Source organism: Lepus europaeus, chromosome 13 (genome assembly GCF_033115175.1).
Source record: "Lepus europaeus isolate LE1 chromosome 13, mLepTim1.pri, whole genome shotgun sequence".
Lineage (NCBI taxonomy): Eukaryota > Metazoa > Chordata > Mammalia > Lagomorpha > Leporidae > Lepus > Lepus europaeus.
Window position 1 is genome coordinate 83,418,593 of NC_084839.1, and position 70,745 is coordinate 83,489,337.

Genomic DNA, 70,745 nt, shown 5'->3' on the forward strand with positions numbered 1-70,745 from the left:
GGCATGCAGAAAAGGAGAGGAGAGATAGCCCTCCCCCACCCATACACCCATGAGCACTCGCTGGAAACGTGTTCCCCGGAACCAGCCTGGGAAACACATGGCTAGGAGGTACCTGAGTCTGAGCTCCCACATGGAGACAAGCTCACATGACCACTGTTATTTATTTTAAGATTTTATTTATTTATTTGAGAGGTAGAGTTACAGACAGTGAGAGGTAGAGACAGAGAGAGAGGTCTTTCTTCTGTTGGTTCACTCCCCAAATGGCTGCAATAGACAGAGCTGTCCCGATCGGAAGCCATGAGCCAGGAGCTTCTTCCAGCTCTCCCAAGCGGGTGCAGGGGCCCAAGGATTTGGGCCTTCTTCTACTGTTATCCCAGGCCACAGCAGAGAGCTGGATTGGGAGAGGAGCAGCCGGGACTAGAACCGGCGCCCATATGGGATGCTGGCACTGCAGGCAGAGGATTAACCTATTGCCACAGTGCCGGCCGGACCACTGTTATTTTTTAGCCATCAGGTCCTATGGCTACAGATTCCCAGGAACCATCTGTGCAAAATGCTCCAGTTAGAAGAGCCTCTTCTGTTACTCAAGGCTACCAGACAGCCCTGTCAACCATAGTTCTTGACCAGAGCTTGGGCTGGGGCATCCCAAGGGACTTGGAGGGGCAGAGCGAGCAGGAAAGCACGTCTCTGTCACACGGAGAAGGGACAAGGGGGTACATTTTGTGCTCTTGCACATCTGTACAAAGATCCTAAAGCCCTGCGTGTGTTTTCTGTCTGTCCTCTCCCCCAGGCTGTGAGGCCCCAGAGGAGAGGCCCTGTGTCCCTGCGCTCAGGAGGGTGCTGAGAACCTGCTGTTACCAGGGAGAGGGCACGCGGAGCTTTGCAGTCACGTGATGGTCAGGATCTCACACGCCGCTTCAGGAGGATGAATCCGCTGTAAGCGAGGCAGAAACGGGGCACGGAGGCTGGCACTCAGTACAGAGTAAGGACTGGCGCAGCTCCCAGCCACAACCTTGCAAAAGTCTCTGGCGAAGTGGATCTCTGTCGCCACCTGCAGTCCGAAGGTCGCACTGCAGCCTCCGGGCCTCGCTTCCGGAGGAGCTGTTCCTGGGATGCTTGGAGTTTGCCCCTTTTAGGGGCCAGATAGACTCTTTGTGTTGGTAGAATCATAACAAACCCTTTTAGCAATGTAGAACGCAACTGGAAATATGTAAATATAGCCCGAATGCCAATGCTTAGACCCAAGACATTAACTTCCATTGATGCTGATTGCATGCGTATTTGTCATTTTACTTACGAAATGGTCGTATATTTTAGAAATAGCCAGGAACACGGGATGTCCATTAGATTTTTTTTTCCAGTTTTACTTTTTCCTCCTTAATTTTGGATTTAGACACCCCAGGAATTGACATGTGCTGTGCGACCTGTGGCGTTGGGGGTGTGACCTTTTGAGCAGCTGTTCTTGGGGCTAGAATGACTTTCAGGAGTGGGACCCCCAAGACGAAAATTTGGGCCAAAGGGGAGAGTGAGTGTTTTTTGATTCCTGGTGGGAGAACCAGGACACAGGGCTATGGGACACCCTGAAGACATCGCCCTGTTGTGTACAGTTTGCCCCAGAACCTTCTGTAATAAAGATAAGGCCCCTCTCTGAACCAAATGCAGCCTCCATCTGGAGTCTCCTGTGGACACACACACAGGAACTCATGTGCACACACACTGCACACGGATGCACGCATGCATGCAGAGGGATGTTCATGCACACGGTAGGTACATCCCATACACACACAGGCACACACATCCACCCTGCCACTGCCAGGCTCCCTGGCACTACCTGACGGAGGCGTTGCCATACTGTGTCCCAACTGCTTGTTTCCTCTGACTCTGGCCTGACTAGTTCCCGGCGAGATGTGACTTGTGGGCAGGACCTGCAGTGTGCCTCTCCCAGCGACTGACATCATAATAGCTCCCGTGGCCTGGTTGTGAAGACTTTGGCTCGTCTCCAGGGAGGAGAAGGAATTTGAGAGCCGAGTCTTGAGATGTGGGAGAAGAAGGTTCTTGGCCTCCCTGCACTGTGCCTAGGAGGAGCTGCTGTGAGCGCTGGCTTTGCCATGCCCAGGGCCAGAGCTCCCGCCACTGCTTCTCCCGGAGTCCTGCAGAACTGAGTCCATGGCCCCCTGAGAGCTATCTGGAGTGTCGGCAGAGAAACAGACGTTCCTAGAAAGCAGTCAGTAGGTGGGAACTGTTGTTCACAATGACCAGTTCCCACCCGGAGTCTCCCTCCCCGCACACAGTGTGCCCCCAAAAGCAAGGACCCCATCCCCTGCGTCTTACGTCTTCTTCCTTCTCTTCTCAGTGCTGTTCAGAACTGGCATATATTAGATGTGCAATGCTTTCCACTTATGTAGAGAATGCTGTTCAGCTTGGTGCAGGGCCTGGTGTGCCTGGCTCGGCGTGCACAGCACACAAGAATCAGCAGAAATGAGTCACCGCATGTTAAAATGGTTTGCTATGAGGTGGCTAGGCTGAGACAGCCCTAGGGGCTTGGGTTCTTTCCATCTTTTTTTTTAAAAAAGATTTATTTTATTTGTTTGAAAGGCTGAGCTATAGAGAGAAAGGGAGAGACAGAGAGATCTTCCATCTGCTAGTTCATTCCCCAAAGGGCCTCAACAGCCAGAGCTGGGCCAGGCTGAAGCCAGGAGCCTGGAACTCCATCTGGGTTTCTCACATGGGTGTCAGGGACCTAAGCACTTGGGCCATCTCCTGCTGCTTTTCCAGGCCTATTAGCAGGGAGCTGGATCAGAAGTGGAGCAGTCAGGACTGAAATCAATGCTCATATGGGATGCCAGCATTGCAGGTGGTGGCTTATCCCACCGCTCCACAACATGTGTTCATGTATGTGAAACAACATTCTAGTTGGAACTCCTAGATAGTGAATCAAAACCCAATTTAGAATGACAGCTCATAGCCAAGGAAAATAAAACTTAAGCCTAGTCCATCAAAACTACCCCATAATCTCTAACAGGAACTTTCCGCTTTAACCCATCAAATGTTTTCTTTGAAGGTGGGCATTCGGGACAGAAGTTAAGTCGCTGCTTGGGACACCAGCATTGCACATCCCAGCAGAGTGCCTGGTTCAAGTCCACTTCCAATTCAGCTTCATGCTAAGGCACATCCGGGAGGCAGCAGATCGGGTCCTTGCGTCCCTTCCACCCAGGCTGGAAAGCCAGAGTTCCAGCTTCCTGGCTTCAGCCTGGCCCAACCTCGGATGTGGCCAGAGTTTGGGGAGTAAACTAGTGGATGGAAGACTTCCGTCTCTTTGCCTTTCAAATACAATGAAAATAAACAAAATTTTAAAATACGTGTCTTCTTTGTCTTGTTTCCCAGGCAAAGATTTCCTATAGAAATCTTCCCACATCCCCGTCTCCTGAACTCATGACTCACAGCCAGCTCAAAGAAACTTCAAAACTTCAGTAGGTCTAAGCTTATCTTTTAGCATGTGAACGAAGGAGATCGCTGGCCGTGGGAAGACAAAACAGGGGTCAGGTTGACCTTGGAACCAGAGCACAGAAGCTAAGCCCCAGGACAGTTTGGAAGAAAAGGCAGGGGCGGGGAGGAGGAAGCTCTGACCTGCCAAAGCAGTAGCAGCAAGGTTGCTCTCAGGGGCCCACGCTTCAAATCCCCGCCCTGCTTGGAATCCTTGAGTTACTCCTCTGGGCCTCTTGGATGAAGTCTAAAGTCCCTCAAGGACACTCACAGGCAGACCCCGCCCATCTCCATGTCTGCATGCAGCAGTAGCAAGCCCTGGGTCCCAGCCACACCCCAGCCGGGCTGGGAGCTCTCCTCCAGCACACCAGCTTGAGTGGCACTTTCTGCCTGGAACGCCCACCTCCATGCTGTCTGCCTGGAAAACTCGAGGCCCAGATGCAATGCCCTCTCCTTGGAGAACCCCTGCCCAGCCATCACGTCAGCTCCACCGCTGTGCCTGCTACCGAAGCACTCCGCACATGGTTAGGTGAACGTCCAACTAGTTCATTTAAGATTTTGCACTAACTCATCACCCTCTGTGTCTCGGCAGTGACACTGGTGACGCAAAACAGAATCTGCCTCCGAAAGCACAGGGTGACAGTGGGTAGCCAGCGGGTAAGGTGCCTGGGTCACATGCGGGCTATGCGGGGCAGCTCGGGAAGGAACCGCCATGTGGCGGAGCTGTGCCTCCATTGTCTTTCCTCTAGGGGACGCTGTCCCGAACCCTCCCTTCACACTGAATACAGCGAAGCCCTTGCTTTACCACCAGAACCCCACATGGCCCAGGACTGCTGGTCTTGCTTGGCTCTTCCTCTCGCTCTCCAGGCTTCAGCCTCCGGGCTGTCTGTTCTCACTGGAACACGCTGCACCTGTCTGTCTTGGGATTGATGCACTGCCTAATCCTCCACCTGAATCCTTCCCAGTCCCAGCTGCTGCCAGCCCTCCATCCTCAGCTCAAGTATCACCTCTTCCAAAAAGTCCTGTCCTCCAAAATTGTACCCCCATCACCCTACCTAATGTTCCCATTGAACACCTGCTGCTCTCACCTTCTATCATGTAAATCGGCCTATTTGCTTTCTTGTTTGTTTAGTGTTTTGTACATTCAACCGTCAGTACCAAGGAAACAGTCTGGTTTTGTTCACCAGTCTACCTCCAGCACTTGCATTGAAATAAATAGTTGTAGGATGCATTGGTTCATGGTCAGATGCACCAGGTCTGATCTTGAGCCCCAACATTTATAGTCTGGGTGCTTTTACTTCTCTTGACCCATTTTCCTCATCTGGCTGGTGGTGGTGAGAATGCCTGCCTTGTGTGGTCCTTCCGGGGATGAAGACACACTGATCTGAGGTTCCACCCCTTGTTGGGACTCGAGCATGTTAGGTGCCTGCTGCATGGTTGTACGCAAGCAGCAGAGCACCACCCCCTCCAGGGGTCCTGATCCATGGCTTCAGCCTGGTCACAGAGTCCCTATGACTGGGGCTCGGAGGACAGGTCCCAGCTCCAATGGCACACCCTCGGCCAAGTTTGTGTCGGCTGCTCCCATCTGTAACAGGTCACCTCAACTCAAGGGTTCCACTGTGACCTTAAACTCTACGTGTCCAGGAGGAGCTGTGGGCAGTCTTCCAAGAAGAATACACCCGATGAATGCAACTTATCCCTGTGTTAAATGGTGCACCCAGGCTGCCCGAGGACCTGGAGAAATCACCTAACACTGCTGCATCGAATCACCTCCAACACAGCAGCTTCCAACAACCCAGGTTTATTGGTGTCTGGAGGTCAGAAGTCTGAAACTGGTTTCATGGGACTAAACACCAAGGTTTCAGGAGAGCCGTCGTGCTGTTGGAGGCACCGAGGAGGACCCATCCCGCTGCCTTTTCCAGAATCTTCTTGCACCTGTTGGCGCCTGGCTCCTCTCTCCATCTTCACCATCAGCAGTGCAGCATCTTTCAATCTACCTCTCACCTCACCCTCCTTTCTCACCCTCCTGAGGACCCATGGTTCCATGGGGGCCACCTGGATACCTAGGGGTCTTAATCCCACTTGTGCAGTCTCATTTGCCATGTAAGATAACACATTCGTGGGTCTGGGAATTCAGATGGAGACATCTTTGGGGGGGGGTGCATCATGAAGACCCTGAGCAGCATGAGGCTGCTTTGGGGGCAGCAGACTGGACCTCGGCACCCTGCCTCCCTACCGACTCTGCTCAAAGTAGAACTCGGTGCGGGCCGAGGGCTCGCTCTCCTTGGTGAGCTGCACTGGCTGCTCGGGCTCGGCCGGGCCACTGACGAACCAGCCAGGCCAGGCAGCAGCCTCGAGCCTGAAGGCAGAGCCCAGGCTGCTCTGGAAGAAGGTGAAGCGTGTGGCCTCTTCACCCGCCTTGTACAGGTCCTCGATGTTCACATCCTGTGGGGGCAAGGAGGCAGCTGCTTTTTGCACATTTGCAGGCAAGGGTCTCAGTGCTGGGTGCAGGGGGAGATGGTAGAAACCTGGGGGGCTTGGTTGGGCATCCACAGATGGGTGCCCGGGTGCCAGAGCATCCTGGGGGCCGGGCTGGGTCTGCAGTGTCCCCCAGGGCCGGGGAGTGGGGTATCTCACCTCCAGCTGCAGAGAAGGCCCGGCTCCTGTCTCCACACATGCCAGGCAGCGGCTCCCGCCCTGGGTCCCCAGGAAGATGGGGACCTTGGTGCGGTCCAGGCCTCTGTTTGGAAGGATGCAGATCTTCTCTGGGGGCGTAGGGGTGGGGGGGGGAGAGAAGAGAGCCAGGTCTCACTGAGCAGAGGAACTGGACCTGGACAGACCCACTGCGGGCTATAGGGAAGCCCAGACTCAGTAGGGGGGTCGTGTCCCCTAGCTGGGAGAGGGCGCAGTGGCTTGTGGCTGGGTGCAGCCGCTGGCCCTGTGGCTGGGAGGGAAGCCGGAGAGAAGCGAGGGCCTGTGGTCAAGGGAGAGGGAACCTGTCGGAAGCTCACCCGCACTGCACTTGTCTACATCAGGATCTCCCACCAGCAGCTGGCCATCTCTTATGTACAGAACCTTCTGGTCTGCGTCTTTGATTCTGAAAGAGGACAGCAGTGCTGGTGGTTCTCCCCACCTTCCCCCGCCTGGTCTGTCTGTCCTCAGGGACCTCCAGGCCCCGGCTTTTCGGAGGCTGCGCTTTCTGCATTCAGCAGGCCCCGGCACCCATCAGGCAGAGCGCGGGAGCCAGTGCTTCCCAATGGAGGGTACAGCAGTTCTCAGCTTCCCTGGACATGTCCCAGTGAGCCTTAGCCCAGATTTTCCAGGCCTGCTCCAGCGCCTCGTAGATATTTATTCTCTCTACGAAAGGTGTTAGGGAGTGAATAATTGTGATTTTCCTTGCAGATATTTTAAAGGATTCTTTTCTTTTCTTTCTTTCTTTTTTTTTTTTTTTTTGACAGGCAGAGTTAGGGAGAGAGAGAGAGACAGAGAGAAAGGTCTTCCTTCCATTGGTTCACCCCCCAAATGGCCGCTATGGCCCACGTGCTGTGCCGATACGAAGCCAAGAGCCAGGTGCTTCCTCCTGGTCTCCCATGAGGGTGCAGGGCCCAAGCACTTGGGCCATCCTCCACTGCCTTCCCGGGCCACAGCAGAGAGCTGGACTGGAAGAGGAGCAACCGGGACAGAATCTGGCGCCCCAACAGGGACTAGAACCCGGAGTGCTGGTGCCCCAGGCGGAGGATTAGCCTAGTGAGTCGTGGCACTGGCCCAAGAATTCTTATAAGAGAAAACCCAAAAATCAGAAAAAAAAAAAAAAAAAAAAAACAGCCTACATGATGCAATGACTACCGCCCACTCTGGGCAGCACAAAGTGTCCCTGGGCTGAGCCAAATAAAGGAGGTTGGTGGAGACCGGAGCAGAGCTTGAAAGCGATTGTGTGGTGTGGCTGCAGCTCTCACAGGCAGCCTGGGGGGAAGCTCAGTGCATGCCAGGGAAGCTGGAGAGATACCGTGGCGGGCAGCTAGAACGTCAGGGCTGCACAGGTTGTTAGCGCCGTCGCCCAGCTGGTTTCAAAGATGTCCACCAGCTGCTCCCAGGGCCTAAGGAGCTCCTGAAAACTTTGAGGGCAGAACCCCTGGACCGACACCACCACCTCCAAGACATCCTTCTCCCTCAATGACAGCTAAGCATCAGAACTTTTAGCTAGTGACTGTACGTGTTTACAGCAGGTTCATCTGTACAATAAAAATTAAAGTCTGAAAAGATCTGCTATTCCCCCGGAAACCTTGGCAGCCAGGACTCGACCAAAACCCCAGCTGGGTACCACATGTGACATCATCACTGGCATGTGACATCACTGGCACGCTTTGCCACCTCCAGCAGGCCAGGACAGTGCTGGCCTACGGGGTGGCTGAGCAACACATTCCAGAAATCAATTTTTTTATATATATATATTTCTTACGTCTCATCTCATGCCTCAGAAGGCCTGTGGGAGTTTATGTCAAAAACCACAGGCAATGAAGCAGTAAACCAGAGCAAATATCGATTAAGGAAAAATGCAGAGTTGAGTCGGAGGCCAGGCTGAGAGTAAGTTGTGCGGGGGCGCCGCGGCGGTGCTGTCGCCGCATTCAGCGTCGCCCCTGAGCACTCAGAGAAGACGTGAGGTCTCATCTCTGGCTCTGCCTTTTGGCAGCTGTGTCGTGCGGGAGGAGCTATTTAACTGCTTCAAGCCTCCGTTCCAAGATCTATCAAATGGGGTTAGTGAGGGTCCCCCGGTGGCTTGCTAGCGGCTGGCATTTGCAGATTCTTAGGAAGGAGAGCTATCGTTATGGTGACGAGGAGGAAGCTTAATGGAGGGGTTCCGAGACCACAGACTCAGCCTTCCTTCCCTTTTGTGGCCCCCTGATTGGGACAGTGGTGGACACACCAGGACTTACATGTAGTATCTGGCCATGGGCAGGGAACACATACTGCAGGTGTCTGCTTCTCGCTGAAGGGAGGAGAGAGAGAGACTGTTAGAGAATGATGCTAGGTGGAAGTGGGGACAGGCACACTGGGGCTCAACCACACCGCAGGCTGCAAAGGCCCCCTGGACCTCTCGGCTATAACTGACTGCCAGAATCTTCCCCAACCCATCACACTCCAGGGACCCTCCCTCTGCCTCCTTTGAGCCATCTAGGAGCAGGCCAAGCTGGCAGGCGTGTGAGCCCAGGACACGTGCACTGCTATAGCCCTAGGATTGCCCCTGACAGCTTAGCCAGGGCCCCTCCCAGGGCTGCACGGGGTGTGGTGTGCTCCACTGGAGGATGAGCTCAGCTCAAACCTAGTTCCACTTCCCAGCCTACCCTGGAGGTCCCCACACTCCAAACCCCCTGCCCAAGAAGGGGTGATGAGCATCCCCATGGAGTCTCCAGGGGCTGTGGGAGTGGGAGAGTCTTGTGGAACCTCAGCAAAGCTAAGCCATCCAAACTCCCCTGTGCTCCTGCTCCAGGAGGAAACCACCTAAACTGAAGGTGCTGGCCCCATGTAAGCCCCCGACCACTCGGCTTCACACAGCCCTGCTCTTCTGGGCACCTGATCTGCCCCTAGCATGCCCGCCCTTCCGAAAGGCCAACCCAGGAGCTGGCATGGGAAGGAGTCCGGAGCCAATCAGGAGTTGGACATGCCCAGAACAGTGAAGGTTCAATCTCTCCAAGGAAGAAGGAAGAGAGGAGGAAAAATAGAAGAAAGCAGAAAACAAGAGGACAGAGGAAAGAAAGCAGGAAGAGGGGTGGGAAGAAGGAGGCAGACAGGGAAGGGTTAGGGTGGCGCCGGGGGACACATGGGGAGGCAGGTGGTGTTGAGGCCGGGACTAACCAGTACCTCGGCACTCCTGATGCCATGGCTGGGACGCAGGGGCTTTCATCCTGGATCTGCCACCTTGTCACCTTGGACAAGTCACTTTCTACCTCTGGGTCTCAAGTTGGAGGTTCAAGAGCTGACAAGAGTGAAAGCAGGCACCAAAAAAGGAAGAAACTCCATATGGATGTTGGGATGTGAATCAGTCTCACAGCTCGGCACATACCGCATGGTGGCGTGTGTTGCCCTTATTTGAAGAAAAAATAATTGGTTTCCTGTGTTTTTATTTAAAAGGATGTTCACTGTATTATTTTTAAAACAGTGAGGAGTTGGAAATAATCTGAATGTTCACTACCAGAAATTGGATTCAAACATACGGCAACTTCAGTAAATAAGGAAGTAAAAGTCCATACAAGATGATATTGTAAGAGAATATTTGATGACATAAAACTTTTCAGGATATATTAAGTGAGAAATAGAGGTTATAAATAATCTATACATTAAATTCCACTTAAACTCACACACGTGTCTGGATAGAGACACACCTTTACAAAACAAAGACTCCCAGCACTGTGACCACATGTAGTATGGCTGACAGGATTGGAAGAGATTTTTATTATTTTTTAAAACCTCAGTATTTTTTTCTGCTAATAGACATGAATTTCCTTTATCATACAAAGTAGGTTTTAATATTTTTAATGAAGTGTTCAGTCAGGTCATTGGCACCCAGATGGACCTGCCCATCTAATGCACCTGGGAGATTCTTGATAAGTCTTATATGCTAGGCTGAGGTTCCCATTTGCTACCACTTGGAATGATGCTAGTGATCAGCCAGGCCTGGGTTGGCAGGCCAGCTCAGTCCTTCTCAGTCCTTAATGAACATATAAGTCACCCGCACCTCCTGCTAAAATTCTGATTCCCTAAGTCTGGTGTGGAGCCTGAGGCTCTGCATTTTAACATGCAACCAAGTGATGTTAAGGCTGCTGGTCCCTGGACCCCACATTGAGTAACAAGGGACCCGAGCTGGGGTAGCCAAAGGTAGCATGGCCCCAGTGCAAGCCCATTTGATGATGTGCTGCCTCTTAGCCAAACCCTTGGGGCCCCTTTGGTTAGGATGACAGATGTAAGGGCAGCTGGGTAGCTGTGGCAAAGTCCAGGTGGGGCAGACCAAGTGGAGGGTCCTGTGTGGAGCTGGACAGGCAAGCTGGCGTCTCCCACTCTCGGTCAGTGTAAACTCAAAGAGCCAGCTGAAAATCAGCACTGGCCCAGTCCAGCTGGATCTCTTGGGCCCTAGCAGCTTCCCATCCTGGCATAGTCCCAAATCTCTATGTATTTCCTGGAGACTCCTGTATCAGGCCCCCACTGCCTAAGTTCTGCTGGGTTGTGATGGAATGAGTAGAAAAGAGAAACTACTTGCTAGTCCACCAGAAGTCCTTCCATCAGAGAAGCTGGGATCCTGGGGCTGAGCTTCTGCCATGCTCCCTCCTAATGCGCACCCCCCTCCCCCCATGCCATCCCAAAGTTCTCCTTTTCCTATTGGACTACCGCCTATATCCCTCATTTCTTCCTCTTACTTCTCCTTGACTACAGTCTCTGAGACTTCATCAGCCCTACATGAAACATCTCCACCAAATGGCCCAGGGTTTTTCTCCATGTTCTTCTGCACATTTAGCTACGTGAGGTCTGCTCTTTCCAAGACCAGCTTCTGTGGAGCCAAGTCTAAAGACTGCTGTTTCCTTGCATATATGGTCACTGTCTCCTAGGGACCCTTGGCATTGACTGGTTCCCTTCATACTTTGCCTCTCCTTCTAGGGTTGCCTCTAAGGTTGAAGCTCATAAAACAAAGTCCTGGGGCTGGAGCTGTGGCTCAGCGAGTTAACGCCCTGGCCTGAAGTGTCGGCATCCTATATGGGTGCTGGTTCGAGACCCGCCTGCTCCACTTCCGATTCAGCTCTCTGCTATGGCCTAGGATGGCAGTAGAAGATGGCCCAAGTCCTTGGGCCCCTGCACCCATGTGGGAGACCCGGAAGAAACTCCTGGCTCCTGGCTTTGGATCAGTGCATCTCCGGCCGTTGCGGCCATCTGGGGAGTGAACCAGCAGATATAAGACCTCTCTGTCTCTCTCTCCTCTCTCTGTGTAACTCTGACTTTCAAATAAATAAATAAAAATCTTAAAAAAAAAAAACCAACAAAGTCCTAAGTACTTCTATCTCATATCCCATAGGATTGTAATTCATCAACTTCTATAATTACAATAATCTTCTTGGTCTGTCTCCTAAATCCAGGCTGTACCTCCTACTTTATCTCTAGCAGTGTGCAGGAAATCCCTCTTAGGATTTCCTGCCAATACACAATCTAATAGATGTAAGGTTAAGTGAATTTCAAGTATCCATCCCAGTTTCATTTCTGTCATTGCAGTCATAGTGCCCTCATCAGTGAAGCTCAAAACTTGAGAATCATGGACCACCTCTCCCACTTCTCTTCATTTTATGTCTAATTTATCCATTAGCCCCAGTGGATTATTCCTTTAAAACATAACTGTGTTCTTAACTGCCAGTACAATTGTATGTCTTGTTTTCTTGGCTTTTCTACCTTCAATTCAACTTAACCTATGTGAATACCTGGATTAGCATTCTCAGTACTTCTTTCACTGCACCCCTGCCCTGCATCCCTGCTCTAGGATCCACAGTGTCCACCCATCTTGCCACCATCTGGCCTGATTTAGCTGCATGATAGTGATGCACATCTCTGTGGATGCCAAACCACCTCGGCAGGCAACACAGCATCTTCTCTTCTCAGTGGGCAAACTCAGAGTTGTTTTGGATTTCTCTGCTCCAAAAGTCATCCTTCCTTATTGCTCTCCATTCAGATTTTTCAGTATTAAGATCACAGAATCCTAACAGTATATATGGGTTCAATAGCTAGTTCTGTCAAGTTAATTATCAGCTCAGAGCAACAGCTCAGGCATACAGGGTCATGTCACTTAACCTCCAAGCCCCAGTTTCAACGTCTATAAATTCATGTGATTAGATTATATAGTTGTTAAAGTTCTTTCTAGGTCAGACCATCCATGATTCTAGGACGCAGAGTTAATGGATCTTTCCCTTACTATTGCAACCCTACTCTGGCTCCTATTGAATTTTGCTGTATTGTTTATTATTGTGTACTAAGGCATTTTTCTCATATAGAAGTCAATAAGATCTTGAAATCAGGAAGCATAGCTTGTAGCCCACTCGAGGCTCTCTCCAACCACTGTCTGACATACGTTGCTACTTATGAGAAGGACACAGAAACATATAGTGGACTTTGAACAGCAAGGCAGGGTTCCAGACCAGGCCCTGCTACCCACTGGTCTCACCACCTCTGTCCCTAGGTTCTCAATTTATCATCGTTGGAATGAGAGGATAGGTAAGGTCAGTACTTTTCAAAACTGTTAAGTCTCACAATGAATTTTACACAGGACCTAATGAATATAAAACAGATAAAGGTGGCCGGCGCTGTGGCTCAATAGGCTAATCCTCCGCCTGCGGTGCCGGCACCCCGGGTTCTAGTCCTGGTTGGGGCACCCGATTCTGTCCCGGTTGCCCCTCTTCCAGGCCAGCTCTCTGCTGTTGCCCGGGAGTGCAGTGGAGGATGGCCCAAGTGCTTGGGCCTGCACCTGCATGGGAGACCAGGAGAAGCATCTGGCTCCTGGCTTCGGATCAGCGCAGTGTGCCGGCCACAGCGTGCCGGCCGCGGCGACCATTGGAGGGTGAACCAACGGCAAAAGGAAGACCCTTCTCTCTGTCTCTCTCACTGTCCACTCTGCCTGTCAAAAAAACAAAACAAAACAAAACAAAAAAACAAAACAGATAAAGGCGACCTGTTTTTGCTGAATCAAGGAGTGATGGAGACACCCTAGTATTTCTCTTTCCTACTGAAGCAGGCTGTGTGGACACCTCTAAGGAACTCCCAAGCTTCCCTAGACACTGATTGAATATCACTGGCCTGGACAATTTCTTCTGAAATTACTCTCTAAAATCTGTGCTAGGTTTGGATGTGGTTTGTTCTCCCGAAGATTCGTGTGGTGAATTCCTGGTCTCCAGGGTGGCAGTGGTGGGACCTGGTGGGAGGTGGTGAGGTCATTGGGGGAACTATCCTTGCAAGGGATTAAAATGGTTCTTGCAGGACCTGGTCACTTCCCACAGAGAGGGTCGTTCTAGAAAGGGCAAGCTGGGCTTCCTCTCTCGCCAAATGAGCTCATCATCTTGCACACACCATCGCCATGGCGTCGTCCACCATGTTGTGACACAGCTAAGAGCAGGCTGAACAAAGGGGTCACCCAATCTTGGACCCTCAGGCACCAAAACTGTGAGGCAGACAAATAAGCCTCAGGTATTACCCAACCTCAGCTGTTTTGTTACAGTAACAGAAAACATACAAATGCATCTGCAGTTCTAAATATTTAACATGCTTGACTTGACCACACCCATACCCTCTATTCAAATTCTTCTTACGTGCTGCTAGATGTATGTCACATCTCATCATGTTCTGTGGTGGGGACACCTTGTTACAAGAGCTTGCTTGCCAGGAGGAATGAATGGGGATGCCCATGAGAAATCTTGACAGAAGGAAGAAAGAAAGGGAGACAGAAGGAGAGAGAACATTGCCTGCCCACCACTGACCTGCTGATCCTGGGGACCTGGAGCCCTGAAGCCTGGAACCTCCGACTGATTTCTGCCAGGCACCTGCCTCATGTTTATACTGTCTGGTCGGGGTGGGTCAGGTCAGCAGCAATCTCTGTAATTGGCTCCTGTGCGGGGAGCAAGAAGAGCCTGGAGGTTTCACAATGTCTTCAGCACAGCATGGATAATAAAAAGGTGGGGACATTAATGAGTGTTTATTGAAGGGGGAGAGAGTCACCCATAAAGCCTCGGTACAGGCGAGGCACTGGGCCCTTGCTCTGTAGTTACTATCACAGACTCTATCATTAGTGGTGTAGCAGCCAAATAAACAGTGTTGGGGTCAGACATCTTTGCTGTCCAGGGGCTCCATCCCAGTCTTGGAGAGATAGTGTGAGCACAAGAGAGAGTACGTCTGAAAGCTCCAAAGAGAGATAAACCTCTGATGCCCGAGGCCAGGCCACAGAGAGAGAGCTGGGACTGATAGCATCGTGAGTGTGGCTCTGTTGGAAAGGTGGGAGGGAATATCTGCTTTCCAACAGACTTGATTATGTGGTCCCGCCTTGATGAGATAGAACATCAAAAAAAAAAAAAATTTAAAAACCCACACAGCTGTAAGGGTCATACGTCCTGGGCTACTAGGGAATATGATGGTGTAAGCAAGACAGGGTAAAGAACACTCAGGTCTCTAATTGACATTAATTTACTCAGTCTAGCCATCCACCCATCCACCCACCTCTCCATCTCTCCATCTGTCCGTCCACCCTTCGACACTTCCACCCATCCATCTGAAGGGACAGAGAATCTTGGGCATAAGGCCTTATAGAGAACAACAATCCTATTGTAATTCTCCCTCTTAGGTCACTTGCAAAATTCGACAGAGGGTTTGGTGAGGAAGTGGGAAGGGTCATGGCAAAACTGATAAGCTTGTGGGATGAGAAACAAGAAAAGATGGTCAAAAACAGGACTGGGTTGTTGCTTTCTATGGTCAATGAACACTCTTGACCCCCTTCCCCAATCTCTCTCCCCGACATGGGAAGGGCCAAGGCATGGTGTATTATATCAGGTAACCAGTGAGTGTTTACTAAGCCTTTATATTTCTATGTGATAAACACATACAATACACAGTCTCTGTTGTTAAGTAGCTTTATAGCCTGGCTGGGGAGTTAAGCATTTGAAAAGGTAATATAAAAGACCAGACTTTCTAAGCTGAGGGCCAAGGGCAGATTGGAGACAATAGTGGTAGAAAAACTCCTTGGATAAAAAGAATTCTTAGGACTGATAAATGGCCTTAGATGTGGCATCACAGTCTCCCTCGAAATGCGATAACCTGTGCTATGGAATCCCTGAGAAATAAATAGGTTACCTGGGCTCTTCCTCAACATCTTCAGGATCAGAGGCCTCATAACCTCTTTATGAAGCATGAATAGTGTTTGTGGTCCCTGTGGTTGAAATTTGGGACTCATGGGGCCAGCGCTGTGGCACAGTGGGTTGAGTTGCTGCCTGCAACACTGGCATCCCATATGGGCGCCAGTTCAAGTCCCAGCTGCCCCACTTCTGATCCAGCTTCCTGTTAATGCACCTGGGAATGCAGTGAAAGATGGCCCAATGGTTTGGACCCTTGCAGTCCTGTGGGAGACCCAGATAGAGTTCCAGGCTCCTGGCTTATACCTGGCCCAGCTCCAGCTGCTGCAGCCGTTTGGGGAGTGAACCAGCAGATGGAAGCTCGTTCTCTCTCTCCTCTCTCTCTCTCTCTCTAACTCTGCCTTTCAAATAAATAAATCTTTAAAAAACTGGAGGCTCATACAAGAGAAACAGCTTCCACAATTTCCACTCTTATGTTCTGCTTGTGCTCCCTGGGATTACACAGACAAGTATATTCTTGTACGTGACAGATCTTTGACTTCTCGAAGGGGGCTCACTGTGTATTGTTCCTTTGGAATAAAGACCCTCCATGCTTGGCTTCTTCCCTTACAACCTTGTTTGTTCCTCAGAGCGTATAACTGGCACAAACCCTACACCATGTGGGCATCACACTTCTACCAACATAGACCTGGGTCAGTGGTGTTTACTAAGATCTCAGAAATCTAAAGCCAGTAGGTCCTTCTCTCCTGGACAGTCGTGATCCAGCCCACACATTCTAAAGATACTGCTTTACCGTCCCCACTTCACTACTGACTTACAAGTGTTGACTCATCCCAGCTAATGCCCTGTTGAAGTCTGTCATCCCACAAATGGGGACACAATCATTTCGAGCTGGCAAAACCTTCAAGAATGATATGGGATTGAGCTGCACGCTTAAGAATTTAATTGGTGGAGGAGAGGGGGGAGAATTCCCAAGATGGAGAAATATTTCCCACATTCTATACTCACTGGGGCCCCATTATTTGCCAACTGTTATGTTAGGTGCTTGGAAATAAATTGAAATTGTTGCAGTCTTAACCTTGAGGTCATTCCAAGGGTCTTATATTCCCCAAGGCAACCTGCTACCACGCAGGGCTGTGCACCGAGCAGATGACCAAGGACCTCAGCTCAGCAAAACCTTCTCTGGGGACATGTTGTCTCAACAAGGTAGTGAAAGCCCAGAGAGTTCTCTGTGCAGAGAGGGTGAGTGAAGAACCCAAAAGCAGAGGAAGCACCATGAGGCTGTATCTGGGCCTATGGACATAGAATGTGACCTGGGTCTGCAGAAACACAGCCTGGTGCCTGGAGCCCACGTTCTCAACAGACCTGAGAGGCTGCCTGTTGCCCGCGTACTTCGACTGCATTTGGACAGGTGCTTCTGAGACCCATGGAGGTAGCCTCTTCTATCCTGGCCACCTCCATGTTGGCCTTTCAGCAGACTCTGAACCTGTTAGACTGCTTCAACAGGGGAAGTACAGGTAGAATACCTGGGGTCCCTCCTCTGTCTTCTCCCTGGTCCCCCAGGGTTTAGGTGGGGACACTGGGGACAGTCCCTGGCATATTTGGCTGGAAGTGCAAAGTTACTCAGAGAAGATCTGACCAGTGTAGAAATAGACTAGTCAGCAAATTATTATGATTGGCTTTTAAAAAGAACACTTGGGTTAATAAAAGTGCTCTTGATTTTTTTTTAAGATTTACTTATTTATTTGAAAGGCAGAATTAGAGAGAGGCAGAGGCAGACAGACAGAGGTCTTCCACCCACTGGTTCACTCCACAGATGGCCACAACAGCCAGAGCTGGACCGATCTGAAGCCAGGAGCTTCTTCCAAGTCTCCCATGTGAATGCAGGGACCCAAGGACTTGGGCCATTTTCCACTGCTTTCCCAGGCCATAGCAGAGAGCTGGATTGGAAATGGAGCAGCCGGGACTTGAACCAGCGCCCAAATTGGATGGTGGCACTGCAGGCAGCAGCTTTACCTGTTATGCCACAGCTCCGGTCCCCTTTGCTCATTTTGAGCACGAGAGTGAAAATATATGGGAGAATTACAATGATAATACATAAATGCATTTCTTTTCCTTTTGGGGGTATTAGTTATCTATTGCTCTATAACAAGTTATTGCAGAACTTAAAACAGCAGGCATTGATTGTCTCACGGTTTCTGAGGGGCAGCAAGCTCGAGCAGCCTAGCCCTCAGCAGGCTGCAATCAGTGCGACCAGGCTGCTGGCTGGGCCACAGGCACCCGAGAGCCTGTCCAGGCTGAAGGACTGGCTGCCCGGCTGCCCGGCTCAGCAAGCTCACCCATGTGGCTAGCGGGGGGAGACGCACTTTGGATCACGTGGGTCTCTCTATAATAGCCACAGTGTCACTTACAGCCAAACCTTGGAAGTGGCGTATCATCACTTCTTCTGCCACATTCCCTTGGTCCCAGAGATGACTGGGACAATGCGGGAGGGAATTCATACAGGGTGTGAACACCAGGGGACGGGGATCAGCCGCAGCTGTGCTCGTTCCCCGGGACTGCTGAGCCAATTCCCATAACCTCAGTGCCTTAGCACAACAGAAATTGACTCCCTCACAATTCAGGAGACCGCAAGCCCAAAATCAAGCGTTGGGCCGGCCAGGCCCTCTCTGAAGACCCCAGGGGGAGAATGCTGCCTTCTGCCAGCCCAGCTTCTGGCAGCCACCACGGTCCTGGGTGCTTCTCGGCTCGTGGCGGCATCACCCAGTCTCTGCCTGTGTCTTCACACGGTCTTTTTGTCTGAGCCTCCTCTTCTTCCAGAGACATGAGTCATCTTAGGTTTAGGTCCACATAACTGTCTTGACTAATTGCATCTGCAAAGACCCTCTCTCTCCAAGTTAGGTCACAGTTCGAAGTTCTGAGAAGTTCTGAATTGGGGGGTGGGCACATTTCATCCAGTACAACAACCCCCTTGGGGGCTGGACCCCACATCTTGTGGTCACAGGGGCTATGACCATTCCAGGTTCCTCACAGCACTTTTATTTTCTTGTAAATTCCTCACCCAGGAGATTCCAGTCACACAAACCCACCACATTCCCCATCTTGGGGGCTTTGTGGGGATCTCTTTCCTGGTCCCTGCTCTTGCTGCCCGAGCAGCAGAGCTCAATTTAATTTGAATTTCTTTCCAGGGACAACTCAAGCATGTGGTCCGCCCTGCTGGTCTCAGGATCAGTGGCATTTCTTATTATTAGATGAGGAATCCATCCTTGTTGTACAACAATGAGGAAATATGGAGAAGTAAGAACATAGAGAAGTTACCTATGCTGCCACCACGGTGACATTACTATAATTGACATAAATCTTCCAGAACTTTTTTCTAGACAGACATACACGGGCACTTTTAAAAATTCAAATGAAATTATGAATTGCACTACTTTGTGGCTGGGTCGTCTCACTTATGGTGTCTCGACCATCTTCCCACGAGCGTGGACACCGGCATCTGTGATTTTCATTGTACCTCGGGTTCCAGAGATGCATGCCCTGCCCATTTTCTGCCTTCCAAGCTGGAGTCATTTCCTCTGACACCCCCGCTTGTCCACAGCCAGAGGATGAGGGCAGAGATGGAAAAGGCAGCAGCAGATGACGGCCGGATGAATGGGAAGGAGGAGGGGCTGGGGGCCTTGAGTCACTTAACTGTACAACCACCTCTGTCTCCTGCACAGTGGGGACCTCCGCGGGCCACCAGACTGGCCTGTGGAGTTCAAGGGCACTGGGTCTGTTTAGGCTGAGCATGAAGTATTCTCAACCCAACTTCCACCTTCTCCCTTCGAAAACTTTTTACGTTATTCCCAGTTTATCCCATGTAGTTCCTATAAGGTTCCAGACCAACAGCACCACTCAACAGAGAGGGAAACTGGCCTCAGGTCCCAAATCTCAGAAGAATTTGCCCACAAATTCAGGATCAGGAAGTGAGAGAGTGGCCATGTACTCAATAAGTCTGAGCACACATGGGGCGGTCACCCATCATGGGGCTCCTCCAGCCCCACCCCCGCCCCGGCTGGCCCTGCCCAGGGAGCTCTGGGGCGCAGGTCACCCTAGTCACACTGCTGGAAGTAGAAGTCCGTGATGGGGGCATCCCAGCCAGCATTATCGGAGATCTGGGTGAGCCTGACAGGCTGGTCAGCCTCAGGCACTGTGCACAGGAACCAGCCCGGGTAGGCAGCTGACTCAAAGCTGGAGGTGAGCCCCAGGTCCCGCCGGTAGAAGGTGAAGTTCTTGGACTCCTGGGCGTCGCGGTAGAGCTCCATGATGTTCACTGGCTGCCGGCAGAGAGGCATGGCTAGTGAGAGGCAGGAGTGGGAGACTGGGAGGGCTGGGCCGGGCGAGGGCAGGAGGAGGCGGAGCTGCGATCCACAGGACCCAGCCAGGGTGTCCTGAATAGCACCGCAGCACAGAACACCCAGTGTCTGTTGGCTTAATCACCAGATGGTGCCGGTGGCTCCTCTCGACTCACCTCTAACTTCAGCGTTGGCTCCTGCTCCATCCCACAAGACAGGCACCTGCTTCCTCCCTGGACACCCAGGATGACTGGCGAGAGCCTGGCATCCAGTGACCGGTTGGGGACAACACTGATCTCCTCGCCTAGAGGGAGGAGGCAAGATGCAGGGGACCTTGACTGCCCTTCTGTCCCCTCTCCCCTCCACCAGGGAGCTGGACCAGCATCAGCCTTTCTGCCCCAAGGGGAGCAGACAGGGAGCCTCTTAGCAGCCGTTGCATGGGGAAGGCTGGTTTCCTGCCTGCTGCCCCAGAGGACACCGAGGCACACAAGCACACTGCAGCACCTCCCATCCCACCCCACTGGCTCAGGACCAGATCTCCCAGTCTTCTCTAACTCCAAGTAGATTCCAGGACCCTTGGCATTCGGGCCTCTTTTCTGAAACTTGTCTTGAGGAGCCTCCCATTAGAGCTGTCTGGACATCTTCCTACCCTCCGTGAGATTCCTGAGAGCATAAGAGGGTCGTGTTTTTTCTGTACAACCTCACACACATACATGTATGTATGTACACATTGCAGGCATACACATGTGCTCACAGATACCTGCACATGCACACATACACACAACCACAACATATGCACGCACATGCTTGTACACACACTTGCAGTATGTATGCATATACACATAACCATATATGTACACACCCGCACACATGCACACATAACCATATCACATGCATGTGTATACTCACACACACACACACACATGGACACATGACTTAGCACAGGCGCTCTGCCTGGCCTCAGTGTCCCATAAGCACACCCAGATGGACAGGGTGCATTGCTGTGGAAAGTTTTCAGTGTGCGGGCCAGATGGCACCACCACCCTGGGTGGCTGAGGGTCCTCAGAGAGCGGAGAGGGCCCAGGGTGGAGATACAGGCCCCACCCCTGCCCCACGGTGGGTTATGAAGATGGAGAGCCTGCTGCACGTCTCTCAGCGCCGACTCCCAGAGAAATGGAACGGTCTGGCCCAAGGCTACCTGGGAAGGAACGACAAACCACTCCTCCTGGAAAACAGTCCCACCTCTGCATAGAAGCTTCAGTGACGCTGGGGCTGGGGTCCGCTGTCTGCTGGAAGCCTGCTCCAGGCGGCTCTGCCTGCTGGGCCAGGCCTGGACTCACCGCATGGCTGCTCCAAGGCCTCTGCAGACCCCTCCCCACCCAGAGAGCAGAGAGACGTGAGCAAGTCCTCACGTTCACCAACCTTTGATGACCTTCCCTGCGTGCAGCCCTCCAGCCAGAAGCTGGTCATTATGCAGATAAAGCACCTTCAAGGCCGAATCCTTCATTCTGGAACATTCAGAGGGGAGGAAACTCTATCAGGGGTGCCCCAGAGAGCGCCCCAATCGCAGGCATTTATCTCCCCGCTGTGCTGGATGTCAACCCGGTCTCCTAGCCCTGCTGGCTCATGCCCTCCCAGTGGATGACCCCTTAGGGGTTTGCTCCATATTTTCAACTCCAATCAATCTTTCCCATGTGCTGTGCTGGAAGAGACGTTGGACCGTGAGTTGGAGCCTGGGTTCTCGTCTCCACTGTACTGCCACTGCTGCTGGTTTACAACAGATAAGTCACTCACCCTCTCTGGGCCCAAGTGTCCCCATTGCTAAGCCAAAACAATGGATTAGAAAACAGCTGGACCACTTTTTGATTAAAATCTGATCCTCAGCTGCTACCCAAGACTGTACGTTAATTTGTTGCCTTTTGGCACATGTCCCTACTAAGTGAAGAATTTCTTAAAATTTAACATTCTTTCATATTTGCTTTTCCGAGTCATCTCCTACCTACGGTCTTGGTGACTTTCTGACATCCTGTGAGGTGTTATATGGGGAAGAACTCAGCAGTGTAAAAATCGGTTCAACGTTTGGCCAAACTCAATCAAACAAGTTGTGTGCCTTCAGAAGCTCTCCAAGTCACTCGGGTGAGGAGTTGTGCGGTGGTCCTCTCCTAAGCATTAGCCCCCCGACTCGATTAGGGATCTCCACGCTCAGAGCATCTCATGGGATTGGGGTCCCGCAGGACACACCTTGAGAGGTGCTACCCAGTCTGCGCTGGATATCCACGGCAGGCTGCCTCCAGGGCCCCGGAAATACCAAAATCCACAGGTGCTCAAGTCCCTCATAGAAAACGGCACAGTATTTGCCTATAACCATCCTCTTGCCCACGTTCAATCACCTCTATCACAATCACCTCTATTTAAATCATCTCCATGTATAACAGCACAAGGAACATGTCATGTCAGCAGTCGTTACACTGTATTGCATGGGGAATGGTGAGTGTGTATGTACTCGATACAATTCAGTGTGAGGTGTGGAGCACAGCCATGCACCTGCTTTAGAGTATGCTAGTGGGTAGACAGCAGGGAAGTGGTAGCACGGAGTGGCCTGGCTGACCCCAATTCAGTGCGGTGGGTGACAACACCAGAGCTGTGCTGAGGGATCTGCAGAGCCCCGCTCTCACCATGGAGGGTGTCACACTATACCCAGAGGTTTGCTTGTTGCCCCCTAGCACCGGGGAACTCTCACGGGGAGCCCTGCCCCAGCCCTGCTCCGATCCGAGGAAGGCTGAAGGAACTTCTCTAAGGGCCATCAGGTGCTGTCCACAACGTCCCTGCCACCTGCTTCACCTGGGAGAACCTAACTCTGGACAACCTCAGCCCCTACCCCCACCCCCAACCTCTGCTGGTAAGGCTGGTCAACTGGTCTACCCAGCACTCACTTCCCCCAGAGCGCACCATCCAATCAGAGGCTCAGAGACTCACCGGAAGCACAGTGCCCCACTCAGGACCATCTTGAGCTCCTAGACGCGTAGACTCAGCGATTCTGAAACGAACAACAGAAAATCTCGCTGGGGGGAGACAGAGGCAGAGCTGGCAGGGGCCTAGGTAGGCAGCAGCAGCCTCCTGGGTCTCCCGGCAGGTCAGCAGCCCCCCCCCCTCCAAACCCCACGCAGGGGATTCTGAGTGTGAGGTCAGGCCAGAGCCCCACTCCTGCCCGCGCCCCCAAAAGATACCTCTGAGCGTGCCTTCGTCCTGGCAGGAGCTGGTGGTGTCGACCTGCTCCGGTAAGGCCGCCTCTGCCTTTAAGGCAGAATACACCAGGGAGGAGCCTGAAACCGCGGCCACCTGGGGAGGAGCAGGCTTCCAGCGGGAGTGCACACCACCCCAGCCCCGCGCGGGCGGAAGGAAGTTTTTGGAGCCAGTCCCCTTCCAGCCATCCCGGGCTTTCCCGCATCTCAGCGCCTGAGCCACAGCTCAAGGAAGACAGCCGCTTTCCCGCCGCCCTTCCTTCCCGGCCTCTCTCCCTGAATCCCCCTCCTTCCTTCCTTTTCCTTTACCAGGCCCATGGGAGATGCTGGAGGCGGGGCTCTGCTGCTCAGGGAATATTTAGGCGACAGATTCATTGTAGCAAAACCTGAAAATCCAGAAGAGTAAAATGTGAATACGTAAGTGTCTTCTGTGAATGCGCTATTAAAAAAAAAAAAAAAAAAAAAAAAACAGTGCGGAGGCCTGGTTGTGGTGCAATGGTTAAGAAGCTGTGTATGATGCCAGCATTCCATATGAGCCCAGGTTCGAGTCCTGGCTGCCCTGTTTCTCAGCCAGCTCCCTGCTATTTCACCTGGGAAAGCAGCTCAGGATGGCCCCAGTGTTTGGGCCCCTGCCACCTGTGTGGGAAACCCGGGTGGGGTTCCTGGCTCCTGGCTTCTGCCTTGCCTAACCCCAGCCATTGCAGCCATTTGGGGACTGAATCATCAGATGGAAAAGTACTTGGCTCCCTGCTACCCATGTGGGAGACCAGATTTGAGTTTCTAGCCTGTCCTGACTTTGGCCTGGCCCAGCCTTGGTTGTTGGAGGCATTTGGGGAATGAACTAGTGGATTATTCTCTGTCCGTCTCTGTATCTCTTCATTTCAATTAAAATAAATAATAAAAATTTTAAACAGCGATTTTGGTGCTAAAAATGTTTGAAATCCATGCATAGTTTTTACACAATTCACGCTTTCCATGAACTTTTGGAAAACCCCTCTTTTTTAAAAAAAAAAAAGATTTTATTTATTTATTTGACAGGTAGAATTACAGACAGTGAGAGGGGGAGACAGAGAGAAAGGTCTTCCATCCACTGGTTTACTCCCCCAGTGGCCACAATGGCTGAGGCCAGGCCAATCTGAAGCCAGAAGTTCTTCCAGGTCTCCCACGCAGGTGCAGAGGCCCAAGCACTTGGGCCATCTTCTACTGCTTTCCCAGACCGTAGCAGACAGCTGAATCGGAATAGGATCAGTCAGGACTAGAACCAGTGCCCATATGGGATGCCAGCACTGCAGGTGGAGGATTAACCTACTGCGCCATAGTGCTGGCTCCAGACCCCTCATGTTTTTGTATCCAAATTCTCAGATACTTCATCCTTTAAGGAATGGAGCTCAATTTCCCCTTACCTTAGTGTGGCCTGGAATTTATGACTTGTTTCAAATGACCATGTTTCATGGAGGAACTGATTATGTCCCTCCTAAGACTAGGTTTTTTTTTTTTTTTCAAAGATTTATTTATTTATTTGAAAGAGTTACAGAGAGGCAAAGGGAGAGACAGAGAGAGAGAGAGAGAGAGGTCTTCTACCCACTGGTTCACTCCCCAGTTGGCCACAATGGTCAGAGCTGTGCCAATCCGAAGCCAGGAGCCAGGAGCTTCTTGCTGGTCTCCCACGCAGGTGCAGGGGCCCAAGGTCTTGGGCCATCTTCTACTGCTTTCCCAGGCCATAGCAGAGAGCTGGATCAGAAGTGGAGCAGCTGGGTCTTGAACCGGCACCCATATGAGATGCCGGCACTGCAGGCAGCGGCTTTACCCACTATACCACAGTGCTGGCCCCGAGACTAGGTCTTTAAAACCATTGTTGCTTCCTCCTTGCTCTATCTCCAGTTGCTCAGCTCAAGGAAGCCAGGTACCATGTGCTAAGGATGCTCACGCAGTGCAGCTGGGAGGTCCATGTGGTGAGGGCCTGGGACTTGCAGCCACAGCTGGTGAGTGAGCAGTCTTAGGGGCAGGTCCGCTGGTGCCAGTCCACATGCAGCCTTGGCTGACATCTCACTTGCAACCTAGAGAGACATCTCAAGTCAGATCCGTAGAAAAGACTGTTTTCTCTCTCCTGATTCTCAAAACTTGTGTGAAATACTAGATGGTTCCTGTTTTAAGGTGCGAGGTTTGGGGATAATGTGTTAGACTCAGTAGGGAATTAATACCTTGTCATGACTCCTGGGAGTGTTTACCATTGTTTTTTCATTCTGCAGTTTTCAATGGGTATCCTCACTGCTCAAAAAACATCTCAATTCTTTGAGAGCTTTGTATGCCCCAGAAAGTGCTATAGCCTACAGAGGGGCAGTGTCCCCAGTGGTGACTCCTCCCCGCTTTGGTGAGAGGGGTGAGATCCCAGGAGGTGATGTGGCTCCTGATCTTGGTGGAGAGAGGAAGACCTTATAGTTCAAGTGTAGTTGCTGATAGGGAAATCAGGCATATAAAGAATAATTAGGCGGGCGCCGTGGCTCAACAGGCTAATCCTCCGCCTAGCGGTGCCAGCACACCGGGTTCTAGTCCCGGTAGGGGCGCCGGATTCTGTCCCGGTTGCCCCTCTTCCAGGCCAGCTCTCTGCTGTGGCCCGGGAAGGCAGTGGAGGATGGCCCAAGTGCTTGGGCCCTGCACCCCATGGGAGACCAGGAGAAACACCTGGCTCCTGCCTTCGGATCAGCGCGGTGCGCCGGCCGCAGAGCGCCGGCCACGGCGGCCATTGGAGGGTGAACTAACGGCAAAGGAAGACCTTTCTCTCTGTCTCTCTCTCACTGTCCACTCTGCCTGTCAAAAATTAAAAAAAAAAAAGAATAATTATATTGCCTGGTGTTGGACCAGTAATTGGTGGTGGAGTCAGCTGAGCCTAAGTAAGGTAAGCTGACCCTAAGACACAACAAAGCAGTTGGAAGTGATCCTTTTACTCCCCCACTCAGATCTTGTCACTCTTCTGGCCCCCGATCTCAGAGTAAAAGGTCCCCACTGGGCCTCCGGGGCTCTGCCACTTGAGCTTCCATTAATTCCTGGCCCTCCCCTCCCTTACCAAGGAAGGGCAAGAACCACGTGGACCTCTTGCTCTTCTCAGGCGGCCAGCCCTCCTCCTTCCTTGGGCTCTTCTGCCTCCAACCATCCATCCGCACGGCTCCCTCCCTACCCCCTCTAGGTCTTTGCTGCGATTCTGCCTCCTCAGCGAGGCTTGCACTCCCCATTCCGGGCTGCCCCCTCCCACTCTCGCATTCCCTTTGCCATGCTTCACTACTGTCCTTGGTTCTCGCCCCCGTTTGGCAGACCGTGTACCTCACCCACACCATGTGTTTACTTATGGGCTCCTCCACCCAGGGCTGCTGGAAGATAAGCTCCTTCGAGAGGAGGTGTGCTGATGGTCTGTGCTGAGCACCCAGGGTGGCGCCTGGTATAAATAAATACTGCCATAGCACCAAATGAATTGTTTACTGCGCACTTGAAGAAGGCCAGGGCATTGCATTTTGCTCATGACTTTTTTTTTTTTTTTTTGGGACAGGCTGAGTTAGACAGTGAGAGAGAGAGAGAGAGAGAGAGAGAGAGAGAGAGAAAGGTCCTCCTTTTTCCATTGGTTCACCCCCAAAGTGGCTGCCACGGCCGGCGCGCTGTGCCGATCCAAAGCCAGGAGCTAGGTACTTCCTCCTGGTCTCCCATGCAGGTACAGGGCCCAAGCACTTGGGCCATCCTCCACTGCCTTCCCAGGCCACAGCAGAGAGCTGGCCTGGAAGAGGAGCAACCGGGACAGAATCCGGCGCCCCAACAGGGACTAGAACCCAGGGTGCCAGCACCACAGGCGGAGGATTAGCCTAGTGAGCCATGGCGCTGGCCCACTCATGACTCTTATTTCTCAGGGGTCCTTGATGCTTCTAGCTCTTCTTGATGTCGCAGTTAAAACCAAGCAAACGTTGGCCTATGCACCAAGACTGGTCCATTGTTTGTTTTATATATAAACTTTTTATGGGAATGTAGCCAAACTCACTTGTTGACATAATGTCTATGGCTCCTTTTGCACTACAATTGCATAGTGAATGTTTGTGTCAAACACTGAATGGGCTGTAAAGCTTAGATTTATTTATTTATTTGAAAGGCAGAGTTACAGAGAGAGAGAGAGACAGACAGATCTTCCATTTGCTGGTTCACTTCCCAAAGGGCCACAAGTGGCCAGAGCTGGGCCAGGCTGAAGCTAAGAGCCAGGAGCTTCTTCCAGGTTTCCCACGTGTGTGCAGGGGCTCAAACATTTGAGCTGTCCTCCATTGTTTCCCCAGGCACATTAGCAGGGAACTGGGTTGGAAGTGGAGCAGCCAAGACTTGAACTGGTGCCCATGTGGGATGCCAGCGACACAGGTGGTGGCTCAGCTGGCTATACCACAGCACCAGCCCCATACATGGCCTTTTATAGAAAGTTTTCTGAAGTCTGGTCAAAGCTCTCTTGGTTCAAGCCCTATACCTGTTGCCCACCAGCATGTATCTTTCATCAGGTTATTTAACTTCTGCATTTTTGGCTTTCTTCTATAAAATGGGGATAAAACAAGTGCTTGCTATTGTTTTTAGGATTAAATGAGTTCAGATGTATGACATATTTAGATCAACGCCTGACACGCCGTAGGTGTTTAAATGTCAGCTTTACAGGGGAAGATGGCCCAAGTGCTTGGGCCCCTGTCACCCACTTGGGAGACCCAGATGAAATTCCTGGCTCCTGGCTTCAGCCTGGCCCAGCCCTGGCCATTGAGGCCATCTGGGGAGTGAACAGTAGATGGAAAATCTCTCTCTCTCTCTCTCTCTGTCTCCCTCTCTCTCTGTCTCTCTCTCTCTTTCTGTCTCTGTCTCTCCCTCTCTGTTATTCTTTCAAATAAACAAATAAATCTATCTTTAAAAAAATAGGTGTCAGCTTTATCATCACCATCGTCATCATCATCTTCTTGTTCTTCCTGGCCCTGGGAAATCTACTTCATCACTCTGATCTGATGCCTCCTCCTTGTGTTTCTGCACAAGAGGAGAGTGACATCCCTGAGATGGAGGCTTGAAAAGCCAGCTGAGCACATCACACAGGCCCGCGGTCACCTGTTTCCTCAGTGTTTCCATCCTCTCCCGCACTCCTCCCAGGACAGCGAGAGGACAGCAGAGGCCACGTTTAAAGTGACCTACATCTGCGAGTAGCTGGAGGGCAAACGCTTCCTGCGTGTGCTGGTGGGGCTTTCCTGGCGCAGAGAGGAGAAAGGCCCCAATCCGGCCCGACGCAGCCCGGCTGCCTGACTTCCCGTGTGCCACGGGGAAGTCACTGTTAGGAGAGGTCGACAGCTGCTGCCCATGCCCCTGGCCAGGCACTGAGGGGACAGCTCTGTCCCATCTGCCTGTCCTGTCAGTCCTGTAAGGCAAGTGCTATTCTTGTACCCATTTAACTGATAAGACAACAAGTCTTCCAAGTCAGCCAAGATCATGAAACCAATAAGTGATGAACCTGGCGGCTTGAGTCCATACGAACACCGCAACTCCCCAGTGTAAGCAAATAAACCGTGCCATGCTCACAGACTGAAGCAGGGTAGGAATAGAGGGCAGAGTAGGGGCTAGGGGATCTCCCTGGCTGATTCCCTTTGCATAACGGACTACGGGTGTCTTGGGAGGACGATAGAGATCAACAGAGTTGGTCCCGAGACGAAGGGCTGCACCTGACCTGGCAGAGCGTGGCAAACACTGGCATGGAGAGGATCCCTCCCTCCCTGGGGTGACTTAGAAGATCCATGGCGGCATGGGAGAGATGGCGGTGGAACACAGCCACAACCTCCAGAGACCATGAGCAGAGTGGACCTCCCCACCCGGCCACACCACGCTGTCATCATTGTGAGTGACAAAGAGGACAGGGCTGCTTGGATCCCAGCAAATTTGAAGTTCAGTGGGAAGCTTGTCGGGGGGGGGGGGGGGTCCAAGTGCTGCCCCTGGGCACTGAGCCAGAAGTGTGCTGCTTTGTGGCCCTGGCTTGGTCCCTTGTCACCTTCAGGGGTGGGGCAGATGACTAGGGAAGGGCCAGTTCTACAGGCTGGGATGCGGAGAGTGTGGGGGCAACCAACAAGGAAGGGGAGGCCCTGGTGCGGTCACACCCACGGGCAGTTTCTCCTGACTGAGTCAACAAGGGCAGGGCCAGAGCCACCAGCAACCTCTTCACCTGGCAATCCAGATGGGACCCCCACCCCCACGCACAGCAGGTGCAGATACCTGCCCCCCCCCGCCCCCGGTCTGTACCTCAGAGGCCTCCAGAGCATCGCTGGAGGAGCCCAGCAGGAACAGGGGAGGGCAAAGCCGGCAGGCCAGGAAGAGGGCAGGTCTGGCACGTTCTCCCTGGCAAGCTCAGTGTTTCACCAGGCTGGAGTAGTCAGGCCATGCTGGGTGCACCAGACACCACCGGGCCCAGCCACCCCAACAGAGTCTCTCTACCTCTTCCTCCCACAGAGCATCTGGAGCAGCTCACCTGTGTGAGGTGGGCACCCACAGCACTCCTGAGAGGGCGAGGAGGGCTGGGCAGGGCTACCACTGACGAGGCCCAGCGTTCCCTGGCTCTGTGGGTGACACAGGGCCCTGGGGGCGTGGCCTCATCCTTTTTCATGAGCTCCTTAGAAACAAGCACTATTTTGAAATTCATGTCTTTCTCCCTTTGCTGTCCTTGGTAACGTTTTAAAAATGATTTGTTTTTTGAGGTTTTTTTTTTTTTAATTTACTTAAAAGGGAGAGCATCAGAGCAGAGAGAGAGAGAGAGAGAGAGAAAGAGAGAGAGAGATCTTCCATCTGCTGGATCACCCACCGATGGCCACAACAGCCACGACCAGGCCTGCAACTCCACCCACCCAGGTCGCCCACGTGGTTGGCAGGGCCCCGAGTGCTTGGGCCATCACCTGCTGCCTTCCCAGGTGTATCAGCAGGGAGCTGGGTTGGAAACTGACTTGAACCAATGCTTTGATGCAGGATGCTAGTGGCACAGTCAGTGGCATCATTGTGCTGGCCTAGTCTAACATTTATTATATAGGTGTCTGCACATTTGCCTTTTTTGATAGATTTTTAAATTATTACCATTTTCAATTGTGGTGAAATAGCATTTCCCTTTTAACCATTTGTAAGTGAAATTAAGTATAAGTATTTTAAGTATATTCACATGTTCATGCAACCATCAACACCATGTCTCCCAGAACTCTTCTCATCTTTCAGAACTGAAACTGTCCCAACCCCTCTCCCCAGCTCATGGAAACCACCACTCTGATTTCTGTCTCTACAAGTTCTCCTACTCTAGGTACAGCCATACGAGTGGAATCCCAAAGTATTTTTTAATGGTTGGATTAATTCACTTAACATAATATTTTCAGGACTCATCCATATTGTAGAATCTGTCAGAATTTCATTCCTTTTTAACGTTAAGTAATATTCCATAGTAGATATGCTAAGGTTTGAATGTGTCTCCCAAATTTCATGCAATGGAAACCTGGTCCCCCAGTGCAAGAGTGTTAAAAGGTAAAATGTTGAAATCTTTATACTAAATTGATCTTCTGTATATAAAGAGAATTGAAAATGAATCTTGATGTGAATGGAAGGGGAGAGGGAGTGGGAGAGGGGAGTGTTGTGGGTGGGAGGGAAGTTATGGGAGGGGGAAGCCATTGTAATCCATAAGCTGTACACTGAAAATTTATATTCATTAAATAAAAGTTAAAAAAAATAGATAAATGATCTATCATGCTCCACAATGTCAAAAAAAGGTAAAATGTTGAGGGGCTGGCACCGTGGCTCACTTGGTTAATCCTCCACCTGCGGCGCCGCCATCCCATATGGGTGCCAGGTTCTAGTCCTGGCTGCTCCTCTTCCAGTCCAGCTCTCTTCTATGGCCTGGGAGGGCAGTGGAGGATGGCCCTGGGCTTGAGCCCCTGCACCCACGTGGGAGACCAGGAGGAAGCACCTGGCTCCTGGCTTCGGATCAGCGCAGCGCCAGCTGTAGCAGCTATTTGAGGGGTAAACCAATGGAAGGAAGACCTTTCTCTCTGTCTCTCTCTCTCACTGTCTAACTCTATCTGTCAAAAAAACAAAACAAAACAAAAAGGTAAAACGTTGGGCCGGGGCTGTGGCATTGCAGGTAAAGCTGCCACCTGTGGTACAGCATCCCATACAGGTGCTGATTTGAGTCCCAGCTGCTCCACTTCCAATCCAGCTCCCTAGTAATGTTCCTGGAAAGCCAGCAGAGGATGGCCCAAGTACCTGGGGCCCTGCAACTATGTGGGAGATCCAGAATAAGCTCCTGGCTCTTGGCTTCAGATCGGATCATCTCAGCTCCCACCATTATGGCCATTTGGGAAGTGAACTAGAGGATGGAAGATCTCTGTCTCCCCCTCCTTCCCTCTCTCTTTTTAACTCCTAAATAAACAAATAAATCTTTGGGGCCGGCGCGGTGGTGCAGTGGGTTAAAGCCCTGGTCTGAAACGCCGGCATCCCATATGGGCGCCGGTTCTAGTCCCGGCTGCTCCTCTTCTGATCCAGCTCTCTGCTGTGGCCTGGGATGGCAGTAGAAGATGGCCCAAGTCCTTGGGCTCCTGCACCCATGTGGGAGACCTGGAAGAAGCTCCTGGCTCCTGGCTTCAGATCGGCGCAGCTCCAGCCATAGCGACCATCTGGGAAGTAAACCATCGGATGGAAGACTTCTCTCTCGGTCTCTACTTCTCTTTTGTAACTCTTTCAAATAATTAAAATAAATCTTTAAAAAATATAAACAAATATTTAATAAAAAAATAAAAGGTGAGACCTGTGGGAAGTAATAATCCTTTCTTGGGTTAATGAATGAATGGATTAATGAGTCCTCTGAGCAGTGGCTTTGTTATAAGAGAAAACTCTCTGGTCCACTTGCTTGTCTCTGCCATACCGTGATACAACAAGAGGATCCTCACAGCAGCAACACAGGTGCTGGTGCCACGCTCTAGCTATTAACCCTGTGTCAGATATATGATCTACAGCTCTTTTCTCCCATTCCGTGGGTTGCCTTTATATTCTCTCTCTTTTTTTAAAGATTTATTTGAAAGTCAGAGTTACACAGAGAGAGAATGGGAGGCAGAAAGAGAGGTCTTCCAGCTGCTGGTTCACTTCCCAGTTGGCCGCAATGGCCAGAGCTGTGCCGATCCGAAGCCAAGAGCCAGTCTGTGTCTCCCATGTGGATGCAGGGGCCCAAGGACTTGGGCCATCTTCTACTGCTTTCCCAGACCAAAGCAGAGAGCTGGATAGGAAGTAGAGCAGCCAGGACTTGGACTGGTGCCCATATAGGATGCTGGCACTGCAGGCTGTGGCCTTCCCTCTATGCCACAGTGCCAGCCCCTGTTCTCTTAATTTGTTCTTTGATATGCAGAAGTTTAAAATTTTTGACTAGGCCAATTTATCTTTTTCTCTTATTGCATATATTTTTGGCATCATTTCTAAGAAGTCACTGCCAAATCCAATGTCTTGAATATTTTCCCCCTAAGACTTTTGTAATTTTAAATTTAGGTCTTTGATCCATTTTGAGTTAATGTTTGTATGTGGTTTAAAATAATGTTTTACATGTTATTAATTAATCTAATTTCAAATAATGGAATACTACTTTAAGTGTAATGTAAGGACCTTGTAATGGAATATTTCTACTTCTTCTTCCCACCCTTTGTTCTGTTTTGTCATTATCCAAATGCCTGTTCCCACCAACCAGCCTGAAAAACCTCCTAATTTATAAGGCATTGACAGCAGGGATCAAAGGCAGAGAGGAAGGAAAGCCGGGGGTCAGATTGTGTGGTTTGGGTGGGCCATGGTGAGATCTGGGTACAAAGCAAAGCCATGAGGGGTTCTGAGCAGGAGAGTGACCCAGCCATATTTGCTTCTTTGATCTTGGTTATTGCTTGGACAACTCTAAGGAGGTAAGACCATAGCAGGGAGATCAGTTAGGAGAAATTGCAATATTCCAGAGACAAGAGTCCATGTTATATTTCAGAGAGCAGAACATGGCAGTAGCTGGACGTTATGTGAATGTGAATGTTGGCATGGAATGAGTAGGATTTTTTTTAAACATTTAGGGCTCACCAACAATTTCAAGTTTGGGGATAAAAATATCTCTTTGTTGTCAATGTTAAGGGCAAGTTTGGCTCCTGATTCAGAGTTAGGAGCTACAGGAACTCCGAGGTCTCTCCTGCTATGTTGTTTCCTCTCTTGGCCACACGGACCAGCTCTCTGCTGTGGCCAGGGAGTGCAGTGGAGGATGGCCCAAGTGCTTGGGCCCTGCACCCCATGGGAGACCAGGATTAGCACCTGGCTCCTGCCATCGGATCAGCGCGGTGCGCCGGCCGCAGCGCGCTACCGCGGCAGCCATTGAAGGGTGAACCAACGGCAAAAGGAAGACCTTTCTGTCTCTCTCTCACTGTCCACTCTGCCTGTCAAAAAAAAAAAAAATCTATAACTAAACACAAGACCTTCCGGTTGTCCCCGGAAGCAACTGGTTGAGGTCAGGGTCACAGGCAGTGAGAAGCAATCACCAGAACGACTGAACAGAGAGAGGAGTGAGCAGAGGTAGATTTATTAAAACACACGCAAGGGGGCGGAGGGCAGGCAGGTGAGTGGGCTCTGACCGCTGCTGTGATACACTGCAAGGTGGCCAGCCGGGAAGCTGTTACTGCAACAGGGATTATGGTCGGGGAAGGATTTATCCGAGGCAGATTGCCACTGCCTAGGGGATTTTTCATCTCCTATGGCTAAGGATTTGTCACCAGTGGTTTCCATATTGCCAGGGACCCAGGTGACATCCACATTTGTGTTTCAGTTAATGGAGTGTGTGGCGGAAGCATTGTACAGAGGTTGAGAACAGACTTGGCTTCCAACTTGGCTAGGTTTCTTAGTAGCTATGTGACTGAGGGAGTTTTGTCCTCCCTTAGGGCCTCTGTTTTTTTTATTGCTTTTAATTTTTGCTTTATTTATTTATAGGCAGAGAGAGACCAAGAGAGACAGACAGCAATCTACTGCTTTGCCCTTCAAATGCCTGCGATGACCAGGACTGGGCCAAGCCAAAGCCAGGAACTGGGCATAGTCCAGCTCTCCCACACGGGTGGCAGGAATTCAGCTACTTGACCCATCGCTTCTGCCTGCCTGGGTCTGCTTTAACAGGAAGCCGGCATCAGGAACCAGAGCCAGCAACGAAACCCAGGAACCTGGTAAGGGCGGCAGGTGTCTTAATGCTAAGCTAAATGCCTGTTCTCAAGGGCCTCTCTTTTCTTACATGAGAAATGAAGGCCAATGACTCCTAAAGGCTTATGATGGGGATTAAAAGATCACTCAGTTAAAGCTCTCACAGCTTTATGAGAGGCGAAACAAGCTCTCAATACTTATTCAAAATGAATGTGGCGTATTGAGGATGTAAAACTCTTGAAAGGACTGTGATTTGCCCCAGATCAGTAGTGAACGAAACAAGAGAGCCACACTTCTGCCTCCAGCAGTCTAGGAAAGATGTTCTCTGCCTAACTCAGCATCGGGCCTCATCTCGTTTCTCTTCGTTGCTTCCTAGTGTTGGCCCTGCTGCTGCTTCTCACGGAACCCAGATCGGTGAGGCCTCTGATGCCTCCTTGTCACTCCCCCAGAGCCTCCTGGGGCCTCTGTGCCAGGCCAGCTTTCTTGCCAAAGTGAGCACAGGAGATGCTTCTCCTTCCTCACTCCTTAGGAGGCCTGGGGCTCCTCAGCCAGCCTCCCAACAGCCTTGAATGCAGCACATGCTAGCCTTTGAAACCGGGCCCAAGAACATCTCTGGCAAAGGCAGCTCAGGAGCCTTGTGTGGGCAACCTTCTTTCATGGCTCCGTGTCCAGCCTGGAGGTGCTTCTGGGGGCCTTGAGCCAATGCCCGAGGTACTGGAGGGAGTGCCAGTGGTGATTCCCTTATTCTCTGTTTAGGCATAGCTATGTCAGGTGCTGAGAATCCAGAGGCAGAGAGATTGGTGATCTTCACAAAGAACTCACCAGAGCCCGGAATCAGATGTCCCTTAATTGTCATAACACTCAAGGGAGCCAATGGATAACCATGGCAGGATACTTAGGGATGCCTCCCTGTATGGGAAGTGGTTGAAGATGGGTGTCCAGGAGACAAGATTCTGCCAGTTACTTAGTTCCTGTGAAACTCAGGAAAAGTGGTGACTCACAAGCTAAGGAGGGTGGGAGGGGCAGCGAGAATGCCCCCTCCCTCCCTTCCCACAAACCTAGAGACTCGCTGCACCAGCAGGTGCCCAGAGTGGTGCTCTGGAACCTCCTGGCAATCCCAGCTGTGATGATGGAGGCATCACTCAGCCATCGCAGGCTGGAGAACCTGGATCACCCCAGCCACAACAGAGGTGGGAGCTTCCCTTCAGGGTCTGTGGGCCTTGAAGTGTGTCCTTCACCACCCTTACCCTCAGATACGCATCTGGGGTCTCGGGTCCTCTCTCTCTGAGGAACTGTTCCAAAATTCCAGGGGGAGGGGGAGAAATGGGTGACATTTTCCTCCTCCTTCCCTCCCGTGATGAGCCACTGGTCCTCTCGTCTCCTCCATCTGAAGTGCCTTGTCCACGCCACAGGAAGCTTTGAAGCCAATCTACAAGCCAGCTTGGAGACATCTCCACCCCACCTCACTAAGGTTGGTAGGACAAGGACTCTTATGTCATTTGCTCAGCCTCGAATGGATTTGCTCTTGCTAAAATGCTCAGGAATTTGCATTGAAATTCTCAAGGCATTTGATACTTTTATTGGTATCTATAATTATACTTGCTTGTTTTATTTGGTATAATTGTTTATTTTGATGAAAAAGGTAAAGAAAAGGCCACCACTTTGTCTTACAAGAACATTCATTTTCATGTGGTTCACTGGTGCCTCTTTTGGATTGCCTTAATGATTCCAGTTTCTTCTTGAGTTCTCCAAAGGAGAATTCCCCAGGGCTCAGAGTCTGCAATCATCACACAAGCCCTTGAAGGGATGGTGACCTGGCCTCTTGGATCAGTGCACGGCCTGTGCGCTCCAACACACACATCCTCTCTGAACACTTCACCCATGTCCTCTCAGGCACCTCCAACTCCATGGATCAAAGTGAGTCCTGGATCTACCTTCTCGAAACTGCTGATGGTGTCTGTTGGTGGTACCACTTCCAGTCCATTTGCTCGAGCTAGGAATGCAGGAGGCATCCCAGGTTCCTTGTTTTCCTCACCTTTCATTCAATCCCTCAGCAAAGCCGATGAGTCTGTGTACAAAATATCACCTCTCACCTGGCACACTGTTCTGCCTTCCACCATTTGTGCCATTTCCTGTCCATTTTCCACAGAGCATCAAAACTGATGGTCTTGCTCTGTGAGGCAGAGTAACCTCATGCCTGTGGGCTTGTGCTTGTAGAAGGCAAGGAGACTCGGCTGGCGCCGCGGCTCAATAGGCTAATCCTCTGCCTGTGGCGCCAGCACCCCGGGTTCTAGTCCCGGTCGGGGCGCCGGATTCTGTTCCGGTTGCCCCTCTTCCAGGCCAGCTCTCTGCTGTGGCCCGGGAGTGCAGCAGAGGATGGCCCAAGTGCTTGGGCCCTGCACCCACATGGGAAACCAGGAGAAGCACCTGGCTCCTGGCTTCTGATCAGCGGTGCGCCAGCCGCAGCGCACCGGCCACAGCGGCCATTTGGGGGGTGAACCAACAGAAAAAGGAAGACCTTTCTCTCTGTCTCTCTCTCTCACTGTCCACTCTGCCTGTCAAAAAAAAAAAAAAAAGGCAAGGAGACTCCAGGCTCAGCAATCTACTGTCAGAGCCTTGGACTTCCAAGATCTCTCCACATAGGGAGTCTATGTAAATGTGCTCTGTCGCGGTCCACCTCCAAACCCGCATCACCACCCTATTCCTGTTTCTTTATGTGATAGCTCTCTCTTAAAGTCCGGACTTGAACTCCACTTTGCACAGAGGCCTTTCTCAATCCCTGTATCAAATCTCATCTCTCACTTACTGTCGCAGGCTTTAGTCATGTTCCCCAAAACAGGTATGGCAATTTGTTGTATTTTGGGTCACTTTTGTGTTTATGTTTTTTTATCTCATTTCCCCCCTAGATTACAAGGTCCATGGGAGCAATGACAAGGCCTCCCTTAGCCTCAGATAAATCTCCAATAAACAGTGGTGGAATGGATCCATTCCCTGTCACCTGCCCAGAAGAAGGGATACAGTATACGCAAACTGCCGGAATCTCCTGCTATCTTAGTTGGGAATTCAATTCAGCTGATGGTGATAGCAAACCCACATAATCAGGATTTAGATAAGATGGAAGCATAGGAGAAGCCCAGTCAGTTATGCCCAGGCTGGGGTTGTGGCCTCCTGACGCCACAGAGGCCAAGGAATTCAGTGTTCTGCTTCACCAACCTCAGGATCAACCCAGCCATCGCTAAGTGTTTGAAGCAGGCAATAAGATGACGCAGAGCGCCAGAAAACGGCTGCACCAACCGAGCCAACTCCTTTAAAGGGAGGTTCTCAGAAACCCCACACGACACTCCCACTGAAGTGTATGGCCACATCTAGCAGCCATGGTAGCGGGAAATTGTCTTTTTTAAAAATTTATTTATTTATATATTTTTAAGGAATACAAGTTTCTGAAGTACAACTTTAGGAATATAGTTATTCTTCCCACCATACCAGCCCTCCCATCCCCACTCCCACCCTACCTCCTCCTCCCTCTCTCCTTCCCAGTCCCGTTCTCCATTAAGCTTCATTTTCTATTAACTTTGTGCACCAAAGACCAACTCTATATTAAGTAAAGATTTCAACAATTTGCACACACACACACACACAACTGTTTGAGAACAAGTTTTACAGTTAACTCTCATAATACAACTCATTAAGAATAGAAGTCCTGCATAGGAAGTAAGTGCACAGTGACTCCTGTTGTTAATTTGACAATTAACACTCTTATGTATGATGTCAGTGATCACCCGAGGCTCTTGTCATGAGCTGCCAAGGCTATGGAAGTCTTTTGAGTCCACATGTGGGTGCAGGCACCCAAGGACTTGGGCCATCTTCTACTGCTTTCCAAGGTGCATTAGCAGGGAACTGGGTAAAAGTGGAGCAGCTGGACAGGAACCAATGCCCATATGGGATGCTGGCACTGTGGGCAGCAGCTTAACCCACTAGGCCACCACGCCAGCCCCTGCCAGATGCTTCTTGTGTGCAGCCCTCCTTTCCATTCCCTCCTGTGGTCTAGAGCTGTGGATTCCAAATGCTGTTGTTCATAGAACCTTATCAGTAAGAGAATGTTATTCAGTAACTTGATGCATGCTTGTAATAGACATTATAATATGTCCCCCAAAAGATAATCTAAATGCTGAGATGAAGTAAAATAATTTTACATGCCTCAATAATCATGACAAATTCATAAAATCACTAGCTAATAATCTGACACACAGTAGATGCTTTGGGTAAGGTGAATTATTAACCATGGTGAATGAAAATCAGTCTATATTTCAGAGTCATGCATACCAGTTTACATTGCATTCATGCAGTTTCTTAGAACTGATTTACTGTTTTGTTTTCATTTTACAGAGTGATTGGAAGAAACAACATCAGTCATGATGCTTTCTTGCTATTTGTGTCTTCTGGAATGTTAGTGGAATATTCAATCTACAGCAACTATTCATTAATGGTGGCCTAAACCCACCTGTTTGGTGAGTATAACTTAAAGGGTATACATATACTTAATAATTGTACGACACTTAAAAAATTCTATGATCTGTACTGGTCAAATAAGTTAGTTTTTCTCTCTAGCCGAGTATATGTCATATTATTTTTACATATTTTTTTTAATCTCCTATTTGCCTTCAACTCCCATGTGGGCTGCCCTTCAGCCCCCTGGAAGGCCTGAAGGAGACATGCATTTCTTTCTGGAAAATAGGATCCCACTGATTCTTTTTAACCTGCAAATGACACCAGGTGTCGGCAGTAAGTTATGGCAACAGAAAGCTAGAGAACACAGCCATGGAAAATGCAGTCAGTTATTTCTTCCGGGGCAGGATCTCGCAGTCTGAACAGGAAGGAGCAGTAACGGCCCACAGGACAGATGGCCTCCTACTGTAGCCACCAGGTGGCCACTTTGAGTACCTTCCTTCCATCCCTTGATGTGCCCAACGCCCTGGGCTTGCCACGTGGTCAGAAAACGTTCAAGCCCAGAGTCCATGGCTGCAGCCTTCGAAGACTCACAACCTCTGCTGTAATTAATTCCTTCATTCGCATGTCGTTCGTTCTTTCTACCTTAAAGAATGTTTTTAGCAGTTACTAACATTTTGATATGTTCAGCTTGTAAAAGGTTAAAACATACCAGGCAGACCCAGACTCCTTTCCTCCAGTCCCTGGTACACCTCTCCACACCCCAACAGCAACCACTGTCACATATCTGTGTCATTTTAGTGTTTATTCATTAACACACTCATAGTCACCTAGGGAGATATATAGTGTTTATTGTGACTCTGCCTCTGTGTGGGCATGCATGTTTATGTCTTCCTAATTGTTATGACACAATGCATATTCTTCTGCAGCTCACTTTTGCACTCCACAATAAGTCCAAATGGCTGATACCCTGGTGTGGATGGTCCATTCTCATTCCCTTACAGCTGCTGCAGGGTATCCAATAGAATGGCTTTACCATCAGTCATTTAGCCATTCCTTCGTGGACAGTTAAGGCTATTTTCATTTTGTGGTTTTTTTTTCTTTTTTCTTTTTCTTTCTTTTTCTCATTCTTCTTTTTTTCCCACAATGTGGCAATGAACATTCTAGCATCTGCTACCTGCACAGGTATGCAAGACTTAGTCCAAATAGGTAAGTGAATTACTTGATCATGGAGTGAGCGCCGTCTTTATTTTTTTTTTAAAAAAAAAGATTTATTTATTTATTTTCTTGAAAGAGAGAGGGAGGGAGGAAGGGAGGGAGAAAGGGAGAGGGAGAGGGAGGGAGGGAGGGAGAGAATGATTCCATACTCTGGTTCGTTCCCCAAATAGCTATCGTAATGCCTGGGTCTATGCCAGGCTGAAGCCAGGAGCTTGATACCTTATCTGGGTCTCCCATGTGGGTGGCAGGGATGTCTTCCACTGCCTTCCTAGGCACATTAGCAGGGAGTTGGATTGGAAACAGAGAAGTCAGGACTTGAACTGGCACTCTGATGTTGGATGCCATCACCACCAGTGGCGGCTTAACTCACTGCGCTGCAGTGCCAGCCCCTAAGGGCTATTATTTTTAGTATCTGCTCTTGGATGTGAGTTTCCCCATTAATATTCTCAGTGATATGTCTTCCCCCCCATCTGACTCTTACTTCTAAGTTAAAAAGGGACATTTTATTGAGCCAGGGTGTAAAGGATACTATCTCATTGTGTTTTATTTTAATTTTTATTTAATTATTTATTTTGACAGGCAGAGTGGACAGTGAGAGAGACAGAGAGAAAGGTCTTCCTTTTGCCGTTGGTTCACCCTCCAATGGCCGCTGCGGCTGGCGCACCACGCTGATCCGAAGGCAGGAGCCAGGTGCTTCTCCTGGTCTCCCACGCGGGTGCAGGGCCCAAGGACTTGGGCCATCCTCCACTGCCTTCCCAGGCCATAGCAGAGAGCTGGCCTGGAAGAGGGGCAACTGGGACAGAATCCGGCGCCCCAACCGGGACTAGAACCTGGTGTGCCAGCACCGCTAGGTGGAGGATTAGCCTGTTGAGCCACAGCGCAGGCCCTCTCCTTGTGTTTCTAATGTATTTGCCCTTGAATACTAATAAGCCATTCACTGTCCAGCACGCTTCAGCCTGACTCCTGAGTTCTTACTTCCCCACCAAAATCTTCCTTTCAGCATCACTAATGACATCCTTGTCTACTGCCTAACCCAGGGGACACTCTGCCACCCTCAGCTCTGTCAGCCTTGGACCCAGCCAGGGAGTCTGCCCCCAGCCTCACCAGAGTTTCCTTCTGACACCCATCTGCTGGTTCCTCTTCATGTTATTCTAAAGGCTGAAGCTCCTCAGGCCTCATCCTTTGAGTTCTTGTCTCCTCTATTCTATTATACTGCACAATACTATTTATTCTCATGAATTTGATTTTAGATGTATGCGGACAAATTGGCCTTTGGCCTAGAAATGTCTGCTGAAGTCCAGATTTGTATTTACAGCTGCCAATTTGGAGTGTCTCAAACTTGCAAACTGGACATGTCATCAGCAGAACTTTCGATCCGTCCCCAACCTGCTTTCCTGCACTCCGTCTTCTCCATCTCAGTTACTCAAGACAGAAATCTGGGAGTCGTCTTTGATTTTCCTTGTTCTTGAAGCCCTCCATGCAATCCTCCAACAAGCTTATCTCCAAAGAAGACTACCTCCAAAATACATCTCAAGGTCACCCACCTCTCTTCAACTTCTCTGCCTTCCACCACTGCAGGTTAGGAGACCACCATAACTCACCCAGACTATGGATCAGCCTTCTAATTACTGCTCTCCACCTACTCCTCCACCCACTAAACCTGTTCTTGGGACCTGGTATTCAGTGTTGCAGTTAAGATGTCCACATCCACATTAGAGTGTATCTGATACCTGCCTCTGGCTCCTGACTCTTGCTCTTGGCCAATGCAGACACGGGAGGCAATGGAAATGGCTCAAGTATTTGGCTCCCTGACATCCACTTGGGAAACCTGGATTGAGTTCTTGACTCCTGGCTTTGGCTAGGACCCAACCCAGCTATTGCAGGCATTTGGAGAGTGAAACAGTGATGGAAACTTTCTGTGTCTGTCTCTCTGCCTCTCAAATTTAAAAAAAGGATCCATTCTCCACATAACTGCCAAGATTGTCATCACAAATGAAATCTAAAACATGCCATAGCAATGTTTGGATCCCTTCAACAAGGTGGGCATTTGGTACAGTGGTGAAGGTACCTCTTAGGATTCCTACATTCCAGATTGGAAATCTGGGTAAGAGTCCTGGCTCCATTTCCAATTTCAGCTCCCTGTTAATGTGCACCCTGCTGATGTGCAGCAGATGATGGCTCCAGTATTTGGGTCCCTAACAGCCATGTACGTGACCTGGATTGATTTCCTGACTCCTAGTTTCAGCCTGGCCCTTCCTTAGTTGTGGTGAACATTTGAGGAGTGAACCAATGAATGGGACATCTCTCCATTTGTCTGTCTCTGTCTTTGTATCTTTGTCTATCTGCCTCTCAAATAAGTTAACAATAAATAGACCCTTTCAATGTGTCCATTGTGTTCTTATGATATAGGCTAGGATAACAGCTAGCCTCTCCTCCCTGCAGCCCTGGCTTCCCCACTGAACACCCGCTGCCTTTCCCTGCAGTGGAAAACTGCAGTTTCTGTGAAACAGCTGCCCAGAACCTGTGCCAGCCCAAAAGAACCAGCATATCTGCTGAGCGCATCCTCCACGATGACCTATGGCTAATTGTAATATCATCATAATACAATCACTGTGACTCACTCCCACTCCCATCATGCATCTGACACCATGACACTTCTGAGATTTTCATAAAAGGGTGGCACTTAAACCGCAGCTCAGACCCCACCCTCTGTAAATATTCAATCAAACCCTGCCCCAGACACCGCCCTCTCCACCCGCTCTGTTTCTAGATCATATACGGGAATGAGTGAAGGTCACCCTTGAGCATGCCCACGCTGCCTCTCCAGGGAGTCCTTTCACTGTGCATGCAATTAGACCTTATTCCCCTGCTAAGCTTTATCTATGTCTCATCCTCAAATTCTTTCTTACAGCAGAGATAAGAATGTAGACCCAGTCGTCTGATGACATCTGGATCGGTCAACACTAAACACTACAAGAACATGATAGGTCCTCACCATGGTTTCAGGTTTGCCTGGACTGGATGGTCTGGCCATTGTCTCCAATTCATTTTCCAGATGATTCTTTATACCCCATCGCTATCTCAGATATGCCAGTTCTTCATTTTCTTGAACTTGCCAAGTTCTTTTAGAAGATATTTTTATTGACATACAGTAATCTCATGTACTTACAGTGTATAGGCTGACATGTTAATACATGTGTACAATGTTTAAATAATCAGTTGGGTGTAATTGGCATATGTGTCACCTCAGACATGTATGGTTTCTTTGTATTGGGAATTCTTGAAATACTGTCTACTAGCTATTTTGAAATACTCAATTGTTGTTAGCCATACTGGGCTACACAACATTAGAACTTTTTCCTCCCATCCAGCTGTACCCCTGGTACCATTAACCATCCTTTCTCCAGCCACCCACCCCCCATACCTTTTTCCAGCCCTGGTAACCACTATCATACTCTACTTCTACAAGATCAACTTTTTATCATCCCCAGAGAAGTGAGGAATGCAGTATTTTTCTTTCCATGTCTGGTTTATTTCACTCAATGTCCTCCAGTCCCATTCAGGAACATGTCAGGTTCTCAGGGGCCGGTGCTGTGCCTCAGCAGGTTAAAGCTGCAGCGTGCCAGTCTCAATTCCAGCTGCTCTGATTCTGATCCAGCTCTCTGCTAATGGCCTGGGAAAGCAGTGGAAGATGGCCCAAGTGCTTGGGCCCCTGAACCCACGTGGGAGACCTGGAAGAAAGTCCTGGCTCCTGGCTTCAGATCAGCCCAGCTATGGCTATTGTAGCCACTTGGGGAGTGAATTAGCAGATGAAAGAGCTCTCTTTCTCTCTATTCTCCACCCACCCCCACCCTGTAACTCTGTCTTTCAAATAAATAAATATTTTTTAAGGAAAAAAAGAATATGTCAAGTTCTTTACAGCTCCAGGACCTTTGCACATATCAAGTTCAATATCATCCCTGCACCTGTATTGATTTATTCTCATATTTTGCCTTTCCATTTCCTTTCAGTCACCTCCTTGTATGTCAGCTCCTGGCCAACATGCCTGAAGTAACCTCCTTCCTCTGCCTCTGGTGTTTTCTGCCTTAGCTTTTGAATATTTCCTTCACCTGCCTTGTAATCACTTTCTTTGCTTTCTCTCCTTCCATATCACATCAAAAACTCCTTGATTGCAGGAAAGTAGTGTTTGTCTGCTTTACTGTTATATCCATAGTCCCTAGCAGAGTCTCTGTCCTTAGTAAATATTTATTGAGTGGATTAAGTAGTTATTAATAAACAAATGAATGACTAAATAAGGAACTGGCTTCGTCCCCAGGTGCCCCACCTTTGTTTACAAGACTACGGACACTCAAAACTTGCCTTCCCGTTCCTAAATCTTAACATCACAGAATCCATACAAGCCATACAAGCTTTGTGAAGGTAGCTGCCATGTCTCCCTTTAAGCTCTTCTTCCTCTATGACGTAAATCTCCTTAGGGGGAGAACAATTCTCCACTCCTGATGTTTCTTCCATTAAACAATTGCTTGCTTCCATCCCTCACTCGCTCTACCCCAGTGGAGGCAAAGCCACACATCCTAATGTGTATCCATCATCCTACAATTACTGAAACTACCCCGTCCATTCTCAAAGTGCCACGTTGTAGGATAAATAATGTGGTGCTCCTACTAGTGAGAAACTGGAGTTGCGTGGCCCACCCGAGATATACCATCAGGGTCCAACTATGAAATTCCTGCCCTATTATCACGTTGCTCTAACCCTCATCAGCCAGAAACCAGCAGGAGCAACCCTGTGGGGAACAAAACCAGGGCTGTTGACTGAGTGTCCACAAGAACCCGTGGGCCATCTCACCACAGGTAGGCGATTCTTGTAGGATCTGGGGGGAGAGTAATGTTCAGGCAAGATTTAAGTGCAGTGGAGTATTCTATGTGGGAAGGGGCTCAGGGTCTTTCAAAGGGCAAAATTAAGCCAGATGTAGCATGTGCTGTCCAGAGTCCCTTTACTGTGTCAGCTGCTTCTCTGGGTCAAGGTGGATGGATATCTTCCAGGCCAAACTGGAGCCATTCATTCTGTTATCATAAAAACGGTCAAATTTCTGACTGTCCAAAGTGTTAAAGAACACATTCCCTTAGTAATTATAAAAGTGGTCAAAAAGGGGAAGGAGGTGGCATGGCACTTTACAGCCACAGCACATCCTTGGGAGAAACACTGTTTCCTGCTAATTCACAGTTAGCTTCACCTGTGCCTTATCTTTCCAGCCTCATGAGTGGCCTGGTGGAGACCTACTTTCTCACTAAACACAGTGTTTCCAGTTCTGCTCAGCCCTAGCCACGCAGTGAGGAGCACAGAGCACAGACCCACCAACTTGCTGCCCAAGGAGAAGCAGCCGTGCCCTTGACTCCAGCATAGGCAAGGATGCCTATCCATGCCCAGAGCCAGGCCAAAGGCACAGAGCGAAATCGAGGTCACAGCCCGGCAGCTTTCAGCATGAGCTGGGCTCGGGCCCAGGCCCCAGTGTGGAGTGGGTTGCTGTGTTCCTGTCGCCAGGGCAGTTTCTCCTACAGCTTCACGTGCGTGTCCTACCAGCTCCGGCGGGGTTTCCGGCTTTCAGCCGAAGAAGTGTGTGTGAAGGCTTCTGCACGAAGCTCTTTGCTGGTGAGGCTTTGGGCGGGGCAGTGACAGGTCAGACCGCTCAGAGCGACTCACGGAAACATGCCGGGGAAACCCCCGGAACCACACAGTTAAAGGACTGAAATGGCAGAAACATTTTGTGGGACTGTCCCGAGTCAGGTGCCCGGAAGCTGTCCCATCGGGAACATGGGAACTCCCTGGGATCAGGGAACACACTTCCTAGAGCTGTGCAAAGGAGTTCGGCAAAAAGTAACCTCACTGAGGCCGGTGCTGTGGTGCAGCAGGTTAAAGCCCTGGCCTGCAGGGTGGGTACCCCATATGGGCGCCATTTCTAGTCCCGGCTGCTCCATTTCCAATCCAGCTCTCTGCTATGGCCTGGGAAAGCAGTAGAAGATGGCCCAAGTCTGGGCCCCTGCACCCACGTGGGAGACCCAGAAGAGGCTCCTGGCTCCTGACTTCGGAATCAGCACAGCTCCAGCAGTTGCAGCCATTTGGGGAAGTGAACCAGTGGATGGAAGACCTCTCTCTCTGTCTTTACCTCTCTACCGCTCTCTGCAACTTTATTTCAAATTATTATTTCAAATAAATAAAGATAAATCTTAAAAAAAAAAAAAAGTAACCCCACCTAACAAGCTCCCAGCTTCTCAGCCCAGGGCAGGCTCCTGGACCCTGACAATAGACCCAAATCCTTCTGCCGAAAGTCCAGACTAGGAAGGCGCTTTCTCCACGCTGAATCTCCAGCTCGCAGCTTCTCCCAGGGCCCTCTCCCAGTTCCCAGTGCTGGAAGTGAAGGGTGTTCCGCAGAGGGACTCATTCACTCAGCAGAGAAAAGCTCCCGGGCCAGCTACGTTACTGTCATTCCATCTCTCACCTAGAACCCATTTACGGCTCTGCATCCCCCTGCTTTCTCTCTTAGATGCCAAGGGAGTCAGTCCACTAGGCCCTGCCCCACGCTGGTTTTTCCCCAACATTTTTCCCTTCCCAAACCATGATTTTGTTATGTACTGCCTTCACTTTGACTACCCTGCCCTCTCTTCAGCCTACCGGACTCTAGAAGTCAACTTCTTAGGAATTGTCAGCATACAGATGAATATAGCAGGTTAAGCCGCTGCCTGCAGTGCCGGCATCCCATATGGGTGCCGGTTCAAGAGCCAGCTGCTCCACTTCCGATCCAGCTCTCTGCTATGGCCTGGGAAAGCAGTGGAGGATGGCCCAAGTCCTTGGGATTCTGCACCCGCATGGGAGACCCGGAAGGAGCTCCTGGCTTTGGATTGGTGCAACTCCAGCCATTGCAGCCAACTGAGGAGTGAACTAGCAAATGGACCTGTGTGTGTGTGTGTGTGTAACTCTGACTTTCAAGTAAATAAATAAATCTTAAAAAAAAAAAAAGAAAAAGAAAGAAAGAACTCTTCTCAGGGAACTACCTAGGCCCAAAAGTCTCATCCCACCAAGACCCTCTCTAAACTGAGATATTCTTAAAACTTCCCCATGTTTTAAGTCAGACTCTGCTAAATCACTTTTTTTTAAAGATTTATTTATTTATTTGAAAGTCAGAGTTACACAGAGAAAGAAGGAGAGGTAGAGAGAGAGAGGGAGAGAGAGAGAGAGAGAGAGAGGTCTTCCATCTGCTGGTTCACTCCCCAGATGGACACAACAGCTGGAGCTGCGCTGATCCAAAGCCAGGAGCCAGGAGCTTCCTCTGGTCTCCCATATGGGTGCAGGGGCCCAAGGTCTTGGGCTATATTCCATTGCTTTCCCAGGCCATAGCAGAGAGCTGGATTGGAAGTGGAGCAGCCTGGACTCCAACCGGCGCCCATATGGGATGTCTGTGCTGTAGGCAGCAGGTTTATGTTTTGATGGGGCTGCTTTTTTTTTTTAAAAAAAAGATTTATTTATTTATTTATTTGAAAGGCAGAGAGAGAGAGAAAGAGAGAGAGATGTCCCTTCTGTTGATTCACTCCCCAGGTGGTCACAACAGCTTGGGCTGAGCCAGGAATTCCATCTGTGTAGAATTCCGTGTGGACAGTAGAGGCCCAAGCACTTGGGCCATTATCCCCTGCCTTCCCAGGCACTTTGGTTAGGGAGCTGGATCAGAAGCAAAGTAGGCTGGACTGAAACTGGCACTCTGATCTAGGATACCAGTGTCTCAGGTGGTGTGAAACCTGCTATATCACAATGCCAGCCCCAATGCCACTGTTTTTATTGACCTTACAAGATAGATCATGGAAACTTTTTCAACAATCATGATCCAACAATTTTTTTTTATCTTATATCTAATGAAACATTAAAGGGGGAACATTTGTTCAATTATGGCATAAGAGAAACAGCCGTGTTTGCACATGCATGGGCAATGACAACCGTGTCAGAACTGCCAGCTGCCTGGCAGTGTTGTGAGGTGCCACGCACTGTGGTAAGATGCACCTCAACTTTGAGGATGGTACAATGTCAGAAACTAAGGTGCTTTTCAAATGGTGAATTAATGGCAGCCATCACTGCCAATAGACTCAGGGGAAACACCAACAATTATTCCAAAGTGAGTATTCTATTATAATAAAAAGTGTGGACCAACAAGAAGATATGGCAGGGGCCGGCGCTGTGGTGTAGTGGGTAAAGCCGATGCCTGCAGTGCTGGCATCCCATATGGGCACCGGTTTGAGTCCCAGTTGCTGCACTTCCAATCCAGCTCTCTGCTATGGCTTGGGGAAGCAGTGGAAGATGGCCCAAGTCCTTGGGCTCCTGCACCCACGTGGGAGACTCAGAAGAAGCTCAAAGCTCCTGGCTCCTGGCTTCAGATTGGTGCAGCTCAGGCTGTTGTAGCCAATTGGGGAGTGAACCAGCAGATGCAAGACCTCTCTCTCTCTCTCTCTGACTCTCCTTCTCTTTGTCTGTAACTCTAACTTTCAAATAAATAAATAAATCTTTTTTTAAAAAAAGAAGATATGGCAAACATGAACCATTAGGTCCCCCAAAAACTTAGAATCAAAGTAATTTAAGGAAATAGTGTAAAACAAAACAATAAGCTTCAAAAATGCAATAATAGTAGTATAACTTAATATGCTACTCAGCAGCTGATAAATCAAGCAAACTAAACAATAAGCATCTAAAATATAAAAAGTAAATAATTAAAAAATATATTCTATATAGAATGAAGAATTACATCTTTTAATAGTATAAATCACAGATAATATATGGTTTTATATCATTTGATATGTTTAGATTACATAATGTAATATATAAAAATTATATATTTATGTCTATTTTATATACAAAAATTATAGTATTTATTTTTTGAGGTTCTCATGGAAAAATTTAGTGTTCTTTTAATAGAAAACAATAAATCAATAAATGTGTAGTATGCAAAATCACAAAGGAATTATCAATATATTGCCCCAAATTGATTTCATGCAAGCTGTTCTCTCAGATCATAGGCAATAATAGACATAAACTGCTAAAAAAATAGCTCTAAATAATCTACTCACTCAGAAACATACAGGTAGTGTATATAATCCACATTTTAAAAAGAAGATATCTGAAACATACCAAAGTGGAAATGAATGCAATGAAACTCTGTGTATCAAAATCATAGGATGTTCCTGATATGTCTTTGAGATCCTAATTTTGACTCTTTGGGATGTATACCCCAAAAAGGTGTTTCTAGGTCATAGAAAAGATTCTTTTTTTGAAGATCTATTTATTTATTTGAAAGAGTTACACAGAGAGAGAAGGAGAGACAGAGAGAGGAGAGAGAGAGATCTTCCATCCGCTGGTTCACTCCCAATTGGCTGCAACGGCCAGAGCTGCACAGATCTGAAGCCAGGGGCCAGGAGCTTCTTCGAGGTCTCCCACGTGGGTGCAGGGGCCCAAGGACTTGGGCCATCTTCTACTGTTTTCCCAGGCCACAGCAGAGAGCTGGCTCCGAAGTGGAGCAGCCAGGACTCAAACCGGTGCCCATATGGGATGCCAGCACTGCAGGCCAGGGCTTTACCCGCTACGCCACAGTGCCGGCCCCCCATATAAAAGTTTTATTTCTAAATTTTTGAGGACTATCTATACTATTTTCCATTCTGATTGTACAGTTTTACATTCCTAAAAAAGTGTACAAGGGGTCCAATTTCTGCACATTCTAACACTTGAAGTTGTAAACATTTACAAGAAAATAAGAAAGAAGGGAACGATAAAGTCAGTTTCCTAAAGAGATTGACTTGGCTCTTCCAGTCAAACATCCAGGCCACGTGAAGGGGGCCAGATTCCTCCTCAGCTCCCTGCTCAGGAGACCACATTCCAAGTTGGTCCAAGCTTCCACGTGTATGCCCAATGACCCTGTGTAATAAACACAGCTCTTTCACTGTCCCAAGTGTCCTGGTCACCCCCAGAGCTCTAGAGAACACAGGGAAAGGCAGCGAAGAAGCAGGTATGCCTTTCTGTGGGAACATGAGGAATGAAAAACTCGGGGAGCACCGTGCTGCTGCCAGCAAACAATGTGATCTCTGCCAAAATGCTGAAAAGCGAAGGGTATCCTGCAGGGCCCTCGGCGTCATCAGTCTGCTCGGAAAAACAGTGTCCCCACCTCTTTCTCTGATGCTGGGGGGCAAGTACAAATATGATAGATTGTAAAAAATCACCACAGAACTGCACAGATTGCTTGAGGGATCATTCTATTGCAAAGAATATAGTTTCTTCTTTTTATAAAAGATTTATTTTATTTATTTGAAAGGCAGAGCTACAGAGAGAGGTCGAGACAGAGAGAGAGGTCTTCCATCCTCTGGTTCACTCTCCAGATGGCCGCAACAGCTGGAGCTGCATCGATCCAAAGCCAGAAGCCAGGAGCCTCCTCCGGGTCTCCCATGTGGGTGCAGGGGCCCAAGGACTTGGGGCACCTTCCACTACTTTCCCAGGCCATAGCAGAGAGCTGGATTGGAAGTGGAGCAGCCGGGACTAGAACTGGCGCCCATATGGGATGCTGGCGCTTCAGGTGGCCAGCCCCATAATAGTTTCAACTGATATTCTGTAAAAAGAAACTTTATTTTTAAAAATAGGATAAGGGAGGGTAGGTGGGTGACAGTTAAGACACTGCTGGGGAGTGGGGGGGGGGGCGCTGTGGTGTAGCAGATAAGGTCGCCGCCTGCAGTGCCAGCATCCCATATGAGCGCCGGTTCAAGTCTCAGCTGCTCCACTTCCAATCCAGCTCTCTGCTATGACCTGCGAAAGCAGTGGAAGATGGCCCAAGTCCTTGGGCTCCTGCACCCGTGTGAGAGACCCAGAAGAGGCTCCTGGCTCCTAGCTTTGGATCAGCACAGCTCTGGACATCGCAGACATCTAGGGAGTGAATAGCGGATGGACGACCTTTCTCTCTCTCCCTCTCCCTCTACCTCTCCTTCTCTCTCTGTGTAACTCTGACTTTCAAATAAAAATAAAGAAATCTTAAAAAAAAAAAAAAGACACTGCTTGGTACATGCACAAGGCATGTAAGAGTGCCCGGGTTCCAGTCCCCACTCTGCTCCTGATTCTGGTTTCCTGCTAAAGCTCACCCTGGAAGGCAGCAGGTGATGGCTCAAGTACTCAGCATCCTGTCACCCACGTGGGAGACCCATATTGAGTTCCAGGCTCCTGGCTTTGACCTTGGCCCAGCCTCAGTCAATGTGGGCCTTGAATGAAACAATGGGAGACCTCTCTCTATCTGTGTGTATATGTGTGTGTGTATGTGTCTGTCTGTCTGTCTCTTTCTTTCTCTGTCTCTCAAATAAAGTGAATAAATAAAAATACTTTTTGAAGGTAAGCCTTCCAAAAAAATATGTTGTCTATGAGTGGGAGCCATGTCAGTTTACGGTGTGGGAGTTCACAGGGCAAACCCCAAAAGACTCTCAGAAAATCTTCTCGGCGGGGGAGGTAGGGTAGGGGTCTTTTGGTTAGCTGCACTGTTGCACTCTGCCCTGAAATACAGAGTAGGATTTCTCTTCAGGAGACCCTGTTTGTCCTATCCACCTGGTAGTGAGGAGAACCTGGGTTTAGAAAGATACCACCCTCCCCAGCTATCTTTCTGGTTCCTTTTAAATATGAGAGACCTCTGGGAGCCTGCTTTACAAACTACACAACTCCTCTAAACTGTAAGGGTCAGTATTATGACCAGGATCTTCCCAAGCATCATTCCCCTCATCGCAGAGAAACTGAGATACCACCACTTTCATTTTTTATTTTTGTTTCAGAAAGCAAACTCTGGATGTGACCCAGGGATAGTGTTGTAGGTGACGGCATCACACATCAGTTGTTCTTCAGCCAAACCAGCGCCCAAACAGATGAGTGGACTTCAAACAGTTCATGGATAGCAAAACTGAAAGATAAGTTTATCTGGGTTGAAAACGTGGTCTTTAATATCCATTTTTTCCTAACATGTGTTTTCCATGAACTTTTTGAAGATCGCTTGTACAAGTTCCTTGAGATGGAAGCTAAAACCCAGGAGGGGCTCAGCTTTCTTTTTGCTCTCTTCGTTTGCATGAAATCTCTCTGCTTCTCCTTGTCAGCATCTAGAAGATCTTGATGCAACACCACAGAAGGATGTATCTGAAAATCCAAGACCAGGACTTAAAAGTGAAAGCATCCCCAACCCCATTGCTTAGCTGGAGCCCTGTTTGCAAATGGATTAAGTGGAACTTTCTTTATTAATTTTGTAATAGTGCTGCAGCTCAGCTGTATGGCCATGGCCGAGGCCCACACTTCCCTGGATTGTTGCCTACACAGCCTGGACCAGCACTTAGATAACTGGGGATGTAGCGGGAGAGGCAGCAAGACACCCTGGGATGGAAAGCCCAACCACAGATTCTCCCTTCCTATCCTGGGCTGGTTTTATCACTTAACTCCCTAGTTAACCTGGTTTCTGTTTCTAAACATTGGACCTGATGATGGCAGCTCTGCTGCCCCTTGATGGATGGGTGGATAGGACAATGCTCATGTCAGAGGCACTTAGAAAGCTAGAACAGAGGAGAGAGACAAATGTCCTGACCTGCAGAGGAACTTGCACTCCCAGACTGACCTTAATCCACAGGCATTAACTCAAAGTCCGTGGTGTAGGCTTTTCCCAGATCTTGGGTCAGAAAGAGTGGGCAGCCGCCTTCGGAGCAGACAGCAATGAACCAGCCAGGGAAGGCCACGGACTCGAAGGTTGAGGTCCTGCCACTCTTACTGTGATAGAAGAGAAAGGGCTTCACAGGCTCGGAGTGGTGGTACAGGGTCATGATGTTCTTGTCCTAAAGGGTGAGAAACAGAGAGAAGCAAAACCATCTGAGTTGTTCCACAGCCTTTACGTACCAATATTTCTGATCTGAGATGGCATTCCCCAGTCACCAAAACAGGCCCAGAGACCTCAGATGATACTATGTTTTTTTTTTTTTAATTTTTATTTTTTGACAGGCAGAGTGGACAGTGAGAGAGAGAGAGAGAGAGAGAGAGACAGAGAGAAAGGCCTTCCTTTCCCATTGGTTCACCCTTCAATGGCCACCGTGGCTGGTGCGCTGCAGCCGGCGCACCGCACTGATCCGATGGCAGGAGCCAGGTGCTTCTCCTGGTCTCCCATGGGGTGCAGGGCCCAAGGACTTGGGCCATCCTCCACTGCACTCCCTGGCCACAGCAGAGAGCTGGCCTGGAAGAGGGGCAACTGGGACAGAATCTGGCGCCCCAACCGGGACTAGAACCTGGTGTGCCGGCGCCGCAAGGCGGAGGATTAGCCTAGTGAGCCGCGGCGCCAGCCGATACTATGGTTTTAAACAATCATACTCTCTAAATACTTCTATGTTTGTTTAGATTATAACTGAAATCTTAGACCACAAATATCAATGAATCTTAATGTGGGACTCTAAAAGATGTTGACATAGCAGTTTTTGAGAACATAAAGCACTGGTTTAACCAACACCTGTGGATAACAACGGAGAAAAAGAATCTTTTGATAACAGTGGCCACGGGTTTTGAATTAACTCATAGTTGTTTAGTGTCAAGTTTCTCCCATGTCGGCATGGTTGACATCGGGGCAGGATAATTCTTTGTTGCCAGGGGTTGTCCTGTGTGTTCTAGGAGGCTTAGCTGCAACCTGGGCTCTACCCACAAGATGCCAAGAGCATCTCGCCTGCTCCAGTTGTGACAACCCAAAAGTATCTCCAGAATCGACAGATGTCCAGGCAGCCCAATCACTCCTGGTTGAAAACCACTGTTGCTATCAACTTGTCATCCCGTTGAGGGTCTGCATATGCTTGTTTCCTGAAAAGGGTCGAGAGAGTCCCTATAACACACAGAGGTCTGCTTTAATTATCTTCCTTTAACTTATATTATTGTTTCCACATTGGAAAATTGCAATTACTAAAATGCTTGTTACAGAGAATCATCTCTGTTCACATAAAATTATAAACTACTTGTTGTCAAAAATATGTTTTAATAAACTCATCCAATTGTGATGATTAATTGTTAAAAACATCCTTGCTGCTTTACAACTGTGTGTATGTGTGTGTGTGCGTGTGCATGTGCACTCGTGCACTCCCTATTGGGACATTGCTCTATTGGAATTAGGAATAACTCTATAAGTCTTCCTTTTAGACTTCTCACTTTGAGCCAAATTATTTTTGTAAAATAGAATCAGAGACCTTAGTAGATTAATTGTAAAATAGTCCTATAATTTTCTATTCTTTCAGAATAACACAATACCCAAAACAAAAATAAATATGCATAAGAATAACGAATAGTCTTATAATAATTCCAAAATCTGAGTTCCTATCAAACAAAGGCTTTGAAAAGTAAATGAGTTCCTCTCTCCTAGTCAAGCATCACCATCTCCTGTTTTCTGTACTCACCTCCAGCTGCAACATGGGCTGCTCTCTGGTCTTTGTACAGAAGAGGCAAACATCTGGTTTATCCAATCCCAAGTACGTGGGTATTCCTTTTTCTGTCTCAAGAGTCTCCAGATATTGGCATGGAATTAAGCTAATAGTGGCTGGGAACACAATGCAGAAAGTAGTGTTCAATTGCTATATGTAAGGCAGCATCTCAAAACTAGAGTGGTCACCCCATCACCTACCAACTAACCCAGCCACCCATCCCACTATTGGAGAAATCTTCCCATTACAAAAGTCAGCCTCTTGTGGATTCAAAAACAAGCCTTCAAGTAGACTGGCTCTTCTGTCCCAGTCTTACTTCTTGGAGTTTCACAGAAAAAGCTTTCCACCATTTCCTATAAGCCAACTCTTCAGTCTCTTTGAGTTGCTGTCTCTCAGACGTCATGTCCAGAGTCACAGACAACCCCATGATCGCCTCCTATTCATCACTGCCCATGAAAAGCTCCTCTCTCCAGCAGGCCCAGTTAGCAAGACTCCAGTGACACGAAAGACCAAACACAAAGCACTCAAAGCACGTCTGACCACAGGAGCTGCCTTTGACAGGCCTTGACCACTCACCTGGAACCATACTGTGCTTCCTTGGCACTGCTGTCAGGGTCTGGTCCTGAACGACCCACACCTGATGATTGAGATCCTGAATGTGCCACAAGAGAGGATTTGGTGCAAATGATGCTACAGAGAAAGTCAACAGGCAAGTATGTAAAGACGAAGGCACACAATATCTGCCCCCCCTTTCCAATTTTTCACCCTTCCCTGAGTATCTTTACCTTTAGCCATTCTGGTGGTTTCAGAACTGCCAAGAACAGGAGTTGCTTAGGGGCAGACTGACCCCAGGAGAGGACCTGAGTCCGTGCCAAGCTATAGTTTCAGCCCAACAGTGTCCTCAGTAGGATTCTAGACTTCCAGACTCACCAGGCTCCTATACATACTTGAATGCAGCCTACTTCCCAGCAGAAGCAGTCACACCTAAGAATTTGATTCAAGCCTAGAACCAGAGCCCTGGGATGATAGCACCAAGGCCAGAGGCCCAGTAGCAAGAGAAGACCAGAGGTCAGCTGACTTCCCAGCTACAGACTACAACTATGACCTGGGTACAGAGGATGCCGGGCGCCTGCCTTTGTGGGCCACGGTTCCTATTTCAGTTGGGTGCTCTGTCAGCCCTCGGCCTTTTATCCGCACAGGGAAAGAAGGAGGTTCTGCCTCACTGGGGCTGGGACTGCCCAGCACTCTAGATAATCGCTGGTTCCTGGTACCAGAGGATTTCATGAGTCCTTGTGTGAATAAATGTCAATAGCAGCACAAGTACCCTGAAAAAAGAGGGCACGTCAAGCCTTTAAGAGCAACAACCAGGAAATGTAGTCATGGAGAGTGAGGAAAGACACAGAATGGGACTCTCCCAAGGCTGATGACTGGACTCTGATGCCTCAAAATGACACACTTGGAGGTTATTCCTAAGAGTAAGGGCTCCCAGTAGGTGAAAAGTGGACTGATATGGGTCTCCTATGATCTGTGCAATGCCTAACCACTCCTGGTCTGTATTCTCTGTCAGGAAAAGGCTGACCCTACTGGACCCTTCTCCAACAGTTCAGAGCTACTGTGCTTCTCCACCAAGGGAAACTCATCTTGAGCAAGGCCATCTCCTGGACACTGCTAGATTATCTTGCCATGACTGGTATTGGGTTTCCCCTGTAGAGAGACTGATGCGAAGTTGTTAATGCTCCATTTCAAACACTCAGCCCATCTGAGTTTGTAGATGTTATGGCATATCCCAGCACTTGTCAACTTCAGAACTCTAGAGTTTGCATCTCAAGAGAAACTTCAACAAATGGGAGAAGGGGCTGGTAGATAAATGTCTTAGCTCCTCATCTTATGGTGAGACAATGCTAAAGTTTTATAGGGGATCCCCAGTGAGTTTCAGCCCCAGTAACCTTAACAGTAACCAGCTCACTAACATTGCCTTTATTGCCTTCTCTGAGATTGTCTGCTAAATGAGCTTCCTGAACCCAGGGTCTGCCTTAAAGAGAACCCAAGCTAAGATAATAGTTTATTGTACAAAAACAAGAGACTTATATGCAAAAGATGTGCATTCAAAGTTAGGCTTTGCAACTTTTGGAGTTGTATATATTTTCCATATTCAAAATGTGGTCTATGTATGGTGCATTGTCATCATCTGGCATCCTGTCAGAAATGCAGAATTTCACGCCCTACCCCAGACCTTCAGAATGGGGATTTGAGACAATGAAGAATTAAAAAACTATTATATGTTCTGTGCTGAAACTGCACACACCCCTGCTCAGTAATGTAGTCATACCAGCACAGAAAGAAAGGGATCAGGGCTCAGGGTGTGCCTGCACCTGGGCAAATGACAGTTCATGTGATCTAGACCAACCTTTGTCTCTCTCCAATATCTAGATACCATAGAATGGGCTGTGTTGGCACAAAGCAAAGGGGAAGAGGGAGAGATATAAAGAAAAGTAGCCACTGGTGGAAGACTGTGGCCATAGACGGGTCCTCACAAGGATTTTCACCTTGAATACCCATAACTCTGTTGAGTTGAGCTTTCAACATGCATTTGGTTTCATGTAGTCCACATCATTCCCAAGAGGCAAAAAGAAATTCTCTCTAGAGGATGGCAAAGACATTCAACTAGATTTCTAAATGCACAAGTCACATGAATTGAGGATTATGAGGTAAATAAGCAAACAAAATCACAAAAACAAGAATAGAAGAAGAAAGGAAAGAGGAGGGGGAGGAAGAGGAGGAGAAGGTGAAGAAAGACAAGGAGGAGAATGAGGAGGAGGAGAAAAGGAAAGGATTGAAAAGGAGAAGGAAAGGTAGAAAGAAAGAAACGGAAGAAGGAAGGAAGGAGGGAGGAAATGAAGAAGGAAGAAGTGAAGAGAGAGAGAAGAAAACAAGACAGCAGAAGCAGATATCCATAAAGACTTCAAATTTTATGATTATTATACAGAGCTAAATGTTAATATCTTATGCATAGTTAAGAAAGGATGAAAATGAAAATATTTTTCTGGAGAAGAAAACTATGGAAAGTGACAGATTGAAGGAGTCAAACACCACCTCAGTAACTATATAATACACCAAATAAGCCAATAGCTGTATTTAGCAGCAGAGAAAACACAATTGAAAAGAGAATTAGTAAATTGGAGGATAAATGAGAAGAAATCCAGATTGCAGGGCAGACACAAAAAAGAAGGAAAATACAGAAGAAAGTGAAAAGAGGTGGAGAATAAGTCCCAAGAAGGACAAAAAAATAATACAGTCATTATTTGAACTGAGAATAGTTTCAAATGGACAATGACACCAATTCACAGATTCAAGAAACAAGAGCCAGCTTGAAGACGGTTGAATAGGGTGTAGCCACACTAACTTCAGCTGCTCTGGGGTATCAAAAGAACAAAGGAAAGACCACATCTGCAGGGGCTGACTGATGGAAATTTTCAGCCAAGAACTGAAAAAACAATGAAGACTCTATGGGACTAGACAAGAAGACAGAGACACTTCTGTGGACAGGAAGAAACTGCCATGTGCCACACTGCTCACAGTTTTAGCTGAGAGGGAATTCCAGAGTCACCCCATCACTTTTACTTCATCCTGGGGAGCTGACTGTGTTCTGAACAACTACTGGCTTAGAGCAGCAATGGCACTCTGCTTCCTTCACCTACACCACTCCTGCAGAGCGCCATACTCAACAGAGAAAAGTCAGGCAGTGCTCCTCTGTTCCCCTACCAAAACCAGACTCAGCATCAGGAAGAGACGCCATCTTCTTAAAGAGAAATGAGAGGAGACTGCTGCAGCCTGTGTCACTGGTGATATTGCCTGAGGGAGAACTTTGCAGATCACACGGACTTTGAGTCCAGCCTGGAGTGCTAGTGGGGGCGGGGTGCAGGATGCTCACCTAAACCCATGAGGTAAGAACACATTGTCTGCTTCCTGTGCTCCCCACAAGGGCTCCAAGCAAATAGCAGGGAGAAAGCACCATCTTAAAAAGGGGGAATAGGCTGCCACAGCTCATGTGCATGTGACTAGGGGATATTATCTGAGGGATAAATCTGTGGTCCCCACTGACTTTGACTCTGGCCTGGAGGGTTGGCAGGGGCTGGGGTGCCCACTTAACTCTGTGAAGCACTCTTGTCCCCTCTATATCACTGGTGCCTATAATCAGATTGCCAAGGTGGAACACTGACAGGCTGGATCTGGGAATGCCTCAGCTCTCTCCACAGATGGAGCAGCCCTGTGGGGCTGGGAGTTGACCCCTGTTCCCTGTGACTGTAGGAGCTTTGTGCACTATGACTGCGGGAATTCTGACTGCATGATAGGGTGTGGAATGTAGCTGGGTCTCTGGACAATCACTTGTCTGGCTTTAGAGACTCATAGTTCCCTAAGTGCCTAGGGTGGGTAACTGCAGAGGGTTCAGTGCTCACACTGAGGACCACACAGATCCTTCATATGGTTCTTGCAAATGCATAGGTGGGATGTGTAGCTACTGAGGGCTTGCCATGGGCATTGATCACCTTGGCTAGAGGAGGTGAGGCAGTAATCACACAAGCCAACATGATCATACCCTGGGATCATACCCTGCTAACAACAGAGGAGATCTACCACATCCAACTTAAGTGTCACCATGGACTCTTGTATGACCCCCAAGTGCTGCCCAGAGCTCCCTGGCCCCACCATCATGCACCTCTGAATATCCACTGAAGGAGCAGACATTCCACTAAGCCACGGAAGCATATTTTAAAGATAAAAGCCATCAAAGGATAAAACCAACAAGTGGTTCCACAAATGCCTAAAAATAAACATTCAAACATGAGAAACATAAACAAGGAAGACAATATGACTCCCCCAAAGGAACACAACAACAATTCAATATTAAAATGTGAAGACTAAGAGGTTGATGAAATGCCTGAAAAGGAATTCAAAAGCATGATCATAAGATTACTCAAGGGGCTGGCTCCATGGCACAGTAAGTTAATCCTCCACCTGCAGCGCCAGCATCCAGTATGGGTGCCGGTTCTAGTCCTGGCTGCTCCTCTTCCAATCCATCTCTCTGCTATGGCTTGGGAAAGCAGTAGAAAATGGCCCAAGTGTTTGGGCCCCTGCACCCACATGGGAGACCAGGAAGAAGCACCTGGCTTCTGGCATCAGATCGGCACAGCTCAGGTCGTTGCAGCCATCTGGGGAGTGAACCAACGGAAGGAAGACCTTCCTCTCTGTCTTTCCCTCTCACTGTAGTAACTCTACCTCTCAAATGAACAAATAAAAATATTTTTAAAAAAGATTATTCGAAAGCAATGAGAAACAAATTCATGACTTAAATAAATCCATGAGGGGCCGGCATTGTGGTGCAGCAGGTTAAGCCACCACCTGCAGTGCCAGCATCCCATGTGGGAGCCAGTTTGTGTCCCAGCTGCTCCACTTCTGATCCAGCTCCCTGCTAGTGTGCCTGGGAAAGCAGCGGAAGATGGTACAAGTTCTTGGGTCCCTATACCCATGTGGGAAGAAGCTCCTGGCCCCTGGCTTCGGACTGGCCCAGTTCCAGAAATTGTGACCATTTTGAGTGAACCAGCAGATGGAAGATCTCTCTCTCTCTCTCTATCTCTCTATCTCTCTCTCTTTGTGTGTGTGTGTGTGTGTGTGTGTCTGCCTCTCCCTCTCTGGAACTCCAGCTTTCAAGTCAAATAAATAAATATTCAAAAAAGAAAAAAAAAGAAATCCATGAATTTTTTCCCCATGAGATAGATTCTGAAGAAAAATCATACTGAAATATTTGAAATGATGAATTCAACATGTCAAATAAAAAATACAGTGAAAAGCCTTTACAATAGACTTGGTGAAGCATAAGAAAGAATACCCACACTAAAAGACAAGTATTTGGAAATGTCTCAGACAAAAGAAAAAGAAGAAATGATAAAAATTTAAAATATTTTTTAATATTTATGGGATACTATCAAATGACCTAACATTTGTATCTTAGGAGTTCCTGAATGTGTGGAAAGAGAGAATAGGTTAGAAGGCCTATTCAGTGAAATAATAATAGAAAACAGACATCTGAGTATAGAAAGAACACAGAATTTCCAATAGACATGACCAGAAAAGATCTTCACCATGATATCACAGAAATAAAAAGAATCATCAGGAATTACAGCAAACAGAGATATGGCAACAAATTAGAAAATCTAGGAAAAATGGATAGATTTCTAGACACATAATATCTACCAAAATTGAGTCATGAAGACATAGAAAATCTAAGTAGACCAATAACCACAATGGAAATTGAAAGAGTAATAAAGACCCTCCCAACAAAGAAAAGCCCAGGACAGGATATTTAAAGAAAAACTAATTCCAACTCTTCTCAAATTATTCAAGAGAGTTGGAAGGAAGAGCATACTTCCAAATTTTTTCTATGAGGCCAGCATCACCTTAAGTCCAAAACCAGAAAAAGGTACAACAAAGAAATAGAACTATAGACCAATATCCCCCGATGAACATAGATGTAAAAATCCTCAACAAAATACTAGCTAATCAAATCCAACAACACCTCAGAAAGATCATTAACCTGGACCAAATGGGATTTATTCCTGGAATGCAAGGATGGTTCAATATTTGCAAATCAATAAATGTGATACATCACATTAACAAACTGAAGAATAAAAACCATATGATTATCTCAATAGATGCAGAGAAAGCTTTTGATACAATTCAACATCCTTTCATGATAAAAAAAAAAAAAAACCTTAAGCAAATTGTAAAGAACATTCCTTAATGCAATCAAGGCAATATATGACAATCCCGATATGGGGGAAATTTGGAAGCATTTCCACTAAGATCCAGGACCAGACAAGAATGTCCACTTTCACCATTGCTATTCATTGTAGTTTTGGAAGTTTTATCCAGGCAATAAAAAGAAATCAAAGTGATAAAAATTGGAAAACAGGAAGTCAAATTATCCCTGTTTGCAGATGACATGATCCTATTTATAGGGAAACCAGAAGTCTCTACTAAGAGACTATTGGAACTAGTAAGAGAGCTTTATACAGTTGCAGAATATAAAATCAATACACAATAATCAATATCCTTTGTATACATAGGCAATGCCCTGGCTGAGAAACAACTTGTAAGATCAGTACCATTCACGGTAACTACAAAAAAATTTAAATGCCTTGGGATAAATTTAACCAAGGAGGTAAAATATCTTTACAATGAAAATTACAAAACATTAGAAAAAGAAATAAAAGAAGATGCAAAAAAGGAACAATCTTTCATGCTCATGGATTGGAGGATTTAATATTATCAAAATGCCCATACTGCTGAAAGCAATTTACAGATTCAATGCAATTCCAATCAAAATACCAATGACATTCTTCTCAGATCTACATAACACATGCTAAAATTCATATGGAAACACAAGAGTCCCCAAAAAGCTAAAGCAATTTACACAACAAAAACAAAGAAGGAAGCATCACAATACCAGACTTCAAGACATACTACAGAGCAGTTACAATCAAAACAGCCTTGTACTGACACAAAAATAGACATGTAGACCAATGGAACAGAATAGAAATCCCAGAAGTTTATCCACACATCTATAACCAACTAATCTTTGACAAAAGAGCTAAACAATCCCTGTAGAAAGGATAGTCTCTTCAACAAATGGTGCTGGAAAACTGGATCTCCACATGCAGAAGTATGAAAAAGACCCCCACATCACACCTTATACAAAAATCAACTCAAAATGGATCAAGGAGATAAATCTATGAACTTTATACCATCGTATTATTAGAGTAAAACATTGGGGAAGCTCTGCAAGACACTGGCAAAGTCAAAGACTTCTTGGAAAAGACCCCAGAGCACAGGCAATCAAAGCAAAAATAGACAAATGAGATTACATCAAGCTAAGAAGCTTCTGCCATCCAAACACTCAAAAAAGTGAAGAAGCAACCAATAGAATGGGAGAAAATATTTGCAAACTATGCAGCTGATAAAGGATTACTATCCAGAATCTATAAAGAGCTCAAGAAACTCAACAACAACAAAATAATCTAGTTAAGAAATGGGCAAAGGACATGACTCAACAACAGAGGAAGTCAGAAGATAAAATGCTGAAAGGCAGTACAATGCTATCTCAAAACACTGAAAGAAAAATCTTGTAATGGAATTCTATACTCTACAGTATTTCTTTGCAGATTAAAGGCACACCGAAAACATACTCGGAAACTAAAAATTTACCACAGGCTGAGGCTCTCTTAAGGGAATAATGAAGGAGCTTCAAGCAGAGAATTGACAGTGGAGAAGTCTATGCTTCCTGAGAAACAATTCTTTTTTCTTTTTTTTTAAAGATTTATTTATTTATTTCAAAGGTAGAGCTATATATATATATATATAGAGAGAGAGAGAGAGAGACAGAGACAGAGACAGAGACAGAGAGACAGAGGTTTTCCATTTGCTGGTTTGCTACCCAAATGGCTGCAACAGCCAGAGCTTGGCTGATCCAAAGCCAGGAGCTAGGAGCTTCCTCCGGGTCTCCCACATAGGTTCAGGGACCCAAATACTTGGACCATCCTCTGCTGATTTCCCTGGCTCATCAGTAGGGAGCTGGATGGGAAGGGGAGCCGCCGGGACTTGAACCAGTGCCCATATGGTATCCTGGCTACCTGCTAGGCCATAGCCCCTGCCCTGAAAACAGTTCTTGATCAATTATTGGACCATGGTGGAGACAAAGTGCTTAAATATGAGGTAGCAAACAACCATCCATTTAAAACCGTTCACTATGATCTGAGTTTCTCAAATCACCAAATAAGACATTCCCAGGAAATAAGTAAAATTCCCAGTAAGAGTGACACATCCAGAATTGAGCCTGTTCAGTCCAGAGGGCATGTGTAAGATGCATGAGCAGGCAACCCAGACCCTCAGGTCATTCACCACAACTGCACAGTTGCCCTTCTCCTAGCTTGAATCTATGGTCATGTTACTGGAAAGTTCTGGACGCTGCCACAAGAACAAACTGTAGGACACGTGAGGGTTAAATTTTAATTGAGCAACAAGCACAATGTATCGCAAGTGAAATGCCATTCCTGAGAAGTGGGGAAAGGGTAGGCTCTGCAAGAAAGAGAATCTACGCCGAGAAACTTAGGAGCCTTTTATTTTATTTTTATCTTGTAATGATGGGGCAGGAGTGTTCATAGGATGAGGAGGAGAGTTCTGGAAATAAAGTGGGATTTTCCTGAACAGGGATGCCACCTATTTTCTTCCCTAATAGGCTGTCTTTGATGTGTCATGGCAATTTTGGAAGTGGGTCACAGTCCTGTTCTAATGATGCTAAGGTTAAGGAAGGTAATAATATGGCTGACTGTACAGCTGCCTTTTCTGGAATATTTGCCAACCCAGTGGTTGTTCAGTTGTTAGGGAAAGTCTTTGAGACTCCCTGGAACATGTGTGCACCCTCCTAGGTAGCTGTCTGCCTATGCTAACAGCTGTATGGTCCCACAAAACCAGCTGAGTGAGGGGGAAAGCCCAAGCTCGGTTTACATATGGCTCACTTCCATATGGGGATGTAAGCCCAAATCCATGAAGGCTGTGTTACAGCCACACTTGGGCTTCTTGGTGTGGTCTTAAAAAGCAATAAAAGGGAAAAGAGCTGTAGGTAGTGTCACTGGTGATTCACTCTGTGTGGCCCAAGGGGGAGAAGACATACAGATTCCTGGGCAGTGGCTAACAGCTTAAGGTGTGAGGTGATATGGGGTAGAGGCATATGGATGGACACAGGAGAGTAGGCACAAGGAGTGGCGATGTTTGTATTACACATCAATTCCCACCAGAAAGCAGCAACCACAAATTTTAGCCACGGAACAACCAAGCACACAAAATGCTAGTTGATGTTAGCCAGCCTTCGTCTTCAGCCACCCCAAAACTGACATGATGGACACATGAAGATGGCTATAGTGGCAGGGGTTTCAGATACGTGTGGGAAATACGCATTCCCACTTGCCAACTTGATGGAGCACTGGATGGTCTACTGAAGGTATATCCAAAGCACTGAGTTAGTGGCAATACCCTGGCAGGGCGGGATGCCACTCTTCACAGTGCAGCCTGTATAGGAGGAAGTAGGGCTGTTTTTACACCTGCAGGCAGGGAGGAACACACCTGTCATGCTTCTGGAACCCAGGTGATGTGCTTGGCACCTCTGGCTATTCCCTTGCCCAGGTGTGACTGTGAGTGGCAGGCAGCATTCCCAGGACTATAAGGATATGACACCAAAGGGTCAGATGCCTCAAGAACAATGGTTTGGATCAAATCTGCAAGAAAGTCTCTAAGATCTGCCAAGCAGGTAGCCGAGGAAAGGGAATTTAGAATAGTGAAGAAGAGAGCTGATGGGGACAAGCACTGTGTCCATCCCTGGAAATGGGTGCTGTGGTCCATTCGTTAATATTCCTCTTCTCCGTTTCTGCTCACAGAGGGTCTGCTCCAAAGCATGTGTCAAGGAGCTGAACCATGCAGCATAAAGGTGGGTTGTGGTGGGCATACCGGGTGTGCCTCTCAGATCTCTCTTTAGGAGGACCTGTTCCAAGGAGAAGAGCCAGACCACCTCCAGCTGCCAGTGTTCCTGCCAAGACTCCTCTCCTGAGGCTGCTCCCAGGGGTTGGGGGTGGCAGGGGCACTCGAGCAGGGCCTTGCTGCCAATGTGCAACACCTTTGAGGCCAAGTTTACTCGGGGCTTCACATCTGCCTGGCTGAGCCTTTCTAGAACGTTCACAGCTGCACACAGTCACTTCTTCCTACCGACTCCTCCCTCCCTCCCTCCCTCTTCTCTATCAGCAGTGTCAGTGTTGCCTCACAGGCTGAAGGCTCTCTCTGCCTACTCCTGGTCCCTCTTCCTCTGCCCTTCCTAGGCAATTCTCCTATTAAATCTCTTGGCATGTTCTTTTCAAAGCATCCAAACTTGCAGCACTTACTGCTATAAATGAATCCCAGGAACATGAAACAAAATGTACAAGGACACCCACGGTATTATTTCATTTGTCTCAAGCTTAAATACATGCATAACGCAAATGATACCATTTTAGGGACACATACATGTGTTAAAACCATAACAAAATGCAAGGGAAGAGTTACCAGTAGGATGACAGTTACACCGGGAGGAAGGAAGACAAGGGGATGGGAGGGAGAATGGGCAAATAAGTCTTTCTGGTTCTTCTGCTGGGTGACAAGTGCATGTGGGTCCCTTTTATCTAGACATGGGATATCTTTTGTAAATATACCGTCAGGGACCCACATTGTGGTGCAGCAGGTTAAGCTGCTGCTGGCAATGCCAGTATTCCTTATTAGAGGGCTGGCTGCTCCATTTCCAATCCAGCTCCCTGCTAACGTGCCTGGGAAGTTAGCAGAGGATGATCCAAGGACTTGTGTCCATGCCACCCACGTGGGAGATGCAGATGGAGCTCCAGGCTCCTGATTTCAGCCTGACACAGCTCTGGTTGTGTGGCCATTTATGAAAGAGAACCAGTGGATGGAAGCACACTCTCATTCTCTCTCTCTCTCTCTCTCTCTCTCTCTCTCTCTCTCTCTCTCTCCTCCTCCTCCTCCCCTTCCTCCTCCTTTCCTGTCTCTTTATGTCATTTTGCCTTTCAAATAAGTAAATAAATAAACCTTTAAAAAAAACTTCAAGCCTACTTAACATTATTTTAAACTATAGAAAGAAAATGGGTCCTGAGAAGATTTCCTGAAATTTCTGGAAATACTACAATAGTTATCATCGACTGAATGCTTGCTATCACTTCATTCCTTAATTAAATTCTTACATCAACTTTTAAAAAGCCATGTGTAAGTCTAAACAGCACAAACCAAAAGGTAGAATTAAACTAGTCATCAGTAATAAAGATGCTAAACAAAGAGTGTCATATCAGAAAACCAGGAAGACTGATTTAACTTTTAAAAACATAAAATAAAATCCCCTAAGAATGTTCTTATTATAAACATATGGTATTAAAATCCAAAGACATTGGGGCCAGCACTGTGGCATAGTGGGTAAAGCTGCCGCCTGCAGTGCCGGCATCCCATATGGGCACCAGTTCGAGTCCCAGCTGCTCCACTTCTGATCCAGCTCTCTGCTATGACCTGGGAAGGCAGTGGAAGATGGCCCAAGTCTTTGGGCCCCTGCACCCGCGTGGGAGATCCAGAAGAGGCTCCTGGCTCCTGGCTTTGGATCAGCATAGCTCTGGACATCACAGACATCTGGGGAGTGAACCAGCGGATGGAAGACTTCTGTCTGTCTGTCTCTCTCTCTCTCTCTCTCTCTCTCTCTCTCTCTGCCTCTCCTCCTCTCTCTGTGTAACTCTTTCAAATAAATAAAAAAATTCCAAAGACATGGACCCCTTGATGGAGAGCACACACTCCCCCTCCCACAGACATGGGCGGCAGCCTCGGCAGCCTGGGGGTGGTCCTGCAGGCTGAATGGTGGTGCATCCTTCCAGCGCAGGAAAGGAGGGGGGCTGCCCCAGCCTTGGGCTCAGGCACAATGGCAGAACCGGCAATCACAATTTTCTTCAAACAGAAATAACACCATTGATAAATAAAAATTCTTCTAAATGTAAATGCTTGGGGTTAGACACTGATGTACTTGATAACATCAACTCATCCAAAGACCCTGAATTGGCCTTGAGTTTTCCATGTGGTAGAACAATAAATTTTTTCATCAGTCCTCTTGGCTTCCATCATTCCCAAGAGCAAAAGCCTCACCAGCCCCTGGGAAGGGGTCATGCTAAAACCACAATGATCACTTTCTCTAAGCTGGCTTCAAGGAGGTATGGGACGTGGGGCTCTGTACTGCAGCACCTGTAGAGAGCTGACCTTAGAGCTGTGGCAGGTGGCATGTTCCTAGCCCCCTTAGCTCAGAAACTGCATTTGGATTCCAACCCATGTAACAGATGTATTTCAGAGTGGTCCAAGGAGTGTTACCTCCTGATATCTCATGTATTCAGCTAAATGTTATATTGCCTCCTCCACACACAGCCCAGCCAATACAGAGCAACAATTTTTTTAGATAGTTATCAAAATTGTACTTGCCATTTGATGATTTGTATGTGAGCCATTCTACCTGGAATGAGGTAAAACCTTGTTGTGGTTTTGATTAGCGTTTCCCTTACAGTTAGTAGATCCTGAGTATTTATGCAAGTGTCTGTAGGCCATTTGAATTTCCTCTCTTGAAAAATGCCTGTTTAAGTCTTTTCCCAATTTCTTCACTGGATCATTTGTTTTGTTGTTGTTGAATTTCTTGAGCTCTTTATATATTTTGGATGTTAACCCTTTACCAGTTGCTTAGTTTGCAAATAATTTCTCCCATTCTGTTGGTTGTCTCTTCACTTTGCTGAGTGCTTCCTTTGCCATGCAGAAGCTTCTCAGCTTGATATAATCCCATCTGTCAATTTTGGCTTTGATTGCCTGCACTTTGGAGGTCTTTTCAAAGAAGTCTTTGCCAAATGACAAATGCTTGTGAGGATGTGGGGAAAAAAGGTACCCTGATTCACTGCTGGTAGGAATGTAAACTGGTACAACCATTGTGGAAGACAGTATGGAGATTCCTCAGAAATCTGAATATAGACCCACCATATGACCCAGCCATCCCACTCTTGAGAATTTATCCAAACAAAAAGAAAACAATATATGAAAGAGTTATCTGTACCCCCATGTTCATTGCAGCACAAGTCACAATATCAAAGATATGGAACCAACCCAGATGTCAATTAAAGAAACTGTGGTGTATATATACACTATGGAGTACTACTCAGCTGAAAAAAATGAAATCCTGTCTTTTGCAACAAGATGGTTGCAACTGGATCCATTATACTTAGTGAAATGAGCCAATCCCAAAAGACAGATATCATATGTTTCCCCTGATCCAGTTTAACCAATAGAATACCTGAAATGTAATGTACTGGCCTGAAACAGACATCTTGAGATTCAGTGATTGTTTATAGCCCTTGTCTCTTCCATAATGGAACAGTGTTTGGTTTAGTTTTGTTCTTCATACTATTTGTTGAGCTCCATTACTTAAATTAGGGTTAACTAAATGATCATTAGGTGTACTGAAAATAAATCATGGAAAGGTTAAGAGTGGGAATCCGAGATGGAGAGGGAGGAGAGGTTGGAGTTGGGGGGAGCGGGCGGAATCCCACTATATTCCTAAATTTGTATATATAAAATATATGAAACTTGTATAACTTAAATAAAATTTAAAAAAACTGTACTTGCATATAATCTAAAAAGTCAGTGACTGGGGCCGGTGCTATGGTATAGGAGGTACAAGCTGCCTCCTGCAGTGCCGGCAACCCACGTGGGTGCCAGTTTGAGTCCCGACTGCTCCTCTTCCAATCTAGCTCTCTGCTATGGCCTGGGAAAGCAGTGTAAAATGGCCCAGGTCCTTGGGCCCCTGCACCCGCATGGGAGAACCTGAAGAAGCTCCTGGCTCCTGGCTTCAGAACAGCCCAGCTCCAGCCATTGTGACCACTTGGGGAGTGAACCAGCAGATGGAATCTCTCTCTCTCTCTCTCTCTCTCTCTCTTTCTGCTTCTGCCTTTCACATAAATAAATAAATAAATATTTTTAAAAATGTCAGCGATTAAAGACTGGTGCTGTAGGTAGCAGGTTAAGCCACTGCCTGCAACACTGGCATCCCATATGGGTGCTGGCTCAAGTTCTGGCTGAACCACTTCCAGTCCAGCTCCCTGCTATTGCACCTGGGAAAGCAGTGGAGGATGATACAAGTACTTCGGCCCTTGCACCCACATGGGAGATCTGGGAGAAGCCTGGCTCCCTGCTTTGGCCTGGCCAAGCCCTGGCCATTGTGATCACGTGGGAGTGAACCAGCAGATGGAATATCTTGCTCTCTCTCCCTTTCTCTTTCTGTAACTCTACTTTCAAAGAAATAAAAATTAATATTTTTTAAAAAGTCAATGGTTAATCCAGGTTTGCTATTTTTAAGAAATGTTGCTATTTCCTATTACTCAGAATCACTCTCAACTGTTTTTGATATTTACTTCCCTATCTCTAAATACTATAAGTATATTGATACTTCTTGTTTTTTTTTTTAACCATTATATACGGTCATCCTTTTACGAAAAACAAAGTTTGATCTCTTTCATACATCTAGCTCTACCCATGTATATTATATTTCTTTCTTCTTCTCCTTCTTCTCTCCATTTATCATCCATCCATTCATACTTCCAAAATATTTCTATCATAATTTTGGATAATGCTACAAACTTTATTACCACAGTGCAAACTCTCCTGACAGTTGGGCCATATAGTCAACCACAGTTATATTTCCTCCCTTAGATAACCTAATGTTTTCTCTGGAATTAAGAACTATGATTGGTTTTGTTTTGGTTTGGTTTGGTTTCTGGCTTATTTTTCTATGGAGTTCCTCATCTTCCAAACCCCTCACTGTCAGAATCTTCTCCCAACTCATCCAGATATGTCTTCCTTCTCTCCCTCTTGTGCCTCCAATAGCTTCCCTCTGACTGGCTATGCTGGGGACCTCCCTTTATCACTATTTTGTAGGGTTTTTTTTTAAAGATTTATTTATTTATTTATTTGAAAGGTAGAGAGACAGAGAGGGAGAAACAGAGAGAGAGAGAGATCCATCTTCCACCTGCTGGTTCACCCCCAAAATGGCCACAATGGCTGGAGCTGGACCAATCTGAAGCCAGGCCGAAGCCAGGATTCAGGAGCTTCTTCTTGACCTCCCACACTGGTGCAGGAGCCCAAGCACTTGGGCCATTCTCCTCTGCTTCCCCAGGCACATTAGCAGGGAGCTGTATTGGAAGTGGAGCAGCCAAGTCTCCAACAGGTACCCAAATGGGATGCCAGCACTGAAGGCAGCAACTTTACTTGCTACACCACAGCACCAGCCCCCAATAACATTTTGACATCCATCTTCTTGAATGTCTATCAGTACTTTATTTATTATGCTGAGTAGTCTCAAATATGCCACAATTTTTAAACAGATTTTATGTATTTATTTGGAAGGCAGAGTTATAGACAGAGAGAGGGAGAGACAGAAAGCTCTTCCATCTGCTGGTTCACTCTGCAAATGGCTGCAACAAGAGCTGGGCCAATCCAAAGTCAGGAGACAGAAATTTCTTCCAGGTCTCCCATGTGTGTGCAGACGCCCAAGCACATGGGCCATCTTCCACTGCTTTCCCAGGACATAAGCAGAGAGCTGGATTGGAAGAGGAGTGGCTGGAACTTGAACCGGTGCCCATATTGAATGCCAGCACTGCAGGTGGAGGCTTAGCCTGCTACGCCACAGCACTGGCCCCTGTTTGAGAATTTATACAACTCATTTTGTTCAATTCAAATTTTTTAATACTAAGCTTGCTACATTTTATATAATTTTTTAATTTGTTTCTTTAAGAGGCAGTGAAACAGAGAAAGAGAGACATA

General features: G+C 48.1%; 3 protein-coding genes across 3 annotated transcripts; all 3 read right to left on the minus strand.

The window, feature by feature from the left end:
• Positions 1-5,715: 5,715 nt before the first annotated feature.
• On the minus strand, positions 5,716-8,449 carry IL1F10 (interleukin 1 family member 10). The gene is made up of 4 exons (XM_062208741.1): positions 8,418-8,449; positions 6,495-6,580; positions 6,121-6,248; positions 5,716-5,928 (listed from the first exon to the last, which is right to left on the minus strand). The coding sequence occupies exons 1-4, from the start codon at positions 8,447-8,449 to the stop codon at positions 5,716-5,718; spliced, it is 459 nt and encodes a 152-aa protein (XP_062064725.1).
• Positions 8,450-19,438: 10,989 nt separating this feature from the next.
• IL36RN (interleukin 36 receptor antagonist) lies at positions 19,439-22,686 on the minus strand. Its single transcript, XM_062208742.1, has 4 exons — positions 22,658-22,686; positions 21,104-21,189; positions 19,858-19,985; positions 19,439-19,663 (listed from the first exon to the last, which is right to left on the minus strand). Exons 1-4 carry the CDS (start codon positions 22,684-22,686, stop codon positions 19,439-19,441), a joined length of 468 nt encoding a protein of 155 aa, XP_062064726.1.
• Positions 22,687-52,445: 29,759 nt separating this feature from the next.
• IL36A (interleukin 36 alpha) lies at positions 52,446-55,067 on the minus strand. The gene is made up of 4 exons (XM_062208870.1): positions 55,058-55,067; positions 54,849-54,962; positions 54,249-54,388; positions 52,446-52,658 (listed from the first exon to the last, which is right to left on the minus strand). Exons 1-4 carry the CDS (start codon positions 55,065-55,067, stop codon positions 52,446-52,448), a joined length of 477 nt encoding a protein of 158 aa, XP_062064854.1.
• Positions 55,068-70,745: the final 15,678 nt, after the last annotated feature.

Excerpts from the sequence above, each read along its gene's own strand:
- IL1F10 (XM_062208741.1), bottom strand. The coding sequence starts at position 8,449 with ATGTGTTCCCTGCCCATGGCCAGATACTACAT. Across the intron at positions 6,581-8,417 it reads CCCATGGCCAGATACTACAT|AATCAAAGACGCAGACCAGA; the intron begins GTAAGTCCTGGT and ends GTCCTCTTTCAG. Across the intron at positions 6,249-6,494 it reads TGTAGACAAGTGCAGTGCGG|AGAAGATCTGCATCCTTCCA; the intron begins GTGAGCTTCCGA and ends CTACGCCCCCAG.
- IL36RN (XM_062208742.1), bottom strand. The coding sequence starts at position 22,686 with ATGGTCCTGAGTGGGGCACTGTGCTTCCG. Across the intron at positions 21,190-22,657 it reads AGTGGGGCACTGTGCTTCCG|AATGAAGGATTCGGCCTTGA; the intron begins GTGAGTCTCTGA and ends TGAATGTTCCAG. Across the intron at positions 19,986-21,103 it reads CGCAGGGAAGGTCATCAAAG|GCGAGGAGATCAGTGTTGTC; the intron begins GTTGGTGAACGT and ends TCCTCCCTCTAG.
- IL36A (XM_062208870.1), bottom strand. Across the intron at positions 54,389-54,848 it reads GAAGCACAGTATGGTTCCAG|CCACTATTAGCTTAATTCCA; the intron begins GTGAGTGGTCAA and ends TTGTGTTCCCAG. Across the intron at positions 52,659-54,248 it reads AGCCCATGTTGCAGCTGGAG|GACAAGAACATCATGACCCT; the intron begins GTGAGTACAGAA and ends CTCACCCTTTAG.